General features: G+C 56.2%; 2 protein-coding genes across 3 annotated transcripts in view; one reads left to right on the top strand and one right to left on the bottom strand.

Moving 5' to 3' along the window:
* Positions 1-3,525, top strand: part of MSTO1 (misato mitochondrial distribution and morphology regulator 1) — a gene marked incomplete at its 5' end in the record, with an annotated part of 8,617 nt that extends 5,092 nt beyond the window's left edge. For both annotated transcript variants that reach the window (XM_082275903.1, XM_082275902.1), the window contains 7 exons: positions 1-41; positions 1,019-1,171; positions 1,303-1,434; positions 1,974-2,152; positions 2,255-2,359; positions 2,537-2,652; positions 3,282-3,525. The exon at positions 1-41 is cut by the window's left edge and continues 94 nt beyond it. In XM_082275903.1, the coding sequence (XP_082132029.1) occupies positions 1-41; positions 1,019-1,171; positions 1,303-1,434; positions 1,974-2,152; positions 2,255-2,359; positions 2,537-2,652; positions 3,282-3,502 (947 nt within the window). In that variant the 3' untranslated portion in view covers positions 3,503-3,525. The remainder of the gene's footprint in view (positions 42-1,018; positions 1,172-1,302; positions 1,435-1,973; positions 2,153-2,254; positions 2,360-2,536; positions 2,653-3,281) is intronic.
* An 8,008-nt stretch (positions 3,526-11,533) lies between these two features.
* On the bottom strand, positions 11,534-50,617 carry LOC309569882 (GON-4-like protein; the record flags this gene model as incomplete). Its single annotated transcript, XM_082275873.1, has 31 exons — positions 11,534-11,790; positions 15,097-15,199; positions 15,392-15,842; positions 15,928-15,982; positions 16,055-16,168; positions 16,963-17,079; positions 17,469-17,612; positions 19,043-19,186; positions 19,302-19,499; positions 20,084-20,265; positions 20,353-20,584; positions 27,051-28,532; positions 29,548-29,664; positions 31,771-31,921; positions 32,002-32,146; positions 33,086-33,254; positions 33,349-33,435; positions 33,516-33,729; positions 34,400-34,503; positions 35,844-35,884; positions 36,072-36,179; positions 36,510-36,702; positions 36,823-36,987; positions 37,345-37,455; positions 38,399-38,494; positions 38,616-38,666; positions 43,215-43,265; positions 43,486-43,560; positions 46,567-46,754; positions 48,660-48,758; positions 48,844-50,617. The coding sequence occupies 31 exons, from the start codon at positions 50,615-50,617 to the stop codon at positions 11,650-11,652; spliced, it is 7,302 nt and encodes a 2,433-aa protein (XP_082131999.1). The 3' UTR covers positions 11,534-11,649.
* Between the last annotated feature and the right edge of the window lie 20,184 nt (positions 50,618-70,801).

Below are 70,801 nucleotides of genomic sequence, written 5' to 3'. Positions count from 1 at the left end.
TCCTCAGCTTTGGAACAAGTCCAGTGCTGTCAGAGCAGAGGGTGAGTGTGGGGGAGGGGGAGGACAGGACTGTCCCCCTGGGAAGCGGGGGAGGAGGAGGACCAGACTGTCCCCCTGGGAAGGGGGGAGGAGGAGGACCGGACTGTCCATGGGGTGGGGGGAGGACCGGACTGTCCCCCTGGGAAGCGGGGGAGGAGGAGGACCAGACTGTCCCCCTGGGAAGGGGGGAGGAGGAGGACCGGACTGTCCATGGGGTGGGGGGAGGACCGGACTGTCCCCCTGGGAAGGGGGGAGGAGGAGGACCAGACTGTCCCCCTGGGAAGGGGGGAGGAGGAGGACCGGACTGTCCATGGGGTGGGGGGAGGACCGGACTGTCCCCCTGGGAAGGGGGGAGGAGGAGGACCGGACTGTCCATGGGGTGGGGGGAGGACCGGACTGTCCCCCTGGGAAGGGGGGAGGAGGAGGACCGGACTGTCCATGGGGTGGGGGGAGGACCGGAATGTCCCCCTGGGAAGGGGGGAGGAGGAGGACCGGACTGTCCATGGGGTGGGGGGAGGACCGGAATGTCCCCCTGGGAAGGGGGGAGGAGGAGGACCGGACTGTCTCTGGGGAGGGGGGAGAGGGAGGACCGGACTGTCCATGGGGTGGGGGGAGGACTGGAATGTCCCCCTGGGAAGGGGGGAGGAGGAGGACCGGACTGTCTCTGGGGAGGGGGGAGAGGGAGGACCGGACTGTCCATGGGGTGGGGGGAGGACTGGAATGTCCCCCTGGGAAGGGGGGAGGAGGAGGACCGGACTGTCTCTGGGGAGGGGGGAGAGGGAGGACCGGACTGTCCATGGGGGGGAGGACCGGACTGTCTCTGGGAAGAGGGGGCGGTCTGGACTGTCTCTCTGGGGAGGGGGGAGGCGGAGGACCGGACTGTCCCCCAGGAAGGGGGAAGGGAACAGAGTGTGAGCTGTCCTCGGGAAGGGGCATTGAGGTAATTTTCTGCTCTTCTCCCCCCCCCCCCCCCCCCCAGGACCAGCACACCAGTACCTACCAGCTGATGAACTGTGTGATGTCCCTGGTGGCCCTGACCGCCCACAGCTCCGCCTTCTGTCCTCTGACCCTGAATTCCAGTTTAGGACGGAGACCTGGACCCCCCACTGCCTTCCCCCACCTGCTCTACCATGTAAGTATCCGAACCCCTCCACCCCCCAGGCTCGTGTCTCTTGCCCCCCCCCGCCCAATATGGCTCTATGTAGCAGGCCGGTATCCCTGGTCCCCCCCCCCCCATGCACTAATCACACTCTTATCTTGCAGGCCGGTTGGCGGTATCACAGCAGTGCGGTTCTGGCGGCGGCTCTGGACACCCTGACCTCTCCATACCGACTCCCCTCCTCCACCTTATCCATGTCACACCTACTGGACACTCTGAGCTTCAGCGGAAGGAAGGTGCGTGTCATGGTGCCGTGTGGTGGGGGGAGGGGCGTGTCATGGTGCCGTGTGGTGGGGGGAGGGGCGTGTCATAGTGCTCTGTGTGGGTAGTGGGGGAGAGGCGTGTCATGGTGCTCTGTGTGGTGGGGGGAGGGGCGTGTCATGGTGCCGTGTGGTGGGGGGAGGGGCGTGTCATAGTGCTCTGTGTGGGTAGTGGGGGAGGGGCGTGTCATGGTGCTCTGTGTGGTGGGGGGAGGGGCGTGTCATGGTGCTCCTGTGTGGGTTGTGGGGGAAGGGTTTGAAGGGTGGGGTGTGCAGTGGCGCCCAGTGGTGGGGGAGGGGGGTATAGTAGCTCCCAGTGGTGGGGGGGTGGGTATTTGGGGGGAGGGGCGTGTAGTAGCTCCCAGTGGTGGGGGGGGGTGGGGCATGTAGTGGCTCCCGGTGGTGGGGTGTCGGGTGACACCACATGTGTGGAAGAGGGGTGATCCTTGGTGACATTACAGGGGGGGTGTATTGGGGTCACTTTGTGGGTGTCACATGATTTCCGATCTCTTCAGATACTGACTGCGTCCTGCTCACTCCCGTTCCCGATTGGCTCCTCCTCCTTCCTCCCAGACGCCCTCCTTCCTCACATGACTTCTCCTCCATGGCACCCTCTGTCGGGATGCGCGGACGGAGCTCCAGTCTTCTCCCAGTCGGTGGTGCTGAGAGGAATCCCCAGGCGGCGGCAGATCAGGTACGGGTTGCGGATGGGGTGGGGGTTGGGTCAGTGACTGTATAATGCTGTACCGATGAAATTCCTTTCCGTCCCTTTACCTCTCTTGCGTGCCGCCCTCAGCTCCCTCCCTGCGGGGACCCGGCCGCCATCTTCTCTACACGCGTGTGGCAGCGGGGAGGAGGTCCTCCAATGTTACCTGTCTGCCGCCTGCCCCCGCACACTCAGGTATGTGACTGGGGGACCTGGCAACCCCCTCTGGTGTACAATGATGTTACTTGGGGTGGGGGGTTTGCTGGATGATATGGGGGGAGGGTAGCAGGTGATGGTATGGGGGGGAGGGGACAGTGCAGAGTGTTGTGTCACCGTTGAGATTAATTCTGTTGAATTTCCCTCCTCGCACAGCGTCTCCCATCTCCTAGGGGCCCCATGCACGTTGGGCCCCACATTCCCGCAGTTCTTCTCCCGATATATCACCAAAGATGGCAGCACGGAGGAAGAGCCGCTGACAGATTCCACAGGTGAGCCGCCATTTTGTCTCTCCCTGATCTATGACTTCTCTGGGGTCCCGAGTCTCCCTGATCTATGACTTCTCTGGGGCCCCTGACTCTTCAATATTCCTGGGTTATGGTCTCTATCGGAAACTTCAGCATTGTACACTTCTGGGTGTGTCCAGGCATCATTCCACCACCATACCCCCCCCCCCCCACATTAATATTGTGTCCTGAAGGGGGGGGGGGGTGGAACCATAGCCACCTGGAATGGGGGGGGGGGGGATAGAAGCACAGCCATGGCGGAGGGGGGGGGGGGGGTGGAAAAACAGCCATCTGGAGGGGGTGGGGCAGGGAATGGAACCACAGCCATCTGGAGCGGGTGGGGCAGGGGATGGAACCCCAGCTATCTGGAAGGGAGGGCGGGGGATTGGAACCACATCCATCTGGAGGAGGGGGGCGCAAGGGATGGAACCACAGCTGATTGGAAGTGGGGGATGGAACCACAGCCATCTGGAGGGGGTGAGATGAACCACAGCCATCTGGGCACGCAGTGTAGAATGCTGTACTTTGTGATGGACGCGGTCCGGGTTTCCGCCCTTGGGAGGGGAATGTTTGGAATTGCGGTTGATGATTGCAGTAAACGTTGTGTTCTTCAGTTGTAGGCGGAGTTCCTGTCATGGCCGCCCTGCGCTCCCCCAGCGCCCTCCAGCTCAGTCTGCGCTCGCTGTGTGATGAGGTCACCAAGATGGACGTCAGACGTTCGTCTAATTACTCCACAGCTGGCATAGAAGAGGAGGAACTGAAGGAAGCCATCGATGAGCTGCGGAGCCTCGCTCGGTGTTACCAGATGTACGAAGGTGAAGACAGCGATGACTGACACATGGAGTGAGATACCCAATCACCACCCAAACTTATAGAATCATCCAACCAGAAACTGACCCTCAAATAAAATATTCTAAGACCAATCTGTACAAATGTCAGTGTCTGTATCATACTGGTTCTCCTCCGGTTGGGCGTGTCCTGTGTCATGGGATGCCACAGGCTGGGTGTGTCCTGTGTCAGGTTGGTCCGCCACAGGCTGGGCGTGTCCTGTGTCAGGTTGGGACGCTGCAGGCTGGGCGTGTCCTGTGTCACGTTGGGACGCTGCAGGCTGGGCGTGTCCTGTGTCACGTTGGTCCGCCGCAGGCTGGGCGTGTCCTGTGTCACGTTGGTCCGCCGCAGGCTGGGCGTGTCCTGTGTCACGTTGGTCCGCCGCAGGCTGGGCGTGTCCTGTGTCACGTTGGTCCGACGCAGGCTGGGCGTGTCCTGTGGCACGTTGGTCCGCCGCAGGCTGGGCGTGTCCTGTGTCACGTTGGTCCGCCGCAGGCTGGGCGTGTCCTGTGTCACGTTGGGACGCCGCAGGCTGGGTGTGTCCTGTGTCAGGTTGGTCCGCCGCAGGCTGGGTGCGTGTCCTGTGTCACATTGGTTCTCCTTGGCCTGGGAGACTTCTGGCATATTCATATTCATATTCTCATCGTTGAGCGGGTGAGGCAGCCCATCTGGAAGAGACTGATGAGTTCTTGGAATGGCTGAGGCACCTGCTGGGAGGAAGGTGACTTACTTTCTCCTTGGGGGGGGGGGGTGTAGGCAACAGCCACGGACAGACCCATGAAGAGCTTTGGGGTACCAGTTACATATAAAAAGGTATCTAAAAGATGAGTGGTTAAATCTAAGCTTGATGAGGTGAAGCTCTGCAAGTCTGGAGTTGCCATGACCAAGGACAATGAAAGAGAAAGCTGGTGCTCCTGACCAGGACAGAGAATTGCCATCAAAGGGGGAATGGTGTGCCTGAAGAGCAGCAGGACTCAACCAGATAAAGATTGTAGGGTCAACCAAAAATTCACCAAAACCACATTATTCCAATATGAGGAAACTAGAGACCAAAAAATAAAAAACAATAGGAGAACACGCTGGGCTAAACTTTGGAAAAAACAGTCGCCAGATAGAAAATTGGGCAGACAACGCAAGTTCGAAGAGAAGACCAGCCAGTCACCATGAGAAGACCCAAGCCTCATATTCCTAACCATAAGGATTCAGGGAAAACAGGCTGATCAGAAAACCAGCCAATGATGGTTGCCCTCACAATAGAATATACAAATGGATAGGAAAAAAAAAAGTGTACCAACCTTGAAGTCCTCCTGAAGGAAGGGGTATGAAAGGAGCACCCTGCACCCTCACAAAACGGGAGGGACCGGTAGGAATTAGCGTATACTATAACCTAGACTGGAGAACAAGAATACCAGAAAGATGGGAAAGAACTTCCAACCACCATCTAGAGGTGTTCCTGAGATTGCCAGACAATACTACCAATGTGCCTGACCACTAATCCAACGACATCATTCTAAAGCCCCGTACACATGGGCAGAATGTTGGGAGAAAAACCAGCAGCTGACTGATTCCTGATCAGCGCCCAATAGCAGAGAGCGCTGATCGGAGTGTTCTGGCAGAGGGTCTGCCCCGTCAGAACACAACAGCTCGGAGGGGGCAGTATGCTGGACTAACCTTGCATGGTTAGTACAGCCGTTCCCAAATGGAGCTGCTCAAAAAAAAGACTAGTGTACCTGGCTTAAAAGTCATCCAACCTACCCGGAGCAGAGCAGCATAGTCCATCGAGGCGGGAGTGGTAGGAATCATTCCATCACATGCCTGATGAAGAGGGGTCCTGAGTGACTCCGACATGTTGCACTCTCTTGTGATGTGATCATGCTGAAATAAAAACAGTTTGGACTAAAGATCCATGGTGTGCTGACAAATATATTCTTTGTGGTACGAATCTTAGACACACCAAGAATTTGCACTTGACTAGGGACTGGAAAGAGGAAAGAATCTACAATGCTTCTTCAGAAGGCGACAGGTCAACTGCGAAGGAAGGACCCATCTCCTGCTAATCAGGCACCACAAAGGTTTCCCAACTTACACCATTCCTCACCACTCCCAGGGAAGATCATCCTGCGAAGTGTCCAGGGGAGTACAGAGCCATCCAGCCATGGATGCTTCTTTCCAAGCAAGAATGGAGGGGCCAAGCACCGAACCCACATCGTTTTAGGTTGAGAGGATCCAGAAGGTGACACTATGTCTCTAAAAAGTGCATTTAGGAGTTACACTCAACCTGACGCAGGTAGTGTCCCCAAATAGGGTTGAAGGTCCTGCAGTCGCAGGCAACATCCAGTGGCGATCATATTATTAACCCCCCAGAACAAACCCCAAAGAATTGGGTACCATTGTTTTGTTGACCCAGATAAAAGTTCCAAGCAGGGGGATGCACTTGTCAGAGAAGACCTGCCATAGTGAAGGTGGGGGAACCTTCATTTACCCCCACCAGGGACCAGCGAATTGCACACAGACCATCTGGAGGTCTTGCCTGGAGTTCAACCTCCCAAAGAGGAGGCACAAAATGAGTCTACGCAAGAAGGGGATACCATACTAAAAGGGCATTTCTCAATTTCCCGACAAACCCCAAAAGGGGAAAGATAGGGTCAAGTGTTCTTTGACAAACATAGAATGGGGTCAGAGGTCAACAGGGTGTGGACTTTCCTAATGAGGTCTTGAGCTGAACAACCCCGCTTCTTGTGTTACCGGTGTTAGATGCCTAGAAGTCATATCCAGACAAGGTCTGCCGATGATAAGACCTCTCAGAAGGGTTTGGACTGCAAATTAAATTTGATTAAATCAAACCTTCTTCATGGAGGGTGTACTGAGCGGTTGAGAGTTGAAAAGGGCACTAGGGTGGACAAAGGGGCCATTGCTGTAAGCAGGGGCAGGGACTGCTGGAATACACCAAAGGGTCAGGTCCTTCCTAGGTATAGGAATAGTAGTAACTGATCTTCATCAGCCTTGTAGATGGAGGTCTCAGAAGAGGTGTAGTGCTGAGGCTATACCACAAGGGGTAACACCACATCTAAGGGTAAAGAATTCTCCTGCAGCGGGCAGTAGTAGTTGAAGTAGGATACCTCTCTCTAGGGTATGATCCTACCAGAGTAGGAATCTGAGGGTTATTGTATGGGGGACCCCAGACAAATCTGAGGCGATGCAGCAATATCAGAAGGGTAAAAAGGGGCAGCTGAAAGGCATGGCTGACTCAAAGGTCCAGGCTGAAGGCTACTTGGGGTGACCAACACCCAAATGTCACAAAAGGTCAATGACCGATGGATCCAGCTGGATGAACAAAGACCGCAGCCTTCTTCCACAGGTGGGGGCGTTCATCCATGAACTGGAACAGGTGGGATAGCCCTGCAGCCAACCCTTGCATCCACACCTCCAAGTAGTGGATGCTCATGCTGGAAGGTCCCCGATAACCCCCAAAGCTAAAAAGCTGGAACCCCAGTAAGTCAGCATATATGGTTTTCCTTTATTCCAATTGGCAGGGAATGGTTCCTACAGCTAGAAGTGTTTAGGGACCTGCATCTGAAGTGGAGGACACCAGATGTCGGGCTCCTACTGGGGGCTCTGTGGGATCAGTACATTGATTTATGCTTTTCCTCCCTTGTCTGATCAAGATGGAGGTCATTCCGCTGATCCTTATAGCTCGGGTCCCAGAATCACCCGCTCATCATCCACTTCTTCTGTCTCAAGGACTGATTTTCCACCATCCTGCTTCACAGTTGCTGCCTTTAATGGCCTGGCTGTTGAATTGCAGGTCTAAGGGACATCTCTTTGGTGATGCGCATGTTGCTGAAAGACAGAACTCTACCCACAGAGTCCTTCGAGGCAGAAGTCCCCAACCTTTTTTGGTACCAGAGACCAGTTTTATGGCAGCCAATTTTTCCAGGGACTGGGGGGTGGTGTGGTCTAGATATTAGGAGTCCTGGAGTCACTGGATATTCTGTCCTTAGCCCTCCTTTACAGTGTCCATGGTCCCCCTTTACATCAGTAATGTGGGAACATCTGTTCCCTTTCACATCACAGCCCCCCTTTAAATTAATGTAACGGAGGTTGCACTGTAATGATTGCAGTGCCCCTTTACAGTGCAGTCCTCTTTATGTCACAGTGTCCCTTGCAATCACAGCCCCCCCCCCCCCGGTCACAGTGCCCTTTGCAGTCATGCCCCCCTTCCCCCTTTCAGTGCTCCATTTCAGTCTCTGCCTCCCCTGCACAGTCCTACCAGTGGCAGGGTGGAGGCAGCTTTCAGCCATATATCTTCTGGGTCTCCCCCGCTGCCCATGTCTGTCCATCAGCGGGGGGGGGGGGGGGGGGGGAGCTACAGATCTGGATGGAGGGCGGGAGCTTCCAGAACATATTTTAACAAGCGGGTGATTACCGGCTTGTTAATGTAAAAGACTGACTCTCCAGAGCAGATCTCCAGCTCCCTGCCCTGCTGACAGGTGGACATGGGCATCAGGAAGGTGAGATCCGGGAGAAGATACGTGGGCTCAGCCACAAAGCAGGAGTTAAGCGGTCACAGAGGTCTGTGATGGTCCTGTTGGGACTGCTGTCCCCGCTCACCTCCCACTTCGCAGCCTGGCCATCAAGAGGCCACAGACCAGTGCCGGTCCGGGGGTTGGGGACCTCTGCTTCAAGGGTGATAAGACACACCCAGGTAAGCGTCCGTGGGATGAATCCTGGCAGTTGGCTCTCAGCACCATCAAAGGTCAGGAATCTTCATACAGAGACCATTGGCTTCTCTTTCTTTGATCAAGACTTGAGAGTTTCCGATGCAGCTCTTCCTATATACCCTCCCCCCACTGTAACTTCAAATTTAGCTCTCCTAGCACTTCAAAAACCACCTTCTGAAACGATCGAGGATCTTCCCCCAATCGCAAGGCTGTGTTTCTTGTGGCCATCACCTCTGTGAGCTCCATTACTGAGCCGGCATCCTTATTCCCCTCCCCCCAATGAACTCCAAAACAATGGATTCAGTCGGAAGGACTGCATGAAGACTCGAGGGCATACAATGCGATTAGAGGAGAAGCGTTTTAACCTCAGGCAACGAGGAGGGTTCTTTACTGTTTACTACAAGATTGTGGAATTCTCTACCACAAGAGGTGGTTTCTGCAGGAAGTATGGGAGACTCTTAGACTTACATCTCAAGGATCAGAACATTCAGGGGTATGAGAGATGATTACAGCCACACACACCTACACAGGGGGAACTCCGCCCACACACACCTACACAGGGGGAACTGGATGGACTATTGTCTTTATTCAACCTCAACTACTATGTAACTATGTGCAAACATCCCATTTTGTTCAGAACCCGTTCCAAATCCCGAGCTGCAGGAAATAACGATGGAGGTTAGGCCTTAGTTTAGTTTCACCTAGCCTCCCGCTCCTGTGGGCGTGGACATCAAACCCATCTGTCATGAAATATGGCTTCAATGAACGAAAGAGAAATTCATATTTATGTGGGGTGGGGGGGGATTTGGATTGACTGTTACCCACCTCCTGGGGGCCCCATGCATCACGGGCCCTCCCTTTTTATCTGTTCCACTCCTCTATCACCAGAAACTCCTGTAGAGGAACCGCTGATTCCACAAGGGAGGGGCCCTGTTGTCTGGTGTCAGTGCTTGGAAATGTCAGTTACCTATAGTCACCATTCAGATGCCCCAACCCCCTCCATTAATATTCTGGGTGGCGGTGATGACACATTCTGTACTTATGGTGGTGGTGCAGCACCTCAATCCCATCGCTGGCTTCTCCCACCAGATGAGTTTGGAGTCCCACACATACCACAGCAGCTCCTCCAACCTCAGGGACATTTCCTTGCGGCAGAAAAATACCTCCCTCCCCCCACACAGAAGAAATACAAGGAGAAAAGAGGAAGCTGCAAGAGGTCCCCACAGAGGGACTGAACTGTGGCCTAAGGACCCCATGTGTATCCTAAGAACTTTATGTGGTGCCTGATCACAGCCAAAACAACGTCCTATTCATGGAATCTACAGGGAACTCCGATAGTTCTTATTACATATAGTTTGTTAAAGCTTCACATAAAAAAAAAAAAAAAAAAAAAAAAACACGTCATACTCCCCTCCCTGGGGGCCCCCAAGCTTCCCATCTTCCTGATCTACAACCTCTCGGGGGAGCCCCGCACTACTTCACTTCCTGATCTACGACCTCTCTGGGGAAACCCCAAGCTTCTCATCTTCCTGATCTACGACCTCTCTGGGGGCCCCCAAGCTTCCCATCTTCCTGATCTACAACCTCTCGGGGGAGCCCCGCACTACTTCACTTCCTGATCTACGACCTCTCTGGGGAAACCCCAAGCTTCTCATCTTCCTGATCTACGACCTCTCTGGGGGCCCCCAAGCTTCCCATCTTCCTGATCTACAACCTCTCGGGGGAGCCCCGCACTACTTCACTTCCTGATCTACGACCTCTCTGGGGAAACCCCAAGCTTCTCATCTTCCTGATCTACGACCTCTCTGGGGGCCCCCAAGCTTCCCATCTTCCTGATCTACAACCTCTCGGGGGAGCCCCGCACTACTTCACTTCCTGATCTACGACCTCTCTGGGGAAACCCCAAGCTTCTCATCTTCCTGATCTACAACCTCTCTGGGGAGGCCCCAAGCTTCTCATCTTCCTGATCTACAACCTCTTGGGGGAGCCCCACGCTACTTCACTTGCTGATCTACGACCTCTCTGGGGGCCCCAAGCTTCCCATCTTCCTAATCTACGACCTCTCTGGGGAGCCCCAAGCTTCCTAAGACCTCTGTGGAGAGCCCCAAGATTCCTATTCTACGACCTCTCTGTGGACCCCAAGCTTCCCATCCTTCTGATCTACGACCTCTTGGGGGGGCCCCAAGCTACTGCTCTTCCTGATCTATGGCCTCTCTGGGGAACCCCAAGCTTCCCATGTTCCTGATCTACGACCTCTTGTGGGGGCCCCAAGCTTCTCATCTTCCTGATCTAAGACCTCTGTGGAGAGTCCCAAGCTTTCTATATTCCTGACCTACGACCTCTCTGGGCAGCCCCAAGGTTATCTGCCCGATCTACAACCTCTCTGGGGAGCCCCAGGCTTCTTATCTTCCTGATCTACGACCCCTTGGGGGAGCCAAAAGTTTCCCATCTTCCTGATCTACAACTCCTTGGGGGAGCCACAGGTTTCTTATCTTCCTGATCTACGACCCCTTGGGGGAGCCACAGGTTTCCCATCTTCCTGATCCATGACCGCCCTGGGGGCCCCAAGCTTTTTACTGTCCTGATCTACGAACTTCCTAGAAAGGCCCAAGCTTATTTTCCTGATCTATGGCATCTGTTAGAATCTTCAGCATTTTACACTTTCAGGTGTGTCAGATGCCTTCATCCCCCACCATGCACTGCAGTTCTTGCTGATCATCCCAACATTATTACTGGTTCCTGGAGGGGGCAGGGGATGGAACCTGACATCTGGAGGGAGGAGGGGATGGAACCCAACATCTGAACACTACCGGAAGTGTTGGATTCTGTACATTTTGATGGAAAAGTAAAATCTCTCAGAATAGGATTGCTGGAAAGAAATCCTTGCTCTCTCCAGAAGTCGCTGGTCCCTGCGATGGCTGCCCTGCACAGTGTGATGAGGTCACCAAGATGGACATCAAGACGCATCAACAACTCCTGCACGGCTGGCATAGAAAAGACTAATATATCACCAAATACGGGAAAGGAACAAACCCAAATCCAGGAATACGCTCACCCAGAAACTGACAATTTAATGTCACAAATAATATATCCTAAAAACAATCTGTACAAATATCACGTGTCCATGTCAGAGATTTTCCTCAAATTGGGCGTGTCCATGTCAGTGATCCTCCCCGGAGTGGGCGTGTCCATGTCTGTAATCCTCCCCGGAGTGGGCGTGTCCATGTTAGTAATCCTCCCCGGAGTGGGCGTGCCCATGTCATACTAATCCTCCTCAAACTGTGTGTGCCCATGTCATAGTGATCCTCTATTGCGTGGGCATGTCATACTGAGCCTCCTCATAGTGGGCGTGTCCATGTTGCACTGAGCCTCCTCAGAGTGGGCGTGTCCATGTTGCACTGAGCCTCCTCAGAGTGGGCGTGTCCATGTCATACTAATCCTCCTCAGACTGGACAGCTTCAGGGTCAGACATATTCTCCTCCATCATTGCGGCATCCTCTTCCTCCTCCTCGTCTGAACTGGTAACGCAGCCCGTCTGGAAGAGACTAACGAGTTCCCGGAAACGCTGAGCCACCTGCCGAGAGAAAGAATTACGGTCACCTTTATACCATGAACACGTAGGACTTCCCCCAAAATCTTTTAACTGGAGTCCATTAGGGGACAGAGGGTGTAATTCAGGTAGATTGGGTTATGCTGGAAATTGGACACAAAGCTGTAAGGACAGCCCCAATATAATCCCTCCCACTCCCAGCACGCCTCAGTTTTGTAGCAAGCAATGGGAAGAGTAGGTCATGTGAACAGAGGGAGTGTACACCAAGAACAGGATTGGTCTCAGGGATCACAGGGATCTCAGGGACACACACAGGGTAAAGTAGTCTGGAACATTGGGACATCCAACTGAGGGATGGCCAACAACACAACGTCAAGCCAAGCAGCCCACAGTAACCAATAGGTTAGGAATAGTGTCCCATCATTGGTGTCATTGGCCCCATCATTGGTGTCAGTGGGAGGAATAGTGCCCCATCATTGGTGTCAGTGGGAGGAATATTGCCCCATCATTGGTATCAGTGGGAAGAATAGTGCCCCATCATTGGTGTCAGTGGGAGGAATAGTGCTCCATCATTGGTGTCAGTGGGGGGAATAGTGCTCCATCATTGGTGTCAGGGGAGGAATAGTGCCCCATCATTGGTGTCAGTGGGAGGAATAGTGCCCCATCATTGGTGTCAGTGGGAGGAATAGTGCCCCATCATTGGTGTCAGTGGGAGGAATAGTGCCCCATCATTGGTGTCAGTGGGAGGAATAGTGCCCCATCATTGGTGTCAGTGGGAGGAATAGTGCTCCATCATTGGTGTCAGTGGGAGGAATAGTGCCCCATCATTGGTGTCAGTGGAAGGAATAGTGTCCCATCATTGGTGTCAGTGGGAGGAATAGTGCCCCATCATTGGTGTCAGTGGGAGGAATAGTGCCCCATCATTGGTGTCAGTGGGAGGGAATAGTGCCCCATCATTGGTGTCAGTGGGAGGAATAGTGCCCCATCATTGGTATCAGTGGGAGGAATAGTGTCCCATCATTGGTGTCAGTGGGAGGAATAGTGCCCCATCATTGGTGTCAGTGGGAGGAATAGTACCCCATCATTGGTGTCAGTGGGGGGGAATAGTGCCCCATCATTGGTGTCAGATAGAAAGAGTGCCTCTATCATCGGTTTCAGTGGGAGTAAAGAGTGCTTCATCTTTGATATTAGGGGAGAAATGGTGCCCCATTATTGGTGGAAGGAATAGTGGCCAGATAAAGGCAAGCTAAGGGCCGCAGTTTGGAGACTGCTGGTTCAGATGGTCGGGGACTACATTGTCTCAACTCTCCCTCAACAGAAAGTCCTCCAGATCTCCTGCAATGGGAATGTCCTGGGAACCCAGAAAGGCCAGCACAGGGGCCAGCCCCTTGGTGAATACTGGAGGAATGGCCCCACACCCTGGAGACCGCAGCAAAGGAATCAGTGAGGTGCTGGAAAGATACAAGTACATATCCTGGATGTCCACAAAAGGTCAGAAGTCTCCCGATGAAGATATATGGCAGACCTAGGAGGTATGGTGGTGTTTTGGGGCCCCAATGAAGTGATATGGCAGACCTGGTAGGTATGGTGGATATTCTAGGCCTTCATGAAGGGATATGGCAGACCAGGGAGGTATGGTGGTGTTTTGGGCCCCAATTAAAATATATGGCAGACCAGGGAGGCATGGTGGTGTTTTGGGCCCCAATTAAAATATATGGCAGACCAGGGAGGTATGGTGGTGTTTCGGGCCCCAATTAAAATATATGGCAGACCAGGGAGGCATGGTGGTGTTTCGGGCCCCAATTAAAATATATGGCAGACCAGGGAGGTATGGTGGTGTTTCGGGCCCCAATTAAAATATATGGCAGACCAGGGAGGTATGGTGGTGTTTCGGGCCCCAATTAAGATATATGGCAGACCTACCAGGTATGGTGGATTTTCTGGGCCCCCATGAAAGAACATTGCAAACGTGGTAGATATGGTTGTGTTTCAGAGCCCTAATGAAGGTATATGACTGACCTGAGAGGTATGGTGGATCTTCCAGGTCCCAATGAAGGGATATGGGAGATCTGGGAGGTATTGTGGAGATTCTGGGCCTCAATGAAGGGATATGGGAGATCTGGGAGGTATGGTGGGGATCTTCCATGCCCCAATGAAGGGATATGGCAGACCCGGGAGGTATGGTGGATATTCCGGGCCCCAATGAAGGGATATGGGAGATCTGGGAGGTATGGTGGATCTTCCATGCCCCAATGAAGGGATATGGCAGACCCGGGAGGTATGGTGGATATTCCGGGCCCCAATGAAGGGATATGGGAGATCTGGGAGGTATGGTGGATCTTCCAGGTCCCAATGAAGGGATATGGGAAACCTGGGAAATATGGTGGATCTTCCAGGCCCCAATGAAGGGATATGGGAGACCTGGGAGGTATGGTGGATATTCCGGGCCCCAATGAAGGGATATGGCAGACCTGGGAGGCATGGTGGAACTTCCAGGTCCCAATGAAGGGATATGGCAGACCTGGGAGGTATGGTGGAACTTCCAGGTCCCAATGAAGGGATATGGCAGACCTGGGAGGCATGGTGCATCTTCCAGGCCCCAATGAAGGGATATGGCAGACCTGGGAGGTATGGTGGAACTTCCAGGCCCCAATGAAGGGATATGGGAGACCTGGGAGGTATGGTGCATCTTCCAGGCCCCAATGAAGGGATATGGCAGACCTGGGAGGTATGGTGGAACTTCCAGGTCCCAATGAAGGGATATGGCAGACCTGGGAGGTATGGTGCATCTTCCAGACCCCAATGAAGGGATATGGCAGACCTGGGAGGCATGGTGGAACTTCCAGGTCCCAATGAAGGGATATGGCAGACCTGGGAGGTATGGTGCATCTTCCAGGTCCCAATGAAGGGATATGAGAAACCTGGGAAATATGGTGGATCTTCCAGACCCCAATGAAGGGATATGGCAGACCTGGGAGGTATGGTGGAACTTCCAGGTCCCAATGAAGGCATATGGCAGACCTGGGAGGTATGGTGGAACTTCCAGGTCCCAATGAAGGGATATGGCAGACCTGGGAGGCATGGTGGAGTTGCTGGGCCTCAAAGAAATGTAGGGCTTTGAAATAGGAGAACAGTTGCCCCAATTTATTTGGGAACGGATCGGGTTGGAGTAGATCCCCTGGAAGTGTTCTTCCTTCCATGGGCGGTGACTCTCTTCTCACAGGGGGGGGCTGTAAAGTGATCAGCTAATCTGTGCTGTGCCATAGGCCGGTTGGGATAACAGACAGGTAACCGGTACTCCTTCATTGCATGGGGTGGGCGGAGTCTCACCTCAGAGGGACTCTTGTTGCCGAGCTGCTCAGAGATGGCATCGAACGTCTGGTCATGTGCTCCTCGCTCCTTGCACATGGTGAGGATGACCCGATCCGCCTCCCTGCAGAGACACGGGGATATCAGAGGACAATCATTCCAGTCATTCACTAGCGGGATGTTCTGCAGGATCACAGAGCAACCAGATTTTAGCCAGAACAGCTGTGGCTGGTTGCTATGGGTTACTGCAGCTCACCAGAAACAAAACGGATACACATTACTGTCAGCCAATCAGAAAGCCACTTCTGTGACTCACCTGGTCCACACAATGACCTTTTCTCCGCTGGAGCTGAGGCGAATATTCTTGGCGCAGACGGTGAGCGTCTGCTCCTCCCGATCGGCGGGCTGGAGGGCGGAGCTCTCAGGGGTGATGTTCGGCTCACAGAGGGAAGCGGTCGGTGTGGGACAGCGAGTGGCGCCCTCTGCTGGAGTCTCTGGATTTTCCACACTATTTGGGGTGCAGGGACCAGAATGGGATTGCGGGGAGCGCTCACTCTCTTTTTCTGTCAGTGTAGGAGGCGGGTCCTTGGAGGCATGAGGTCTGCGTGCTCCTCGCAAGGTGGAGCGTGTATTGTCCTTCGGTTGAGACCGCGGTTTGCTGGTGCTTTCTGTGATGCCGCGCGCATGCAGAGTGGAGCGGGATCTGTGTGCGGTCCCAGCGCTTGTCCTCTCCTCCCCTGAACTCTTTAGCAGAGACTTGCCTTCACCTGAATCAAAAGACGCAGCATAAGGTGACGGAGCCGAGGATCAAGGGACGGACGGGGGGTGGAGAAAGGCGATCGCATGACTTACCTGCTGAGCTCTGACGAAACGCGTCTGCCGACCTCTGAGGGCGATTTTCACAGGCCTGAGTACAGAAGACGAGACGTCAGACAGACGGACAGCCATAGACACCCATACCAGAGCCACAATCACCTACCTTACTGCTACAGTGACTGCACAGCCGCCTCTTACACCTCTTCAGTTTCTGCTCCGCCCCTCCATCATGACAAGAACACGGGCAGTCCTTCCCGCCCTCCAGCCAATCCACATCCTGCAATCACACACAAAATCAGCAACGGGGAATTTAGAGGAACCTGAAGATCCTCCGGGACCCCAATATTAGCATTCCAGATATCAGACCCCGGACACGTTCCTCCTCACCTTTTCCTGGGGACCCCAATATCAGCATTCCAGATCTTACACTGAATTTAGAGAGATCCCAAAAACCCCCTCCCCCCAGGTGAAAATCAGGATTACATTACAGACCTGGGACTCAGAGTGCTCCCTCCCCACCTTTTCCTGGGGACCCCAATATCAGGATTACAGATATCAGACCCCGGACTCAGGGCGATCCCCCCTCATCTTTTCCTAGGGACCCCAATATCAGGATTACAGATATCAGACCCCGGACTCAGGGCGATCCCCCCTCATCTTTTCCTGGGGACCCCAATATCAGGATTACAGATATCAGACCCTGGACTCAGGGCGATCCCCCCTCATCTTTTCCTGGGGACCCCAATATCAGGATTACAGATATCAGACCCCGGACTCAGGGCGATCCCCCCTCATCTTTTCCTGGGGACCCCAATATCAGGATTACAGATATCAGACCCCGGACTCAGAGCGATCCCCCCTCATATTTTCCTGGGGACCCCAATATCAGGATTACAGATATCAGACCCCGGACTCAGGGCGATCCCCCCTCATCTTTTCCTGGGGACCCCAATATCAGGATTACAGATATCAGACCCCAGACTCCGAGCGTTCCCCCCTCATCTTTTCCTGGGGACCCCAATATTAAGATTACAGATATCAGACCCCAGACTCAGCGAACTTCCCTCTCACCTTTTCCTGGCTCTGGCTGGCCTCCTTCCTCCTCTTGTTCCTCTGTGTTGGGGGCATTTTGTTTGGCTCCTCCTCCTCGTCCACTTCCGGTAACGTCACTTCTTCAAATCCATCAAACTACAGGAAACACTTTACTTTATCAACTGTCAAACCCCTCCCACTATCACAGACCCCTCCCACTACTGCTTTGTCACCTTCTTCCTCCCACTATGATCACAGACCCCTCCCACTACTATTCAGTCACGTTCCTCCTCCCACTATGATCACAGACCCCTGCCACTACTATACAGTCACATTCTTCCTACTATGATCACAGACTCCTCCCACTACTATTCAGTCACGTTCCTCCTCCCACTATGATAACAGACCCCTCCCACTACTATCCTTTCATCTTACTCCTCCCGGTATCACAGGCCCCTCCCACTACTGTCCTCCTCCCACTAAAGACACACCTCAGAGTTGGTCAGTCATCCCTCATTGGTCATCTACAATAAGGATCTACTTACCTTGTATTCCTTTTCCTCCGTCCAATTCATAACCTCAAAATCCTCCATGCGACTGGCCGGAGGTCTCAGCTGATCAAAGAAAAGTGAGAACTCTTCCTGAAGGTGATGGTGGCCCTTTAACAACTGAAACATCTGAGTCTTCAGCTGGAGAGAGATAACAGGAGAGAGGTGACAGGAGAGAGAGAGGGGGGAGGAGACTGCGCAGTGACAGGAGAGAGAGGGGGGAGGAGACTGCGCAGTGACAGGAGAGAGAGGGGGGAGGAGACTGTGCAGTGACAGGAGAGAGAGGGGGGAGGAGACTGTGCAGTGACAGGAGAGAGAGGGGGGAGGAGACTGCGCAGTGACAGGAGAGAGAAGGGGGAGGAGACTGCGCAGTGACAGGAGAGAGAGGGGGGAGGAGACTGTGCAGTGACAGGAGAGAGGGGGGGGAGGAGACTGCGCAGTGACAGGAGAGAGAGGGGGGAGGAGACTGCGCAGTGACAGGAGAGAGAGGGGGGAGGAGACTGCGCAGTGACAGGAGAGAGAGGGGGGAGGAGACTGCGCAGTGACAGGAGAGAGAGGGGGGAGGAGACTGCGCAGTGACAGGAGAGAGAGGGGGGAGGAGACTGCGCAGTGACAGGAGAGAGAGGGGGGAGGAGACTGCGCAGTGACAGGAGAGAGAGGGGGGAGGAGACTGCGCAGTGACAGGAGAGAGAGGGGGGAGGAGACTGTGCAGTGACAGGAGAGAGAGGGGGGAGGAGACTGCGCAGTGACAGGAGAGAGAGAGGGGGGAGGAGACTGTGCAGTGACAGGAGAGAGAGAGGGGGGAGGAGACTGCGCAGTGACAGGAGAGAGAGGGGGGAGGAGACTGCGCAGTGACAGGAGAGAGAGAGGGGGGAGGAGACTGCGCAGTGACAGGAGAGAGAGGGGGGAGGAGACTGCGCAGTGACAGGAGAGAGAGGGGGGAGGAGACTGCGCAGTGACAGGAGAGAGAGGGGGGAGGAGACTGCGCAGTGACAGGAGAGAGAGGGGGGAGGAGACTGCGCAGTGACAGGAGAGAGAGGGGGGAGGAGACTGCGCAGTGACAGGAGAGAGAGGGGGGAGGAGACTGCGCAGTGACAGGAGAGAGAGGGGGGAGGAGACTGCGCAGTGACAGGAGAGAGAGGGGGGAGGAGACTGCGCAGTGACAGGAGAGAGAGGGGGGAGGAGACTGCGCAGTGACAGGAGAGAGAGGGGGGAGGAGACTGCGCAGTGACAGGAGAGAGAGGGGGGAGGAGACTGTGCAGTGACAGGAGAGAGGGGGGGGGAGGAGACTGTGCAGTGACAGGAGAGAGGGGGGGAGGAGACTGTGCAGTGACAGGAGAGGGGGGGGGGAGGAGACTGCGCAGTGACAGGAAAGAGGGGGGGGGAGGAGACTGTGCAGTGACAGGAAAGAGGGGGGGGAGGAGACTGTGCAGTGACAGGAAAGAGGGGGGGGAGGAGACTGTGCAGTGACAGGAAAGAGGGGGGGGAGGAGACTGTGCAGTGACAGGAGAGAGAGGGGAGGAGACTGTGCAGTGACAGGTGTAATGATTGGTCCCTGGTTCAGTACTAACCTTTCCAATCTCCTGCAGGGGGCACTCTGCACAGCTCTGCAGTAGTTTGATAATCTTCTGGTGATGAGCGGGGTTCTCCTTAAAACAAATCTCTAACTGGCGCAGGAATCGGCGGCTCTTCTCGAACGCTTGCTGTTCTTCAAACTGGAAATAATGGGAGTGGCTTGTAACAAAAGGACACCAACCAGGGGGTTTCACTGCGCGTGGGGACACTGGGGGGGGGGGGGGTACACTGCGTTTGGGGGGTGATGTCACTCACCAGGCCACACTCCAGCGCTTGTTCCGGGAGTAGGAAGGCAGCGAAGTCTTTGAGAAGCTGAGGCCAATCATGGAGGAGGTGCTGGAGACTTTCATAGAGATCCACCGCCGTCCTCTTATTACTCCGCGTCTCATACTCATAGATCATGTTCAGGAACTGTTCATAGGTCCCCGGGACCGACTGCAGAGCCTCCCGCACCTGAGAGGGGACACAAACCCAACCCCATCAGAGGGGGGCACACAAACCCCATCACAGGGGGGGGCACACAAACCCCATCACAGGGGGGGCACACTGTCCACACACACAACACGGCACCTCAACTCTGTCACATTATAGGAGCTTCTCACCAGTCATTCCATATCAGAGCTTCTCACCAAAGTCATCCGCCTCAAATGAGGGGTCTCCACACAATCAGGGGTCTCATACGAGGAGTCTCACAATCAAGGGTCTCATACGAGGAGTCTCACAATCAAGGGTCTCATACGAGGAGTCTCACAATCAAGGGTCTCATACGAGGAGTCTCACAATCAAGGGTCTCATACGAGGAGTCTCACAATCAAGGGTCTCATACGAGTCGTCTCACAATCAAGGGTCTCATACGAGTCGTCTCACAATCAAGGGTCTCATACGAGGAGTCTCACAATCAGGGGTCTCATACGAGGAGTCTCACAATCAGGGGTCTCACTACTTATGGGTCTTCTCACAATCAAGGGTCTCATACGAGGAGTCTCACAATCAGGGGTCTCACTACTTATGGGTCTTCTCACAATCAGGGGTCTCACCCGGTTGAGGTAGGAGCGGGCGTACGCCATGTCTTTCTGCTCCCTCAGAGGGTCCTTCAGAAGGATCTTCTCATCATACAGGAGGAGCAGTTTGGAGGCATCCTTGCTGGCTCGTGTGCGCCCTCTTCTGTTCCGGACGCGATGGGCACTGGGGCCCTTGGAGCTCGTACGTCTCCTCTCTCCTAGAAAACATGGTGGCATGATGACTCCGCCCCAGTCAGAACCTGACCAATACACATTCACCTCCCCCAATATCAGACAGAACTTACCAGCAGGGGTGACATTGGTCTCTACAGGAGCTGGAGATGGGACTCGAAGGTGAGAGGCATCCAGCTTTTCCCCCTCCTCCCCCGTCTCATCTGTCATCTCCTCTGCTTTGTGTAATGAAACCTCGGCTGCGTCCTCCTCCTCCGTGTTCTCCTCCTGGGAGTTCTCCTCCGAGTCCGCCTCCTGGCTCAGCCGCCTCTCCGAGGCCAACCACGTCAGCTTCTCCATGGTCTCCTGACAACATAGCCGGGATTACCACCACACTGTACACCCCCCCCCCCGACACTGCCAGTATACACCACACTGTAAACACCTCCCCCCCCACACACTGCCAGTATACACCACACTGTACACCCCCCCCCCCCGACACTGCCAGTATACACCACACTGTACACACCCCCCCCACCCCCACACACTGCCAGTATACACCACACTGTACACACCTCCCCCCCCCCCACACTGCCAGTATACACCACGCTGTACACCCCCCCCCCACACTGCCAGTATACACCACACTGTACACACACACCCCCTCACTGCCAGTATACACCACACTGTACACACACACACACACCCTCACTGCCAGTATACACCACACTGTACACACCCCCCCCCCCACACTGCCAGTATACACCACACTGTACACCCCCCCCCCCCCCACACTGCCAGTATACACCACACTGTACACACCACGTCAGCTTCTCCATGGTCTCCTGACAACACACAGCCGGAATTACATCCTGAGACCTCCACACTGCCAGTATACACCACACTGTACATGTTATAGGTGTTATACCTGAAGGGTTTCACATGTACTGTCACTTTAAGGCTGGCTCCACCCAGGAGTGATGACAAGGGTCAAGGGGCAGAGTGGCCATCTTAGACACATGCAGAGATGCATTGATATACAGAGCTGTCCTGTAATGCATGTTGTAGTGTACAATGAGTACTGAATAAACAACCGTTGTACCAGATCAGAGTCCTGTGTCTCTCACAACACAGAGAACATAACAGTGGCGACGAGGATGGGATTTACAAGGTTATTATCCGTGTGAGAAAAGAAAGAAAGAAAAAAACTCTGGATTGTCAGCTGGATACAAACACCCACAGAGCCCAGCAGGAAAATATGTCATTGATTGGGACATTAAGTGAATTTGATGGAGAACAGACATCGTGGAGTTCCTGGGTTGAGAGACTGGAACAATATTTCTGTGCAAATGCCATCCCAGGCGACAGGCAAGTAGCAGTATTTCTGACACTGGTTGGTGCTAGGACATATGACACTCTTAGGGATCTCCTTTTCCCTGAAAAACCAGCAACTAAGTGGCAGAGCTCCTGACACTGTTAGGGAATCACTTCCAGCCTAAACCACTAGAGATTGCAGAAAGATTCCGGTTCTATCAGCGGCAGCCGGGTGAAGATATTAAGGCTTATGTGCTCGCCCTTCGCAGACTAGCCTCAACCTGTTCTTTTGGGGAGTATTTACCGACTGCCCTGAGGGATAAGTTTGTCATTGGACTAAATAGTGAGTCTAGCCAAAAGGGACTGTTAACAGAGAAAGACTTTACCCTTACAAAGGCAATTGAGATAGCTTCAGTGATGGAAATGGCTGTGAAAGATACAGAGGCATTGAACCCCCAGAGCAGAAGGGAAGAGGTTAAAGAGGAAGTTTTCAGAACAGCAGTCAAGCCAACAGCAGCTAACGGTAAATATAGACCCTCACCAAGCCGGGAGTCATCTTGCTACCGTTGTGGGAATACAGACCATGATCACAAAGTCTGCCGGTTTAAGGATCAGCTCTGTCATAATTGTGGTAAGGCAGGCCATCTGAAACGAGTCTGTCGTAGTAAGAAGGTGTGAAATAAACAACCTCTGAACACCAGGACAAAGGCATATATGGTGGGAAGATATACATCGTCATCTGAATCAGAGGATGAGGAATTGCTCCACAGATTGGACATACATCATATGCATTCAGCACCCTCAGCAATGACTGTAGAGGTAACCGTGGAAGGAAAGAAACTCAAGATGGATGTAGACACAGGAGCAGCAGTTTCAGTTATCACCCAGAAACAATGGAGAAAACTTCTGATCCGAACAACTGTCTGTCCAACACCAATCAAACTGCAGACATACTCAAAGCAGATACTCCACCCACTGGGGTACGTGAAAGTACAGGTATCCTACAAGGGTCAGACAAAGAGAATGCCATTATATATCCTAGAACATGGGGGACCCCCTCTTTTTGGGAGAGACTGGATTGCTCACTTTGGCATGCCAGACATCGTCATTAACCCCTGCAACACCGTGACCATCCCATCAAGAGACAACGAGGGATGGGTGGAATCCCTGAAACAGCGATTCCCACAAGTCTTTGATAACCATTTGGGGAAAATAAAGCATGACTGTGTGAGACTCAGGCTGAAACCCAATGCCCAGCCTAGGTTCTTCAAAGCTCGGACGGTACCTTTCGCACTCCGAGCAGGTGTGGAAGCTGAACTAAGCCGGCTGGAGGAACAAGGTGTCATCTCAAAGGTAGAGCACAGCGAGTGGGCATCACCAGTTGTACCAGTAAAGAAAGCGAATGGGGACTTACGTATTTGTGGCGATTTACGCATGGCACTAAATTCTCAACTGGAGATAGACCAGTATCCCCTACCCAAAGTAGATGACATTTTTGCCTCCCTTGCAGGAGGTCAAAAGTTCACCAAGCTTGATCTCAGGCAAGCTTATTTACAGTTTGAGGTCCACCCTTCGTCCCTCAAGTTTCTAACCATCAACACTCACAAGGGACTGTATGAATACAATCGGATGGTGTTTGGGGTAGCCTCCGCCCCAGCCATTTGGCAACGCAAAATGGATGAGATTTTGGTGGACATTCCTTTCACACAGTGCCTGTTAGATGACATGCTCATCACTGGCCTGACGGACCATGAACACAAGCGTAACGTGGAGCTTGTGTTGGCGAGACTCCAAGAGCAGGGTCTGAAAGTGAACTTAGCGAAATGCCAATTCATGGTACCTAAATTGGAGTTTTGTGGCCACCTTGTGGATGCAGAGGGTATACACACCACGGAAGCCAAAGTTGATGCTTTAGTAAAAGCTCCAGCCCCAACCAACGTCCAACAGCTGCGATCATACCTGGGCTTGCTGAACTATTACCACAAATTCCTGCCGGATCTAGCACACGCTTTGTTTCCATTAACCACTTGCCAACCAGTCACTGGGACTGTACTGCGGCAAAGTGGCTTGATTCCGTCAAGCGACGTAGACCTACGTCGCTGGACTCCTCCCCTTGTGGGCGGCGCTCGCGTGCCGCCAGAGGCTCGCTCCCGCTGTTTTCAGTCACAGCGGGAGTCGGGCCAGGGGAGGGGCAGCGGCGATCATCGGGGAATCGAGTTTGGAGATCCGCCCGCTTGTGTAAACAAAGCTGGCGGATCTCCCAAGTGACAAACAGTGACAGATTGCTGAACATGCGATCTGTCCCTGTGTCACTCAGTCACCTCCCCCCACACACGTTAGTAAGCACCAGGTATACACTAACCCCTCCCTCTCCAATAAAATTAACCCCTTCCCTGCCAGTGTCATTTTTACAGTAACAGTGCATATTTATAGCACTGATTACTGTAGTAATGTCACTGGTACCCCCAAAAGTGTCAAAAATGTCAGTCAAGGGTCCGATCTGTCCGCCGCAATGTCGCCGTCCCACAAAAAAAAAAAAAAAAAAAAGTCACAGATCGCCGCCATTACTCGTTAAAAAAAAAAACCAACAAAAATTACAAAAATCTTTCCTGTAGTTAGTAAACGCAATAACTTTTGCGCAAACCAATCAAAATACGCTTATTGTGATTTCTTTCACCAAACATATGTAGCAGAAAACAAATTGGCCAAAAATTTTAAAAAATTTTGATTTTTACTTTTTTGGGGGGGCGGGGGGGGGGGGGGGGGGGGGAATTTCATATAAAAAAAAAATGTGAAAAATATTGTTATTTTTTCAAAATGTACGCTCTTTTTTTGTTTATAGCACAAAAAGTAAAAAAAAAATCACACAGGTGATCAAATACCACCAAAAGAAAGCTCTGTTTGTGGGGAAAAAAAAGGACGTAAATTTTGTTTGGGTACAGCGTCGCACGACCGCTCAATTGTCAGTTAAAGTCGCACAGTGCCGAATCGCAAAAAGTGGCCTGGACGTAAGACAGCAAAATCCTCCGGTGGTAAAGTGGTTAAACAAGCTTTTGGAGACACACTCCAGATGGAACTGGTCGGCTGCATGCCAACGTGCTTTTGAAGTTTCTAAGCGAAAGCTGTTGGCGTCACGCATGCTCGTGCACTATGACCTCCAAAGGCCTCTCACATTGGCTTGTGATGCCTCACCCTATGGTCTGGGGGCTGTACTATCTCACGTTTTACCAGATGGGTCAGAGAAACCTGTGGCATTCGCCTCCAGGTCCTTGACAAAAGCAGAAAGCAATTACTCTCACATTGACAAAGAGGCTCTAGCGCTCATATGGGCAATTAGGAAGTTTCATCTTTACCTGTATGGTAGGGAATTCACCATACTGACTGATCATAAACCACTCCTTCAGATCTTTAGCCCTGACAAAGGCATCTCCCAGACGACTGCGGCCCGTCTTCAACGCTATGCCCTATTCTTGGGAGCATATAGCTACAAAATCCAGTATCGCAGCCATGATGCCAATGCGGACGCCATGTCCCGTCTGACAAGGACATTAACAGACTCTTCTCCACCTGTCAAGAGTTGTCGTTACACCAGCCTGTCCTTTCTGTCTTCCGGGGAAGTAGCAGCCCATACAGCCAAGGATACCTTCCTTAAGACAATACTCTCCTGGGTACGGTACGGTTGGCCTGCAACTGTCACACAGGATTATGAACCTTACTTCCGTAGGCGTCTGGAATTAACTGTGGCTGGCAACTGTGTTTTAGGTGATCGTTCCATAGACCCTCCGGAGACACATTCTGGACTTGCTACATACTGGTCATCCCGGGGGCACACGTATGAAACAAAAGGCCCGAGGCTATGTGTGGTGGCCGAACCTAGACTCAGATATCACGACATATGTGAATGCGTGTGCTGGATGTGCACAAACTGCAAAAGACCCTCCTCGAGGGTGCGTCCAGCCCTGGACTTGGCCCACGGTTCCTTGGTTTCGCCTACACTTGGACTTTGCAGGCCCGATCAGAGGACACACCTTTTTGATCATTATTGATGCCCATTCAAAGTGGCCTGAGGTCGTTCCTGTTACTCAGCCAACGACTAAGGCGACGATTTCCATACTGTTACATCTCGCTGCTACATTTGGATACCCCAGAGAAATCGTCACAGACAACGGTGCACAATTCACAAGCCAGGAGTTTCAGGGTTTCCTGACTGCCCACAACATCAAACACAAGTTGACCGCACCTTACCACCCGGCTACAAATGGTCAAGCAGAAAGGGTTGTACAAACCTTCAAACGCTATTTCAAAGCTACTGTGGCTACAAGTAAACAACAGTCCCTGTCACCCCAGCAGCTGGACTCCTTCCTTTCTGCTTACAGAACCACACCACATGCAACCACTGGGGAAAACTCCAGCTGAACTTCTTTTGGGTCGGCAGCCATGGACTGTTTTGGACATGCTCCGCCCTCAAACGGTCCAGGAACATGTATGGCAGTCCCAAGACAAGAGGGTCGAACACGACGAGATTCCCCAGTTTACAGCCCAGCAAAAGGTATGGGCTCGATCATTCTCAGCTGCCTGAATCCCTGACATCGGCTGCACCTCCAGTGTCTCAAGGATCTGCTCCTACCGGATCAGGAGGCATTGAGACTGATGCTTGGGGGGGGGGCTCTGAACTTTTGAACTCAGCTCCAACAGAGCCCTCCAGCCCTGGTTCAGAGGTCTGCTCACCCTCTGAGCTAGGGGATCCCCTCTTGGCCCCGCCGGTGTCCATTCCGGCCAGCCCTGCTTCCTCCGGCCCCGAGTCGCTGGGCGCCCGTCCTCAATGACGCTGTTGCCCTCCTGACCGGTTTCAAATGCAAGCGCGGTTACGAGACTTTCGACGGGCCCGGCGAAAGTGATCCGCTGCCATGTTCTCCCTGCAGCGTCCCTGGAAGTTATTCTCACATCCGGACGCGGAAGAAGCCATGTAAATCTCCTGAGTTGGAGAACTGTATTGGACAATTATTAGTTACTGTTTTATGCCTGTTCTCGTTTTGTTGTGTTTTTTTTTTTTTTTTTTTTTTTTTTAGGGATGGATGGAAGGTGTTATACCTGAAGGGTTTCACATGTACTGTCACTTTAAGGCTGGCTCCACCCAGAAGTGATGACAAGGGTCAAGGGGCAGAGTGGCCATCTTGGAGACATGTAGGAGATGTGTGGTTATACAGAGCTGTCCTGTAATGCATGTTGTAGTGTACAGAGAGTCCTGAATAAACATCCGTTGTTCCAGACCAGAGTCCTGTGTCTCTTACAACACGGAGAATATAACACTACACACCTCCCCCCCCCCCCCACACTGCCAGTATACACCACATTGTACACCAACACACCCCATATCACGAGTATACACCTCCGCACCCCATACCAACACAACACCATACACAACCTGAGCCGCCACACTCCGCCCCACAACCTGAGCCAGCACCAGACCCAGCACCCTTCAACATACAACCCCCCCCACACTATAACCTGGTCTTACCTGCAGCTCTGGAACAGAGAGAATGGACTCCTCAGAGGCAGAAGACATCTCATCCTCGTCTTGGGTCAGGTCATCAAAGTCCTCCTCCTCCTCTTCCTCTGCACCCTCCTTGTCATTGGCCAGGTCCTGTCCACCTGGAGGACTGAAAGACTCTTTTGGAGCACCGGCGGGACTGCTGATCTCTACGTCCCCATCGGTGGAGGGTGATGGGTTCTTCGGGGAGTCTGCAGGGCCTCCCCCATCGGTGGAGGGTGATGGGTTCTTCGGGGAGTCTGCAGGGCCTCCTCCGCTCTCCTGTTTTTGGGGCTCGTTGCCATCCTCTGGTTCTTCCATGTCCTCCTGTTTTAGGTCTCTCTCCTCCTCCAGAGAAACCTCAGAATTCTGCTCCTCCCCCTCCCCAGAGTGTAACTCTCCCCCACCCACTTCAATACCAAAGGACTGCCCAGAACAAGAAGCACCCCCAGTGCTGGGGCTACTCTGCAGATCCGCTGCGGACTGGTCATGGTTCTCAGTCACATGGTCTGTGACAGAGGAGTGCTCTGATTCCTTAGGAGGGTTGTCCTCTGATGGTTCCCCAGCACCCTCCGAACCCCCGCCATCTTGGTTCTGTTCCCCATCAGGGCTCCCTTCCCCTGCACACTCCGGGTCGTCCTTCATTTGAACCATTGGATTGTCCTCTTCCTTCTTGGTAGGTTCATCGGCCTCCAATGTGGGGCTACAGCGCCCTCTACCTTCATCAGTCCTCATAGATCCCATCTTCTGGACCGGCTTGTAGGGGGGCGGGATCAGTGTCTGACTGAGTGGCATGTGGGTGGGATTTAGGAGGACGGTGGTGAGCGGAACCCCGGTGCTGACTGGCTGAAGGACTCGGCACGGTGCGCCCAGACTTACCAGCTTTAGCGCTCCATTAGGCACGGCGAGAAGGACGGGAGCCGAGTGCAGCAGGGGAGCCGCCTTGATGCCCGCCGTACGGGGAACCGTCTTTATCCTGGGGATGCTCCCCAGCAGGGACTTCCTAATCCGTGGGTTAGCCGTGGCGGGCATAATCACCCTGGTCTGAGGTACGGGGATGTGAGCCACGGCAGTGCCCGCGGGGTTGGCACACAGCGTCCTCTTATTAGAAATGGGGGTGAAAATTTCAGGTCCCTTACAGCCAAGCGGCACCCTGAGCGGCTGAATATTGACGATTCCTTGTATGGGGACGGCGGGCTGCATGAGGGGCGGCACCTGGCCAATGATCCGGATGGGGAGAGTCTGGGGGGGCGCAGGTTTGGCCAGCAGCTTTGGGGTGCAGGTGGTGCTGGCAGGAGGACGGATCAGGAGCGGCTTCAGTACAGATCTCTTCTGGCGCCATAATCTGCGATAGAAACGTCTGGGATTAGGTCTGAGTGTCATCGCCACGGCGGGTGGGAGGAGCAGAGGGTAGCCGGAGTCGCTGGATTCCCTGTTTTTCATGAAGGCCTCAATGCTGCCCAGACTGGCCTATCAGAAGGAGGATGGAGAGGACAGGGTGAGATCGCACCAAATCGCAGGGGACACCAACCCCCCACCCACATCCAATTCTACATTTTCAATTCATTGGTGTGATTTTCTGCTCAAATAAAAAAATCATGTTTAAAAAATAGTAAAATATAAATAACTAAATGTAAAATAAATACACAAAGAACTAAAAATCATCATAAATAATAAGAAATATTAACCCCCTAGCCTTAAAATATAATACATAATAAACACCCAATCCCAAAAAAACAGAAAAAAAAAACAAAAAAAAATTCTTTCAAATAATTGATTTATTTGTTTTTGTGTAAGGGTGTTTAGTTATTCATTATTATTATTTTAATAATTAGGGAACAAGGTTAGGGGTTAATTATTTATTATTACATAGCATTTATGACTATTTTTGTGTATTTATTCATTTTTTATTAATATTCGTAGTACTATTATTACCCTAAAATAACAAAAAGTAATATATGAATAAATAAATGTAAAATAAATACACAAATAACTAAAAAAATAATATGTATTAATTAACCCCTATCCTTAAAAATATAATAAATTCATAATAAACACCTAAACAAAAAAAAACATATTATTCTTAATATTTTATTTGTTTATGTGTTAAGTTATTCATTATTATTTTATTCATTATCATTTTATTTTTAAGAGTTAGGGAATACGGCTAGGGGTTAATTATTTATTATTACATAGTATTGGTTTATTATTTATGATTTTTATTTGTAGATTTATTCATTTGTTAGTAGCAGTATTATTAACACCAGCCAATAAAGCCAATAGCAGTGAGGCGGAACCATAACAGTAGGGATCAGGAGGGGAGGGCTTGCACTGCTTCTGTCCAAGGCTGACCCCATAATATGAGGTCATGGTCAGCTCTGGATACTCACCAATCAGAGAGCTCTGATGAGGTGAGAAGGACCCCGGAAACCTCCCAATCAGGAAACCCCCCCCCCCCCCCCCCGAAATTTCCCGCACACATTACCTTTATCCACAACGGCAGTCTGTGTTTCTCCCTCTCCACTGGGGGGCGCATATCCTGAGGGGAGATATCCTCACAGCATCTGCTCAGCGGGGGTAACATCTTCATCTTCTTGTAATACTGCCAGCAAAGGAAACACAAAGCAGTGAGGAGGACCGGGCCGGGGTACAAGGAGGGAAGGAGGAGCGGGACAGGCACAAAAGGGGGGCGAGGAGCGGGACAGGCACAAAGGGGGGCGAGGAGCGGGACAGACACAAAGGGGGACCAGGAGCGGGACAGACACAAAGGGGGACCAGGAGCGGGACAGGCACAAAGGGGGACCAGGAGCGGGACAGGCACAAAGGGGGACCAGGAGCGGGACAGGCACAAAGGGGGACCAGGAGCGGGACAGGCACAAAGGGGGACCAGGAGCGGGACAGGCACAAAGGGGGACCAGGAGCGGGACAGGCACAAAGGGGGACCAGGAGCGGGACAGGCACAAAGGGGGACCAGGAGCGGGACAGGCACAAAGGGGGACCAGGAGCGGTACAGGCACAAAGGTGGACCAGGAGCGGTACAGGCACAAAGGTGGACCAGGAGCGGGACAGGCACAAAGGGGGACCAGGAGAGGGCCAGGCACAAAGGGGGACCAGGAGAGGGCCAGGCACAAAGGGGGGCGGAGGAGCGGGCAAGGCACAAAGGGGGGCGGAGGAGCGGGCAAGGCACAAAGGGGGGCGGAGGAGCGGGCCAGGCACAAAGGGGGACCAGGAGCGGGACAGGCACAAAGGGGGACCAGGAGCGGGACAGGCACAAAGGTGGACCAGGAGCGGGCCAGGCACAAAGGGGGACCAGGAGAGGGCCAGGCACAAAGGGGGACCAGGAGAGGGCCAGGCACAAAGGGGGGCGGAGGAGCGGGCAAGGCACAAAGGGGGGCGGAGGAGCGGGCAAGGCACAAAGGGGGGCGGAGGAGCGGGCAAGGCACAAAGGGGGGCGGAGGAGAGGGCCAGGCACAAAGGGGGGCGGAGGAGCGTGACGGGCACAAAGGGGACAGAGGAGCGTGACGAGCACAAAGGGGACAGAGTAGCGTGACGGGCACAAAGGGGACAGAGGAGCGTGACGGGCACAAAGGGGACAGAGGAGCGTGACGAGCACAAAGGGGACAGAGGAGCGTGACGAGCACAAAGGGGACAGAGGAGCGTGACGAGCACAAAGGGGACAGAGGAGCGTGACGAGCACAAAGGGGACAGAGGAGCGGGACGGGCACAAAGGGGACAGAGGAGCGGGACGGGCACAAAGGGGACAGAGGAGCGGGACGGGCACAAAGGGGACAGAGGAGCGGGACGGGCACAAAGGGGACAGAGGAGCGGGACGGGCACAAAGGGGACAGAGGAGCGGGACGGGCACAAAGGGGACAGAGGAGCGTGACGGGCACAAAGGGGACAGAGGAGCGTGACGGGCACAAAGGGGACAGAGGAGCGTGACGAGCACAAAGGGGACAGAGGAGCGTGACGGGCACAAAGGGGACAGAGGAGCGTGACGAGCACAAAGGGGACAGAGGAGCGGGACGAGCACAAAGGGGACAGAGGAGCGTGACGAGCACAAAGGGGACAGAGGAGCGGGACGGGCACAAAGGGGACAGAGGAGCGGGACGGGCACAAAGGGGACAGAGGAGCGGGACGGGCACAAAGGGGACAGAGGAGCGGGACGGGCACAAAGGGGACAGAGGAGCGGGACGGGCACAAAGGGGACAGAGGAGCGGGACGGGCACAAAGGGGACAGAGGAGCGTGACGGGCACAAAGGGGACAGAGGAGCGTGACGAGCACAAAGGGGACAGAGGAGCGTGACGAGCACAAAGGGGACAGAGGAGCGTGACGGGCACAAAGGGGACAGAGGAGCGTGACGGGCACAAAGGGGACAGAGGAGCGTGACGGGCACAAAGGGGACAGAGGAGCGTGACGGGCACAAAGGGGACAGAGGAGCGTGACGGGCACAAAGGGGACAGAGGAGCGTGACGGGCACAAAGGGGACAGAGGAGCGTGACGGGCACAAAGGGGACAGAGGAGCGTGACGGGCACAAAGGGGACAGAGGAGCGGGACGGGCACAAAGGGGACAGAGGAGCGGGACGGGCACAAAGGGGACAGAGGAGCGGGACAAGCGGGGAGGAGCGATGAGATCTCTATACTCCATCATGGCAGAGGAGCCAGCGATGAGATCTCTATACTCCATCATGGCAGAAGACGCTCACCTTGATGACATTGTCCGGTGACTTGTTCAAGGTCAGGTTCTTGATCCGCACAGTCAGTTGTTGAGCGGTTTTGGCGGTTAGGAGATATTTGCTGATCAGCTGTTTGGAGTTATCTGTTCCTTCAAAGTGCTTTAAGCCAAGAGCCAGCAAACTAGGAGGAGAGGAGGACAATGACATGAAAACCATCTTTGCCATGGAGGGGGGAGGGGATTGTCCACATCAGGGACTTACCTGTCCTCAGCCTTGGTGAAGAAGACCCTGTCCCTGGGGGTCCGGGCCCTCATGGAGCAGACAGGCAGCAGCTCAGGATACATGAAGACAGGCCGCGTAGCCATAACCCAGGCCATGTGTTTGGGTAATTCTGGCACCTCGTTAACTGCAAGGGGGATGAAAATCACACAGACTGAGAAGATCACATATCTTTATAAACAGGACCGGGGGGAGGGGACAACCAATCGACAGGTTCAAGGAAGGTGGAGCACAAGGTTAGGAGACACCTCCCACAGACACAAGACCAGACTGAAGGACCCATAAGAGGAGGAGCACTGACATTAGGGGAGGAGCAGAGGGTTAGGAGTCACCTCCCACAGACACAAGACCAGACTGAAGGACCCATAAGAGGAGGAGCACTGACATTAGGGGAGGAGCAGAGGGTTACGAGTCACCTCCCACAGACACAAGACCAGACTGAAGGGCCCATATGAGGAGGAGGAGCACTGACATTAGGGGAGGAGCAGAGGGTTAGGAGTCACCTCCCACAGACACAAGACCAGACTGAAGGGCCCATATGAGGAGGAGGAGCACTGACAATAGGGGAGGAGCAGAGGGTTAGGAGTCACCTCCCACAGACACAAGACCAGACTGAAGGGCCCATATGAGGAGGAGGAGCACTGACATTAGGGGAGGAGCAGAGGGTTAGGTGTCACCTCCCACAGACACAAGACCAGACTGAAGGGCCCATATGAGGAGGAGGAGCACTGACACTAGGGGAGGAGCAGAGGGTTAGGTGTCACCTCCCACAGACACAAGACCAGACTGAAGGGCCCATATGAGGAGGAGGAGCACTGACATTAGGGGAGGAGCAGAGGGTTAGGTGTCACCTCCCACAGACACAAGACCAGACTGAAGGACCCATATGAGGAGGAGGAGGAGGAGCACTGACATTAGGGGAGGAGCAGAGGTCCCCGGATCTTCGATGGGTGATGAAAGAATGATGGAATAAGTTGGTTGATAGGACAGAGATCTTCCACTGCTCTCAGGAAACTCTGCCTTTACCTGGTGAGAGAGGACAGATCTGCCAACAACCATCACCTACCATTCTTTCTGACGGGTTTGGGGGGTTCGGGGTCCTCTGGAACTTGGCTATGTACCAAGGGGATCAGCTGCAGCGCCTCCCGCAGGTTGCACGGATGGAATGCGCTCTGGAATCCAGGGGTTTGCTGATGGGATAGAGAGGAGCTCTCTGCAAAGCTGGACAATTCCACCTGAGGGGAGAGAGAAATGAGTTTATATTCCAGAGATTGGCCTCCCCACATACAGTAGAGGAACACACACCCCAGGGGGGGGGGGGCACATTACCAGGTACATTTGTGCAGTATCGGCCTCCATGCTCAGTCCCGGGTCCCGGAAGGTCAGGATATGAAGCTGTGTCAGGAGTTGGACATGCTGCCAAACATAAGAGGGGTCAGTAGGCTGGACACCATAATGGGGGGAGGGAGGGTGGGTGGGGAGAGAGAAGGCCTTACCTGTTGCATCTGTTGCTGCAGTCTTTTCCTCTGCATTGCATCCAGTGTCAGGACCGGGGGGGTTCGAGGTACAGGGGGGCTCGGTGTGTCGCTGTCTCTCACTGATTTGTCATCATCAGACTTCATCATGGATTTCCTCATTCTCAGATACTCCAGCTGGGCCCTCACCGTGCGATGCTGCTCTGTCAGCAGGTTAGCCAGAGGCTCCTCAAACCTGACAATGGAGGCATAGCGGGCATAAAGGAATATCTACAGAAGAGGATGGGGGTGTAAAATGGGGGGGGGGGGGGTGTGTGCAGCAGGTGCGGCACAGCAGAGGGACCGAAGAGGGCAGGGGGAGGCCGCAGAGGGACCGAAGAGGGCAGGGGGAGGCCGCAGAGGGACCGAAGAGGGCAGGGGGAGGCCGCAGAGGGACTGAAGAGGGCAGGGGGAGGCCGCAGAGGGACTGAAGAGAGCAGGGGGAGGCCGCAGAGGGACCGAAGAGAGCAGGGGGAGGCCGCAGAGGGACCGAAGAGAGCGGGGGGGGGGGGGGCGCAGAGGGACCGAAGAGGGCAGGGGGAGGCCGCAGAGGGACTGAAGAGAGCAGGGGGGAGGGGGCAGAGGGATCAAAGAGGACAGGGGGGGCACATAGGGCAGGCCAGTAATGCTGTAATCTGATAAGTTATTGGGCTCCTACAACAGAAAATCCACAGACTTGCACTTAACCCTGTGGACACGTGTTGGGGCTTTGTGGCCCCCCCCAATCAGCACAACTCAAGTGAGATGGGGGGACCAGCCAGCACCCCGAGTTGCTCTACCTCCCATCCCAAACAGGTGCAGCGGGGTCTGTAGCTGTCCTGCCCCTAGTCAGGAGGAGGGGGGGGGGGGTCAGGGGTTTCTCTCACCTGATGGCTTGTGGGGTGTTGAAATCTGGGAAAGGGTCAGAATTACTGTCCTCGTCATCCGGTCCTTCATCTTCCAAATGTGAGAGCCCCATCTCATCCTGAAACTGGAGAAAGACAAACCATGAGACAGAGCACCCACCTCTGGAGAAGAGTGCCGGGATCCAACACCTCTGAGGAGGAACCTGCCCAGAGAAGAGTGTCGGGATCCAACACCTCTGAGGAGGAACCTGCCCAGAGAAGAGTGCCGGGATCCAACATCTCTGAGGAGGAACCTGCCCAGAGAAGAGTGCCGGGATCCAACACCTCTGAGGGGGAACCTGCCCAGAGAAGAGTGCCGGGATCCAACACCTCTGAGGGGGAACCTGCCCAGAGAAGAGTGCCGGGATCCAACACCTCTGAGGAGGAACCTGCCCAGAGAAGAGTGTCGGGATCCAACACCTCTGAGGAGGAACCTGCCCAGAGAAGAGTGCCGGGATCCAACATCTCTGAGGAGGAACCTGCCCAGAGAAGAGTGCCGGGATCCAACACCTCTGAGGGGGAACCTGCCCAGAGAAGAGTGCCGGGATCCAACACCTCTGAGGGGGAACCTGCCCAGAGAAGAGTGCCGGGATCCAACACCTCTGAGGAGGAACCTGCCCAGAGAAGAGTGCCGGGATCCAACACCTCTGAGGAGGAACCTGCCCAGAGAAGAGTGCCGGGATCCAACACCTCTGAGGGGGAACCTGCCCAGAGAAGAGTGCCGGGATCCAACACCTCTGAGGAGGAACCTGCCCAGAGAAGAGTGCCGGGATCCAACACCTCTGAGGGGGAACCTGCCCAGAGAAGAGTGCCGGGATCCAAACACCTCTGAGGAGGAACCTGCCCAGAGAAGAGTGGCGGGATCCAACACCTCTGAGAAGGAACCTGCCCAGAGAAGAGTGCCGGGATCCAAACACCTCTGAGGAGGAACCTGCCCAGAGAAGAGTGCCGGGATCCAAACACCTCTGAGGAGGAACCTGCCCAGAGAAGAGTGTCGGGATCCAACACCTCTGAGGAGGAACCTGCCCAGAGAAGAGTGCCGGGATCCAACACCTCTGAGGAGGAACCTGCCCAGAGAAGAGTGCCGGGATCCAAACACCTCTGAGGAGGAACCTGCCCAGAGAAGAGTGCCGGGATCCAAACACCTCTGAGGAGGAACCTGCCCAGAGAAGAGTGTCGGGATCCAACACCTCTGAGGAGGAACCTGCCCAGAGAAGAGTGCCGGGATCCAAACACCTCTGAGGAGGAACCTGCCCAGAGAAGAGTGCCGGGATCCAAACACCTCTGAGGAGGAACCTGCCCAGAGAAGAGTGCCGGGATCCAAACACCTCTGAGGCAGAGCGCCCACCCCCCCCCCCCACTTTCAAAGAGGGGTACCGAGATGCAACATCTGAGGCGGAGTGCCGAGATCCAACACCACACTCACCGTCTCAAAGAGTTCCTCCATCAACTCGTTCACCTCCTTCTCTGGAAATAAGAAAACAAATCAATATCGCACAAAAATGCACCCCCTGCCCCGCCCCATGCCAGATTACACATCCCACCCCCCCGTCAGATTAGACACCCCCTTGCACCTTACTCCTCCCCAAATTCGATCAGGTACACAAACCCGCTCAGATGACGCTCATTCCTGACACCCCCAACAATCACTTACTGGTGATCCGGACGGCTCGATCATTGCGCAGGTCCTCCGTATCCGGTTTATCCCAGTCCTCCAGAATATTGTACTCCGGATCATCATCCTCATCATCATCACCTTCATCTGGAGCAGAGGAGAGAACATGTGACTGCAATGGGTTGGGGGGTCTCATGTGAAGTCAGCACGGGTACAGATTGGGAAAAAGGAGGGGGGGTCTTATGTGAAATCAGCAGAGGAATAGAGTGGGGAAAAAAGGGGGAGGGGGGTCCAATGTGAAATCACCACTGGAACAGGTTTTTGGGGGGGGGGGGGGGTTCTTATGTGAAATCAACACAGGATTGGATTGGGAAAAAGGGGGGGGGGGGGTTATGTAAAATCAGCACTGGAATGGGTTGGGAAAGGGGGGGGGGGGTTTGCTTCCTGCATGCTGGTGAATGTAATGTCTCCACTCACCCTCATTCCCCACATCGTCCTGCATGAGGCTGCGCAGCCACATCTTCCAGTGCTCGTCATCGGCTGTGCTGAGGTCATACATGTCCGGTGTGATGTCAGGGGCATGAAGCTCCGCCTCCAGCTGCCCGATGGGCACATCTTTTAGAGGTCGCTTGGATCGAGTACGGAAGGCGATGAGGCTCTCGTCTAAGGTCTGCAGGGAGAGGAGGGGAGTCACAGACATCCCGTGACACAATGGTCTGAAATCCGCCCACATCATGTGACAATAGTCCAAGCTCCGCCCACATCCTGTGACATAATGAGCGCCCCTCACCTGGAAGGAGTCCATACTGACGAGATGTCGCTCCAACTCCTCATCCACCGCGTGCAGCTTCTCCATAAAGGCAAAGTCCTGGGCGTGCTTCACCTTAGGAGGGGGCGGGGGGCCCATAGAGACTGACTCAAATTGGATGCTCCTCCCACTACAACCTGAAGCATTCTGGGAAAACCATCATTGTGTATTAATGTCACTGAGATCTCACTGCACCCCTCCCCCAAACCACACTGCACCCTTCCCCACCCCCACTGCATCCCTTCCCCACATCACCGAACCCCCACATCACACTGCACCCCTCCCCCACCATACCCTCAAATCACACTGCATCCCTCCCCACCCCCAAATCACCCTGCACTCCACCCCCACATCACACTGCATCCCTCCCCACCCCCACATCACGCTGCACCCCTCCCCCACCTTACCCTCAAATCACACTAGACTCCTCCCCACCCCCAAATCACACTGCACCCCTCCCCCACATCACCTCTCCCCACAAATCACGCTGCACCCCTCTATTACCTGACCCTCCGCTGCTTCCTCCTCCTGAGATTCGGACAAATGCTGGGCTCTCAGGCGTTTGTGTCCGCGGGGGGAGGACGCCGTACTTTCCACATCACTCTCCAACAGGCTCTGAGATACCAAGAGATTCAATTACCCCCCACACCAATCTGTCTCTGCCCCTCCCATAATGGGGAGATTTCCTGCAGTAGTTTGTGTCTCTGCCCCTCCCATAATGGGGAGATCTCCTGCAGTAGTTTGTGTCTCTGCCCCTCCCACAATGGGGAGATCTCCTGCAGTAGTTTGTGTCTCTGCCCCTCCCACAATGGAGAGATTTCCTGCAGTAGTTTGTGTCTCTGCCCCTCCCACAATGGGGAGATTTCCTGCAGTAGTTTGTGTCTCTGCCCCTCCCACAATGGGGAGATCTCCTGCAGTAGTTTGTGTCTCTGCCCCTCCCACAATGGGGAGATATCCTGCAGTAGTTTGTGTCTCTGCCCCTCCCACAATGGGGAGATTTCCTGCAGTAGTTTGTGTCTCTGCCCCTCCCATAATGGGGAGATTTCCTGCAGTAGTTTGTGTCTCTGCCCCTCCCACAATGGGGAGATCTCCTGCAGTATTTTGTGTCTCTGCCCCTCCCATAATGGAGAGATCTCCTGCAGTAGTTTGTGTCTCTGCCCCTCCCACAATGGGGAGATCTCCTGCAGTAGTTTGTGTCTCTGCCCCTCCCATAATGGAGAGATCTCCTGCAGTAGTTTGTGTCTCTGCCCCTCCCACAATGGGGAGATTTCCTGCAGTAGTTTGTGTCTCTGCCCCTCCCATAATGGAGAGATCTCCTGCAGTAGTTTGTGTCTCTGCCCCTCCCATAATGGAGAGATCTCCTGCAGTAGTTTGTGTCTCTGCCCCTCCCATAATGGGGAGATTTCCTGCAGTAGTTTGTGTCTCTGCCCCTCCCATAATGGGGAGATCTCCTGCAGTAGTTTGTGTCTCTGCCCCTCCCACAATGCTGGTATTGGGTACATAGTAGGGTGATAGGAGGAGTCCCCTCTGGGGGGTGTGGCCTGTACTCAGCACTCACCTCCTCGGCAGTCTCATCCTCCTCCTCCTCATCTGGTTGGTATTCTTCATCAGATGAATCTTCTTCCTCCAGAGGAATGTCTACAAACTGAGGAGCCTGCCAGAGAGAGAGGAGAAGGGGGTGATGGAAGAGGAGAGGGGGCGGGGAAAGGGGTGATGGAAGAGGAGAGGGGGCGGGGAAAGGGGAGGGGACAGTGATGACTAAGTACAACTCTCACCTGAACTTTGTTGGCTTTTTTGATTGGAGAAAGATTCCAGGTGGGGATGACCTGAAGAGAAGCGCATGTTATATACACCCTCCATGCATCTACCCCCGCTATATACACCCTCCATGCACCTACCCCCGCTATATACACCCTCCATGCATCTACCCCCGCTATATACACCCTCCATGCATCTACCCCCGCTATATACACCCTCCATGCACCTACCCCCGCTATATACACCCTCCATGCACCTACCCCCGCTATATACACCCTCCATGCATCTACCCCCGCTATATACACCCTCCATGCATCTACCCCCGCTATATACACCCTCCATGCATCTACCCCCGCTATATACACCCTCCATGCATCTACCCCCGCTATATACACCCTCCATGCATCTACCCCCGCTATATACACCCTCCATGCATCTACCCCCGCTATATACACCCTCCATGCACCTACCCCCGCTATATACACCCTCCATGCATCTACCCCCGCTATATACACCCTCCATGCATCTACCCCCGCTATATACACCCTCCATGCATCTACCCCCGCTATATACACCCTCCATGCATCTACCCCCGCTATATACACCCTCCATGCATCTACCCCCGCTATATACACCCTCCATGCACCTACCCCCGCTATATACACCCTCCATGCACCTACCCCCGCTATATACACCCTCCATGCACCTACCCCCGCTATATACACCCTCCATGCATCTACCCCCGCTATATACACCCTCCATGCATCTACCCCTGCTATATACACCCTCCATGCATCTACCCCCGCTATATACACCCTCCATGCATCTACCCCCGCTATATACACCCTCCATGCATCTACCCCCGCTATATACACCCTCCATGCATCTACCCCCGCTATATACACCCTCCATGCATCTACCCCCGCTATATACACCTCCATGTACAGAGCATTTGATACTCACAGCGCTTCACTTTTTCCACATTTTATGTTACAGCCTTATTCCAAAATCCCATGTACATAAGTATTCACCCCCTTTGCCATGTACATAAGTATTCACCCCTTTGCCCAATACTTTGGTGAAGCTCCTTTGGCACCAATTCCAGCCTCCAGTATTTCTGAGTATGATGCTACAAGCTTGGCACTCCTATTTTTGGGCAGTTTCTCCCATTCTTCTTTGCAGGACCTCTCAGGCTCCATCAGGTTGGATGGGGGAGGGTCGGTGCTCAGCAATTTTCAGATCTCTCCAGAGATGTCCAATCGGGTTCAAGTCTGGGCTCTGGCTGGGCCACTCAAGGACATTCACAGAGTTGTCCAGTAGCCGCTCCTTTGTTATCTTGGCTGTGTGCTTAGGGTCGTTGTCCTGTTGGAAGATGAACCTTCACCCCAGTCTGAGGTCCAGAGCGCTCTGGAGAAGGTTTTCATCAAGGATGTCTCTGTACATTGCTGCATTCATCCTTCCCTCCATCCTGACTAGTCTCCCAGTTTCTCCCCACACCATGATGCTGCCACCACCATGCTTCACAGTAGGGATGGAATTGGCCAGGTGATGGGCGGTGCCTGGTTTCCTCCAGACATGGCGCTTCCCATTCAGGCCAAAGAGTTCAATCTTTGTTTCATCAGAGCAGAGAATTTTGTTTCTCATGGTCTGAGAGTCCTTCAGGTGCCTTTTGGTAAACTCCAGGCGGGCTGTCATGTGACTTTTACTGAGGAGTGGCTTCCGTCTGGCCACTCCCATACAGGCCTGATTGGTGGAGTGCTGCAGAGATGGTTGTTCTTCTGGAAGGTTCTCCTCTCTCCATAGAGAAATGCTGGAGCTCTGTCAGAGTGACCATCGGGTTCTTGGTCACCTCCCTAACTAAGGCCCCCCTCCCCCGATCGCTCAGTTTGGCCGGGCGGACGCTCTAGGAAGAGCCCTGGGGGTTCCAAACTTCTCCCATTTACAGAAGATGGAGGTCACTGTGCTCATTGGGACCTTCAATGCTGCAGAAATGTTTCTGTACCCTTCCCCCGATCTGTGCCTCCATACAATCCTGTCTCCGAGGTCTACAGACAATTCCTTGGACTTCATGGCTTGGTTTGTGCTCTGACATGCACTGTTACAGGTGTGTGCCTTTCCAAATCATGTCCAATCATCTGAATTTACCACCGGTGGACTCCAATCAAGTTGTAGAAACATCTCAAGGATGATCAGTGGAAACAGGAGGCACCTGAGCTCAATTCTGAGTGTCATGGCAAAGGGTGTGAATATTTATTGTGACGGGAGTCACTTTGGTTGGGGGGAACCCAGCTTACCTTAGAGAGGTTGGGAAATCCCCGTCTCCGGTCCCTAGTCCCCTCTTATGTGTAAGTTCCCCTCTGTCTATTAGGGACACAGGGTGACCAAGGTAATGACAGACAGATACTTGATGGACACTGAATTACTTCTAATGGGACAGTGAGGTTGTCAGCCATGTCTCTCGAGAAATATATGAGGACTTTTCCTGGCCTGATTGATTCTGAACATGTTCATTGAAAGAGCCAATCACATTGTCCTCTGTTCCATGTTCTTCAATGTCAGAGATGGACAGTCTGTCACTGGTGGTCTCTTCCTATTGTCTGTGTATTGAGGTGTGATGTGGATTCTGGTAAGCCTGTCTGTCCCATTGTTAATGAACTCACATGTTGTTTCTGTCCAGATGGTTAGATAATTAGTTCAGGTTAATTCCATTTCTGTAAATAATTTCATCTGCATATGATAATGTAATCAGGCAAGTGACCTGATGGGGTAATCTTATCAGAAGGGGGAGGTCCTCCTAAATAAATTGTGTGAAACTCAATAATGAAGGATGAGGTTTTCAGACACATACAAGCTAAGTTGTCGGCTAGTTTTGTATGGAGGGCGGCTGGAATATCTGATATCTATATTCAGACTGGAGGAAGCCGTATACTGACGGAAGCCCACAAACACTTTGTAGGGGTGCGGTTGCGTTACACTTATGTACACGGGATGTTTTCCTTTCTTGACAAATTTGCAAAGAAAAGATTTCAAACAAACTTCTCCCACGTTGTCATTACGGGGGGAGGGGTTTGTAGAATTTTGAGGAAAATAATGAATGGAATCCATTATTATTATACCATTTATTATACATAAAATATGGATGAAGTGAAGTGATGTGAATACTTTACGGATGCTCTGTATCTACCTCCGCTATGTACACCCTCTATGTACAGTGAGGGAAAAAGTATTGGAACCCTTCGCAAAACATGACTTAGTAGTTGGTGGAGAAACCCTTGTTGGCAATCACAGAGGTCAGATGTTTCTTGTAGTTGGCCTCCAGGTTCGTACACATATCAGGAGGGATTTTCTCCTCTCTGCAGATCCTCTCCAAGTCATTAAGGTTTCCAGGCTGATGTTTGGTAACTCCAACCTTCAGCTCCCTCCACATTTTCTATGGGATTTGGGTCTGGAGACTGGCTAGGCCACTCCAGGACCTTAATGTGCTTCTTCTTGAGCCACTCCTTTCTTGCCTTGTGTTTTGGGTCATTGTCATGCTGGAAGACCCATCCATGACCCATCTTCAATGCCCAGGCTGAGGGAAGGAGGTTCTCACCCAAGATTTGATGGTACATGGCCCCGCCCATCGCCCCTTTGATGTGGTGAAGTTGTCCTCTTGGCAAAAAAACACCCCCAAAGAATCATGTTTCCCCCTCCATGTGTGACGGTGGGGGATGGGGTTCTTGGGGTCATAGGCAGCAATCCTCCTCCTCCAAACACGGTGAGTTGAGTTGATTTTGGTCTCATCTGACCTCAACACTTTCCCCCAGTTCTCCTCTGAATCATTCAGATGTTCATTAGCAGATATCAGACGGGCTGTACCATGTGATTTCCTGAGCAGGGGGGACCTTGCGGGGGCTGCAGGATTTCAGTCCTCCATGGTGTAGTGTGTTACCAATTGTTTTCTTGGTGACGATGGTCCCAGCTGAGATCATTGAGAAGATTCTCTGTGTAGTTCTGGGCTGATTCCTCACCGTTCTCCATCATCATTGAACCTCCATGAGGTGAAATCTTCCATGGAGCCCCAGACTGAGGAGACTGACAGTTATTTTCTGTTTCTTCCAACCAACTGTTGTCACCTCTCACCAAGCTGCTTGGCGATGGTCTTGTAGCCATTCCAGCCTTGTGTAGGTCTCCAATCTTCTCCCTGACATCCATGGACAGCTCTTTGGTCTTGGCCATGGTGGAGAGATTGGAATCTGATTGGTTGATTCTGTGGACAGGTGTCTTCTATACAGGTAACAAGCTGAGATTAGGAGCACTCCCTATAAGAGAATCCTCCTAATCTCAGCTCCTTACCTGTATAGAAGACACCTGGGAGCCAGAAATCTGCTGATTGGTCGGGGATCAAATACTTATTTCACTCATTAAATGCAAATCAATTTATTACTTTTATGAAATGCGTTTTTCTGGATATTTTTGTTGTTATTTTGTCTCTCACTGCTAAAATAAACCGACCAATAAAATTATAGACTGATCATTTCTTAGTCAGTGGGCAAATGTACAAAATCAGCAGGGGGTCAAATACTTTCCCCCCTCACTGTACCTACACCCCTTCTATACACCCTCCATGCACTCACCACTCCTTTCTCCACCACCTCCTTCAGTTTGGATCGAGTCATTTTTGGCTCCTGGGAAACAAAAAAGATGAGAATTTTAGTAATGTGTACTGGGAGAACTGGATGAGGTGAACTACTCCATGGGGAAGGGGTGGGGGGGGGCATCCTATAACACAGGAAGGGGGACAAGGGGGCATCCTGGTACACAGGAAGGGGGACAAGGGGGCATCCTGGTACACAGGAAGGGGGACAAGGGGGCATCCTGGTACACAGGAAGGGAGGGAATACTTACAAAGGGAGGAAGACCTTCCGTCTCGGTAATGGCGGCTTTCATCATGGCCACAACATGCTCATTGGTGATCACTTCCTGCAGAGACACAATCAGAGAGAATGATGGACCAAAGTCTACAACACCTCCCACCACATGCCTCCCCCACCACCGAGGCGCATCACATGCCTCCCCCACCACCGAGGCGCATCACATGCCTCCCCCACCACCACTGAGACGTGTCACATGCCTCCCCCACCACCGAGGCGCGTCACATGCCTCCCCCACCACTGAGACGTGTCACATGCCTCCCCCACCACCGAGGCGCATCACATGCCTCCCCCACCACCGAGGCACATCACATGCCTCCCCCACCACTGAGACGTGTCACATGCCTCCCCCACCACCGAGGCGCGTCACATGCCTCCCCCACCACCGAGGCGCGTCACATGCCTCCCCCCACCACCGAGGCGCGTCACATGCCTCCCCCACCACCGAGGCGCATCACATGCCTCCCCCACCACTGAGACGTGTCACATGCCTCCCCCACCACCGAGGCGCATCACATGCCTCCCCCACCACCGAGGCACATCACATGCCTCCCCCACCACTGAGACGTGTCACATGCCTCCCCCACCACCGAGGCGCGTCACATGCCTCCCCCACCACCGAGGCGCGTCACATGCCTCCCCCCACCACCGAGGCGCGTCACATGCCTCCCCCCACCACCGAGGCGCATCACATGCCTCCCCCCACCACCGAGGCGCATCACATGCCTCCCCCCACCACTTAGGCGCGTCACATGCCTCCCCCCACCACTGAGGCGCGTCACATGTCCCCCCACCACCACTGAGACGTGTCACATGCCTCCCCCACCACCGAGGCGCATCACATGCCTCCCCCACCACTGAGGCGCGTCACATGCCTCCCCCACCACTGAGGCGCGTCACATGCCTCCCCCACCACTGAGACGTGTCACATGCCTCCCCCACCACCGAGGCGCATCACATGCCTCCCCCACCACTGAGGCGCGTCACATGCCTCCCCCCACCACTGAGACACATCACATGCCTCCCCCACCACTGAGGCGCGTCACATGCCTCCCCCCACCACTGAGACACATCACATGTCCCCCCACCACCACTGAGACACATCACATGTCCCCCCACCACCACTGAGACACATCACATGTCCCCCCACCACCACTGAGACGTGTCACATGTCCCCCCACCACCACTGAGGCACATCACATGTCCCCCCAGCACTGAGGTGCTTCACATACCCCCCCCCCCCCCCCCCAACCACCACCTGGGCACCTTAGGACCCATCACTCTTCTGCCATATGTAAAGGTCACTGCTCCCTGAATCCACTATGACAACACCCCCTCTAAAAACACATTACATGTCCCCCATGACCGAGGCACTCCCCCATCACACTTCTGCCATATATACAGTATACAGATGAAATGTATATAGATATACACAGTGGTGCTGAAAAATACCCCCCCCTAGAATTGGGAATATACAGGATGTACGAGTGAGCAGAAAAACCAATTTCTTCTATTTCTTATGGGATTCCTATTCTGTAACTGGAGGTGATCACAGAACTGCCCAGTCATAAAACAAACCAATATATGCCCCCCCCCCTACATTCAGAAGTCTGCACCCCCTTAGTCCTGTGTATTGCCCCCTTTATTACCAATGACAGCGGTCAGTCTTCTATAATAATGAGGAATTCCTCCCGGCGGTAGAGCTGCCCATTGGTCTTGGCAAAATGCCTCCAGGTCATGCCAAGTCTTTGGTGGGTATGTGTGAGATCCCCCCCAGAGGGGCTCAATGATATGAAGGTCAGGAGATGGCCACTCCAGGACCTTCACCTTTTTCTGTTGGAACCACAGGAGGATCAGCTTGGCCTTGTGCTTCGGGTCATTGTCCTGCTGGAGGGTCAGCTTGGCCTTGTGCTTGGGGTCATTGTTCTGCTGGAGGGTGAGCTTGGCCTTGTGCTTCGGGTCATTGTCCTGATGGAGGGTGAGCTTGGCCTTGTGCTTGGGGTCATTGTTCTGCTGCAGGGTCAGCTTGGCCTTGTCCACCTCCAACCCTGAGGCACCTCACATGTCCACCTCCAACCCTGAGGCACCTCACATGTCCCCCTCCAACCCTGAGGCACCTCACATGTCCCCCTCCAACCCTGAGGCACCTTACACATCCACCCAATCCCCAACCCTGCACCTTACACGTCCACCCCCCACCATCCCTGAGGCACCTTACATGTCCACCCCCCACCATCCCTGAGGCACCTCACATGTCCACCTCCAACCCTGAGGCACCTTACATGTCCACCCCCCCCCCACCAACCCTGAGGCACCTTACATGTCCACCCCCCCCCCACCAACCCTGAGGCACCTTACATGTCCACCCCCCACCATCCCTGAGGCACCTTACATGTCCACCCCCCCCAACCCTGAGGCACCTTACATGTCCACCCCCCACCATCCCTGAGGCACCTTACATGTCCACCCCCCCCCTCCAACCCTGAGGCACCTTACATGTCCACCCCCCCCCCTCCAACCCTGAGGCACCTTACATGTCCACCCCCCCCCCTCCAACCCTGAGGCACCTTACATGTCCACCCCCCCCACCAACCCTGAGGCACCTTACATGTCCACCCCCCCCCACCAACCCTGAGGCACCTTACATGTCCACCCCCCACCATCCCTGAGGCACCTTACATGTCCACCCCCCACCATCCCTGAGGCACCTTACATGTCCACCCCCCACCATCCCTGAGGCACCTTAAATGTCCACCCCCCACCATCCCTGAGGCACCTTACATGTCCACCCCCCACCATCCCTGAGGCACCTTACATGTCCACCCCCCCCCTCCAACCCTGAGGCACCTTACATGTCCACCCCCCCCCCCTCCAACCCTGAGGCACCTTACATGTCCACCCCCCCCCCCCCCCCCTCCAACCCTGAGGCACTTTATGGGGTATGTAGATATATGAGCTGATTCAGCAATATACATCGAGGATATTCACAAAAGAAACCTAAAGTAATATTAGAGGAGGGAACCCTGCAGTGATTATATTTGGGGGGGTCACTCACATGGAGGATATTGCGGACATTGACCACAGTGAGGTTGTGTTGTTTGGCTCCGTCCTCCAGAGCTTTTTCTAAATCCTGGTCCAGGTCACATGATACCGGGGGGGCGTCATCCGCCAGGCGGTTCTCTCTCCTCTTTTTAGCTTGAAGCCGCTTCCTCTTCTTCCTCTCATCACCCGAGGGCTCCTCATCTGCCAAAAACACAGGACATGACTTCCAACACGGGGGACAAAGGGGGTCACTCCCAACACGAAACCCACTACAATACGGGGAACAAAGTGGGTCACTCCCAACACGAAACCCACTACAATACGGGGAACAAAGAGGGTCACTCCCAACCTACAATACGGGGAACAAAGGGGGTCACTCCCAACACGAAACCCACTACAATACGGGGAACAAAGGGGGTCACTCCCAACACGAAACCCACTACAATACGGGGAACAAAGGGGGTCACTCCCAACACGAAACCCACTACAATACGGGGAACAAAGAGGGTCACTCCCAACCTACAATATGGGGAACAAAGGGGGTCACTCCCAACACGAAACCCACTACAATACGGGGAACAAAGGGGGTCACTCCCAACACGAAACCCACTACAATACAGGGAACAAAGGGGGTCACTCCCAACACGAAACCCACTACAATACAGGGAACAAAGGGGGTCACTCCCAACACGAAACCCACTACAATACGGGGAACAAAGTGGGTCACTCCCAACCTACAATACGGGGAACAAAGGGGGTCACTCCCAACACGAAACCCACTACAATACGGGGAACAAAGGGGTTCACTCCCAACACGAAACCCACTACAATACAGGGAACAAAGGGGGTCACTCCCAACATGGACACAGTACAATACGGGGAACAAAGGGGGTCACTCCCAACATGCACCCACTCCAATACGGGGAACAAAGGGGGTCACTCCCAACATGGACACACTCCAATACGGGGAACAAAGGGGATCACTCCCAACATGGACACACTCCAATACGGGGAACAAAGAGGGTCACTCCCAACCTACAATACGGGGAACAAAGGGGGTCACTCCCAACACGAAACCCACTACAATACGGGGAACAAAGGGGGTCACTCCCAACACGAAACCCACTACAATACGGGGAACAAAGTGGGTCACTCCCAACACGAAACCCACTACAATACGGGGAACAAAGTGGGTCACTCCCAACACGAAACCCACTACAATACGGGGAACAAAGGGGGTCACTCCCAACACGAAACCCACTACAATACGGGGAACAAAGTGGGTCACTCCCAACCTACAATACGGGGAACAAAGGGGGTCACTCCCAACACGAAACCCACTACAATACGGGGAACAAAGGGGTTCACTCCCAACACGAAACCCACTACAATACAGGGAACAAAGGGGGTCACTCCCAACATGGACACAGTACAATACGGGGAACAAAGGGGGTCACTCCCAACATGCACCCACTCCAATACGGGGAACAAAGGGGGTCACTCCCAACATGGACACACTCCAATACGGGGAACAAAGGGGATCACTCCCAACATGGACACACTCCAATACGGGGAACAAAGGGGGTCAATCCCAACATGAAACCCACTACAATACGGGGAACAAAGGGGGTCAGATCCAACATGGACCCACTACAATACGGGGAGCAAAGGGGGTCACTCCCAACATGGACACACTACAATACGGGGAACAAAGGGGGTCACTCCCAACATGAAGCCCACTACAATACGGGGAACAAAGGGGGTCGCTCCCAACATGAAACCCACTACAATACGGGGAACAAAGGGGGTCACTCCCAACATGAAACCCACCACAATACGGGGAACAAAGGGGGTCACTCCCAACATGGACCCACTACAATACGGGGAATAAAGGGGGTCACTCCCAACATGAAACCCACTACAATACGGGGAACAAAGGGGGTCACTCCCAACAAGGACACACTACAATATAGGGAACAAAGGGGGTCACTCCCAACATGAAACCCACTACAATACGGGGAAAAAAGTGAGCCAACTGATCCAGCAGAGGGATAAAGCCACAACATCCTGGACAAAGCAGAGGTTATTAGTGACGTTGGTCCTTACCTAGAGGAATGAAGAGCCCTGAACCCTCCTCGCCATCTTCTTCCTCTGGATGATAACTCTTTCGGGGGGTTGAATTACTACAGGGGGAGTGACAGTCACCTGAAATCAAAGAAGAGACATTACACTGGAACACGGGATGGGGAGCATAACACGGCACATGGGCTGGGACAATACCGCCTCTCACCATCCAGTCTGTTAAGCGTCTTTTCATGCTTGGCCATAGATTGCTGCTGCAAATCTCCTTGGGGAACTCTACTATGGGCAGAAGGTGTGCCAGGACTGTCTGCCAACCTTCCTTCATTACTCTGATCACAAACAGTGCTGTCAGTTCTGGAACCAGGCTGAGGAGCTTCATTCTGCAGTTTCACCGACCTTAGTCCAGTTTTCTGAAACGTGGTGGATCTCTGAGGAGATCTGGTGGTGGGCCTCAACTGAGCAGAGTCAGTTCTTGGAGGAGATCTGGTGGTGGGTCTCAGCTGAATAGAGCTAGTTCTCTGAGGAGATCTGGTGGTGGGCCTCAGCTGAGACGAGTAGGTTCTCTGAGGAGATTTGGTGGTAGGCCTCAGCTGAGTGGAGTCTGTTCTCTGAGGAGATTTGGTGGTAGGCCTCAGCTGAGTGGAGTCTGTTCTCTGAGGAGATCTGGTGGTGAGCCTCAGCTGAGTGGAGTCTGTTCTCTGAGATTTGGTGGTGGGCCTCAGCTGGGACGAGTAGGTTCTCTGAGGAGATCTGGTGGTGGGCCTCAGATGAGACGAGTAGGTTCTCTGAGGAGATCTGGTGGTGGGTCTCAGCTGAATGGAGTCGGTTCTGGGAGGAGATCTGGTAGTGGGCCTCAGCTTAATAGGGGAGTCAGTTCTTGGAGGAGATCTGGGGGTGGGTCTCAACTGAATAGAGTCGGCCCTTGGAGGAGATCTGGCGGTGGGCCTCAGCGGAACGGAGTCATTATTAAGAGTAGACTGAGCTGTAGGTCTCGACTGACCTGAAACAGTTGTTAGTGAGGTTTTGGTGATCAGAATAGATCGACTGGTATCAGTTTTGGTGAAGGGTCTCAATGGATTGGTATCAGTTTTGGTGAAGGGTCTCGATAGATTGGTATCAGTTTTGGTGAAGGGTCTCGATGGATTGGTATCAGTTTTGGTGAAGGGTCTCGATAGATTGGTATCAGTTTTGGTGAAGGGTCTCGATGGATTGGTATCAGTTTTGGTGAAGGGTCTCAATGGATTGGAATCAGTTGGAGAGGATTTGGTGGCTGTTGACTGAATAGAACTGGTTGAAGAAGAATCAGTGCCATTTCTCTGTTGGGTGCTACTAGTTGGAGGACACCTGATTATGGGTCTTAGGACACTGGTATCAACTCTTAAAGCCGATTGGGTTTGGGGTCTAGACTGGTCTGCCTCAGTTCTCATGGGAGTCTGGATGGAGGAGGCATCATCCCCTCTGGGGAGTTTCTGTACACGGAGCTCCTCATCGGACTGCTGGGGGGTGGATGGTCGGTGCGGACAGCCTGAGGAATCCGGCTCAGGGGGGTTGTGGTGCCCTCCAGGGGGTTCAGTCCTCAAAGTTTTATGATTTACAGGGGGAGAGAGTTCCTTCCTTGTGCCCAGTGGATTGGGTCCTCCTTGCCTCTGCATGGTGACAGGAGGACCGGTCCTTGGTCCTCCTGGAAGGACAGGCTGTGGGTAGGGAGCTCCAGGAACTGTCTTTGTTGTCCTTTGAAGGGGAGTCGGAGGTTCTGACCGGGGAGCTACCAGCACATGTTTTCCTCCGTACACATTGACAGGTAGTGGGGGAAGGGCCCTGTGAACGGCAGTGGAGGTCCCAGAACTAGACTGGGAGGCATTTCTGTATCCGTCTGCTTTGTATGGTGAGGTGAGAACCTCAGAGCTGGAAGATGTCCGACACTGAACATGTGACCGATCATTTATTCCAGCTCCGCCTTCTTTTCCTGAGGCTCTCTTCATTGGCTGAAACCTCTAACACCACCTATAGTGCACTGCTGTCCACGGGACACGCCCACCCTGCAGAGGAAGAGAACATCGAGACCAATCAAGACAGAACTAGGAGTGTCCTACAAACCATTCCTCCGACGCGGCCAACTCCCTACAAACCATCCGTCCGACGCAGCCAACTCCCTACAAACCATCCGTCCGACGCAGCCAACTCCCTCCAAACCATTCCTCCGACGCGGCCAACTCCCTCCAAACCATTCCTCCGACGCGGCCAACTGCCTACAAACCATCCGTCCGACGCAGCCAACTCCCTACAAACCATTCCTCCGACGCGGCCAACTCCCTACAAACCATCCGTCCGACGCAGCCAACTCCCTACAAACCATCCGTCCGACGCAGCCAACTCCCTACAAACCATTCCTCCGACGCGGCCAACTCCCTACAAACCATTCCTCCGACCCGGCCAACTCCCTCCGATGCGGCCAACTCCCTCCAAACCATTCCTCCGACGCGGCCAACTCCCTCCGACGCAGCCAACTCCCTCCAAACCATTCCTCCGACGCGGCCAACTCCCTCCGACGTGGCCAACTCCCTCCAAACCATTCCTCCGACGCAGCCAACTCCCTCCAAACCATTCCTCCGACGCGGCCAACTCCCTCCGACCCGGCCAACTCCCTCCAAACCATTCCTCCGACGCGGCCAACTCCCTCCGACGCGGCCAACTCCCTCCAAACCATTCCTCCGACGCGGCCAACTCCCTCCGACGCGGCCAACTCCCTACAAACCATTCCTCCGACGCGGCCAACTCCCTACAAACCATTCCTCCGACGCGGCCAACTCCCTACAAACCATCCGTCCGACGCAGCCAACTCCCTACAAACCATTCCTCCGATGCGGCCAACTCCCTACAAACCATCCGTCCGACGCAGCCAACTCCCTACAAACCATCCGTCCGACGCAGCCAACTCCCTACAAACCATTCCTCCGACGCGGCCAACTCCCTACAAACCATTCCTCCGACCCGGCCAACTCCCTCCGACGCGGCCAACTCCCTCCAAACCATTCCTCCGACGCGGCCAACTCCCTCCGACGCAGCCAACTCCCTCCAAACCATTCCTCCGACGCGGCCAACTCCCTCCAAACCATTCCTCCGACGCGGCCAACTCCCTCCAAACCATTCCTCCGACGCGGCCAACTCCCTCCGACGCGGCCAACTCCCTACAAACCATTCCTCCGACGCGGCCAACTCCCTACAAACCATTCCTCCGACGCGGCCAACTCCCTCCAAACCATTCCTCCGACGCGGCCAACTCCCTACAAACCATCCGTCCGACGCAGCCAACTCCCTACAAACCATTCCTCCGACGCGGCCAACTCCCTACAAACCATCCGTCCGACGCAGCCAACTCCCTACAAACCATCCGTCCGACGCAGCCAACTCCCTACAAACCATTCCTCCGACGCGGCCAACTCCCTACAAACCATTCCTCCGACCCGGCCAACTCCCTCCGACGCGGCCAACTCCCTCCAAACCATTCCTCCGACGCGGCCAACTCCCTCCGACGCAGCCAACTCCCTCCAAACCATTCCTCCGACGCGGCCAACTCCCTCCGACGCGGCCAACTCCCTCCAAACCATTCCTCCGACGCGGCCAACTCCCTCCGACGCGGCCAACTCCCTCCAAACCATTCCTCCGACGCGGCCAACTCCCTCCGACGCAGCCAACTCCCTACAAACCATTCCTCCGACGCGGCCAACTCCCTACAAACCATTCCTCCGACGCGGCCAACTCCCTACAAACCATTCCTCCGACGCGGCCAACTCCCTACAAACCATTCCTCCGACGCGGCCAACTCCCTCCAAAGCATTCCTCCGACGCGGCCAACTCCCTACAAACCATTCCTCCGATGCGGCCAACTCCCTCCAAACCATTCCTCCGACGCGGCCAACTCCCTACAAACCATCCGTCCGACGCGGCCAACTCCCTACAAACCATCCGTCCGACGCAGCCAACTCCCTACAAACCATCCGTCCGACGCAGCCAACTCCCTACAAACCATCCGTCCGACGCAGCCAACTCCCTACAAACCATTCCTCCGACGCGGCCAACTCCCTACAAACCATTCCTCCGACCCGGCCAACTCCCTCCGACGCGGCCAACTCCCTCCAAACCATTCCTCCGACGCGGCCAACTCCCTCCGACGCGGCCAACTCCCTCCAAACCATTCCTCCGACGAGGCCAACTCCCTCCAAACCATTCCTCCGACCCGGCCAACTCCCTCCAAACCATTCCTCCGACCCGGCCAACTCCCTCCAAACCATTCCTCCGACGCGGCCAACTCCCTACAAACCATCCGTCCGACGCAGCCAACTCCCTACAAACCATCCGTCCGACGCAGCCAACTCCCTACAAACCATTCCTCCGACGCGGCCAACTCCCTACAAACCATTCCTCCGACCCGGCCAACTCCCTCCGACGCGGCCAACTCCCTCCAAACCATTCCTCCGACGCGGCCAACTCCCTCCGACGCAGCCAACTCCCTCCAAACCATTCCTCCGACGCGGCCAACTCCCTCCGACCCGGCCAACTCCCTCCAAACCATTCCTCCGACGCGGCCAACTCCCTCCGACCCGGCCAACTCCCTCCAAACCATTCCTCCGACGCGGCCAACTCCCTCCGACGCGGCCAACTCCCTCCAAACCATTCCTCCGACGCGGCCAACTCCCTCCGACGCGGCCAACTCCCTCCAAACCATTCCTCCGACGCGGCCAACTCCCTCCAAACCATTCCTCCGACGCGGCCAACTCCCTCCAAACCATTCCTCCGACGCGGCCAACTCCCTCCAAACCATTCCTCCGACGCGGCCAACTCCCTACAAACCATTCCTCCGACGCGGCCAACTCCCTACAAACCATCCGTCCGACGCGGCCAACTCCCTACAAACCATCCGTCCGACGCAGCCAACTCCCTACAAACCATCCGTCCGACGCAGCCAACTCCCTACAAACCATCCGTCCGACGCAGCCAACTCCCTACAAACCATCCGTCCGACGCAGCCAACTCCCTACAAACCATTCCTCCGACGCGGCCAACTCCCTACAAACCATCCGTCCGACGCAGCCAACTCCCTACAAACCATCCGTCCGACGCAGCCAACTCCCTACAAACCATTCCTCCGACCCGGCCAACTCCCTACAAACCATTCCTCCGACCCGGCCAACTCCCTACAAACCATTCCTCCGACCCGGCCAACTCCCTCCGATGCGGCCAACTCCCTCCAAACCATTCCTCCGATGCAGCCAACTCCCTCCGACCCGGCCAACTCCCTCCAAACCATTCCTCCGACGCGGCCAACTCCCTCCAAACCATTCCTCCGACCCGGCCAACTCCCTCCAAACCATTCCTCCGACCCGGCCAACTCCCTACAAACCATTCCTCCGACCCGGCCAACTCCCTCCGACCCGGCCAACTCCCTCCAAACCATTCCTCCGACGCGGCCAACTCCCTCCAAACCATTCCTCCGACCCGGCCAACTCCCTCCAAACCATTCCTCCGACCCGGCCAACTCCCTACAAACCATTCCTCCGACCCGGCCAACTCCCTCCGACCCGGCCAACTCCCTCCAAACCATTCCTCCGACGCGGCCAACTCCCTCCAAACCATTCCTCCGACGCGGCCAACTCCCTCCGACGCGGCCAACTCCCTCCAAACCATTCCTCCGACCCGGCCAACTCCCTACAAACCATTCCTCCGACCCGGCCAACTCCCTCCGATGCGGCCAACTCCCTCCAAACCATTCCTCCGATGCAGCCAACTCCCTCCGACCCGGCCAACTCCCTCCAAACCATTCCTCCGACCCGGCCAACTCCCTCCAAACCATTCCTCCGACCCGGCCAACTCCCTACAAACCATTCCTCCGACCCGGCCAACTCCCTCCGACCCGGCCAACTCCCTCCAAACCATTCCTCCGACGCGGCCAACTCCCTCCAAACCATTCCTCCGACGCGGCCAACTCCCTCCAAACCATTCCTCCGACGCGGCCAACTCCCTCCGACGCGGCCAAGCCCCTCCAAACCATTCCTCCGACGCAGCCAACTCCCTCCAAACAATCCGTCAGGTGTAGGGGCTGTTGCTGGGGGTAACAGTCCCAGTCAGGTGTGGGGGGAGGGGGTGTTGTTAGGGGTAACAGTCCCAGTCAGGTGTAGGGGGAGGGGTTGTTAGGGGTAACAGTCCCAGTCAGGTGTAGGGGGACGGGCTGTCAGGGGTAACAGTCCCAGTCAGGTGTAGGGGGAGGGGTTGTTAGGGGTAACAGTCCCAGTCAGGTGTAGGGGGAGGGGTTGTTAGGGGTAACAGTCCCAGTCAGGTGTAGGGGGGAGGGGGTGTTAGGGGTAACAGTCCCAGTCAGGTGTAGGGGGAGGGGTTGTTAGGGGTAACAGTCCCAGTCAGGTGTAGGGGGAGGGGTTGTTAGGGGTAACAGTCCCAGTCAGGTGTAGGGGGGAGGGGTTGTTAGGGGTAACAGTCCCAGTCAGGTGTAGGGGGAGGGGTTGTTAGGGGTAACAGTCCCAGTCAGGTGTAGGGGGAGGGGTTGTTAGGGGTAACAGTCCCAGTCAGGTGTGGGGGAAGGGCTGTTGTCAGGGGTAACAGTCCCGGGGGGTAGACTTTACATTTCCTCTCTCTCCGGTTTCCCGCTATCAGGCCGCCGCCATCTTGTCTCCCAGGTCAATCCTCCGCCAGCCCCGCCCCCCGCAGTTCCCGCCTCCCGGGTGACCGCCTCGCGCCTGTGCAGAACTACTCCGCTCAGACACGGAGGAGGGAATTTACATGGGGTGGGCGGGGCTGAGGGCGTGATTGGGAGGATCCAGGGAGTATATATAAGCCGCCATTTCTGCAGTGTGATCACATGACCGCCGTCCATGTCCTGACTCCTGTGAGGAGATAACCGCTTCTATATAGGACGGGATAGCGATCGTTATGTGCGGCCTTCTATTCTACTCTTTATTATCACCGAGTGAGGGGGAGGGGCGCTCATCAATACACCCCGCCCCTTTCCTGACCCGGATGTTGTCTGATATTCAGCATTGCGATCCTTCCCTTCCTGACCCCGCCCCCTCCCTCCTGACCCCTCTTACCCCATCTCCCCCTCCCTCCTGACCCCTCTTACCCCATCTCCCCCTCCCTCCTGACCCCTATTACCCCATCTCCCCCCTCCCTCCTGACCCCTCTTACCCCATCTCCCTCCTGACCCCTCTTACCCCATCTCCCCCTCCCTCCTGACCCCTCTTACCCCATCTCCCCCCTCCCTCCTGACCCCTCTTACCCCATCTCCCTCCTGACCCCTCTTACCCCATCTCCCCCTCCCTCCTGACCCCTATTACCCCATCTCCCCCTCCCTCCTGACCCCTCTTACCCCATCTCCCCCTCCCTCCTGACCCCTATTACCCCATCTCCCCCTCCCTCCTGACCCCTCTTACCCCATCTCCCTCCTGACCCCTATTACCCCATCTCCCCCCTCCCTCCTGACCCCTCTTACCCCATCTCCCTCCTGACCCCTCTTACCCCATCTCCCCCTCCCTCCTGACCCCTCTTACCCCATCTCCCTCCTGACCCCTATTACCCCATCTCCCCCTCCCTCCTGACCCCTCTTACCCCATCTCCCCCCTCCCTCCTGACCCCTCTTACCCCATCTCCCTCCTGACCCCTATTACCCCATCTCCCCCTCCCTCCTGACCCCTATTACCCCATCTCCCCCTCCCTCCTGACCCCTCTTACCCCATCTCCCCCCTCCCTCCTGACCCCTCTTACCCCATCTCCCTCCTGACCCCTCTTACCCCATCTCCCCCTCCCTCCTGACCCCTCTTACCCCATCTCCCCCCTCCCTCCTGACCCCTATTACCCCATCTCCCCCCTCCCTCCTGACCCCTCTTACCCCATCTCCCCCTCCCTCCTGACCCCTCTTACCCCATCTCCCCCTCCCTCCTGACCCCTCTTACCACATCTCCCTCCTGACCCCTCTTACCCCATCTCCCCCCTCCCTCCTGACCCCTCTTACCCCATCTCCCCCCTCCCTCCTGACCCCTATTACCCCATCTCCCCCCTCCCTCCTGACCCCTCTTACCCCATCTCCCCCCTCCCTCCTGACCCCTATTACCCCATCTCCCCCTGACCCCTATTACCCCATCTCCCCCTCCCCCCTGACCCCTATTACCCCATCTCCCCCCCTCCCTCCTGACCCCTATTACCCCATCTCCCCCCTGACCCCTCTTCCCCCATCTCCCCCCTCCCTCCTGACCCCTATTACCCCATCTCCCCCCTGACCCCTCTTACCCCATCTCCCCCCTCCCTCCTGACCCCTATTACCCCATCTCCCCCTCCCTCCTGACCCCTCTTACCCCATCTCCCCCCTCCCTCCTGACCCCTATTACCCCATCTCCCCCCTCCCTCCTGACCCCTCTTACCCCATCTCCCCCCTCCCTCCTGACCCCTCTTACCCTATCTCCCCCCTCCCTCCTGACCCCTATTACCCCATCTCCCCCTCCCTCCTGACCCCTCTTACCCCATCTCCCCCTCCCTCCTGACCCCTATTACCCCATCTCCCCCTCCCTCCTGACCCCTATTACCCCATCTCCCCCTCCCTCCTGACCCCTCTTACCCCATCTCCCCCTCCCTCCTGACCCCTCTTTCCCCATCTCCCCCCTCCCTCCTGACCCCTCTTACCCCATCTCCCCCCTCCCTCCTGACCCCTCTTACCCCATCTCCCCCCTCCCTCTTGACCCCATCTCCTCCCCTCCCTCCTGACCCCTCCTACCCCATCTCCCCCTCCCTCCTTACCCCATCTCCCCCCTCCCTCCTGACCCCTCTTACCCCATCTCCCTCCTGACCCCTCTTACCCCATCTCCCCCTCCCTCCTGACCCCTCTTACCCCTTCTCCCCCTCCTTCCTGACCCCTCCTACCCCATCTCCCCCCTGACCCCATCTCCTCCCCTCCCTCCTGACCCCATCTCCCTCCTGACCCCTCTTACCCCATCTCCCCCTCCCTCCTGACCCCTCTTACCCCATCTCCCCCCTCCCTCCTGACCCCTCTTACCCCATCTCCCCCCTCCCTCCTGACCCCTCTTACCCCATCTCCCCCTCCCTCCTGACCCCTCTTACCCCATCTCCCCCTCCCTCCTGACCCCTCTTACCCCATCTCCCTCCTGACCCCTCTTACCCCATCTCCCCTCTCCCTCCTGACCCCTCTTACCCCATCTCCCCCCTCCCTCTTACCCCATCTCCCCCTCCCTCCTGACCCCTCTTACCCCATCTCCCCCCTCCCTCTTGACCCCATCTCCCCCCTCCTTCCTGACCCCTCCTACCCCATCTCCCCCCTGACCCCATCTCCTCCCCTCCCTCCTGACCCCTCTTACCCCATCTCCCTCCTGACCCCTCTTACCCCATCTCCCCCTCCCTCCTGACCCCTCTTACCCCATCTCCCCCCTGACCCCTCTTACCCCATCTCCCCCTCCCTCCTGACCCCTATTACCCCATCTCCCTCCTGACCCCTCTTACCCCATCTCCCCTCCCTCCTGACCCCTATTACCCCATCTCCCCCCTCCCTCTTGACCCCATCTCCCCCTCCTTCCTGACTCCTCCTACCCCATCTCCCCCTCCCTCTTGACCCCATCTCCCCCCTCCCTCCTGACCCCTCTTACCCCATCTCCCCCTCCCTCCTGACCCCTCTTACCCCATCTCCCCCCTCCCTCCTGACTCCTATTACCCCATCTCCCCCTCCCTCCTGACCCCTATTACCCCATCTCCCTCCTGACTCCTATTACCCCATCTCCCCCCTCCCTCCTGACCCCTATTACCCCATCTCCCACCTCCCTCTTGACCCCATCTCCCCCCTCCTTCCTGACCCCTCCTACCCCATCTCCCCCCTGACCCCATCTCCTCCCCTCCCTCCTGACCCCTCCTACCCCATCTCCCTCCTGACCCCTCTTACCCCATCTCCCCTCTCCCTCCTACCCCATCTCCCTCCTGACCCCATCTCCCCCCTCCTACCTGACCCCTCCTACCCCATCTTCCCCCTGACCCCATCTCCTCCCCTCCCTCCTACCCCATCTCCCCCTCCCTCCTGACTCCTCTTACCCCATCTCCTCCCTCCTGACCCCTCTTACCCCATCTCCCTCCTGACCCCTCCTACCCCATCTTCCCCCTGACCCCATCTCCTCCCCTCCCTCCTGACCCCTCCTACCCCATCTCCCCCTCCCTCCTGACTCCTCTTACCCCATCTCCTCCCTCCTGACCCCTCTTACCCCATCTCCCTCCTACCCCATCTTCCCCCTGACCCCATCTCCTCCCCTCCCTCCTGACCCCTCTTACCCCATCTCCCTCCTGACCCTATCTCCCCCCTCCTTCCTGACCCCTCCTACCCCATCTTCCCCCTGACCCCATCTCCCTCCTGACCCCTCCTACCCCATCTCCCCCTCCCTCCTGACTCCTCTTACCCCATCTCCTCCCTCTTGACCCCTCTTACCCCATCTCCCTCCTGACCCCTCCTACCCCATCTTCCCCCTGACCCCATCTCCTCCCCTCCCTCCTGACCCCTCCTACCCCATCTCCCTCCTGACTCCTCTTACCCCATCTCCTCCCCTCCCTCCTGAACCCTCTTACCCCATCTCCCTCCTGACCCCTCTTACCCCATCTCCCCCTCCCTCCTGACCCCTATTACCCCATCTCCCCCCTCCCTCCTGACCCCTATTACCCCATCTCCCCCCTCCCTCTTGACCCCATCTCCCCCCTCCCTCCTGACCCCTCCTACCCCATCTCCCTCCTGACCCCATCTCCTCCCCTCCCTCCTGACCCCTCTTACCCCATCTCCCTCCTACCCCATCTCCCTCCTGACCCCATCTCCCCCCTCCTTCCTGACCCCTCCTACCCCATCTTCCCCCTGACCCCATCTCCTCCCCTCCCTCCTGACCCCTCCTACCCCATCTCCCCCTCCCTCCTTACTCCTCTTACCCCATCTCCTCCCTCCTGACCCCTCTTACCCCATCTCCCTCCTACCCCATCTTCCCCCTGACCCCATCTCCTCCCCTCCCTCCTGACCCCTCTTACCCCATCTCCCTCCTGACCCCATCTCCCCCTCCTTCCTGACCCCTCCTACCCCATCTTCCCCCTGACCCCATCTCCTCGCCTCCCTCCTGACCCCTCCTACCCCATCTCCCCCTCCCTCCTCTTACCCCATCTCCTCCCTCCTGACCCCTCTTACCCCATCTCCCTCCTAACCCCCATCTCCTCCCCTCCCTCCTACCCCATCTCCCCCTCCCTCCTGACTCCTCTTACCCCATCTCCTCCCTCCTGACCCCTCTTACCCCATCTCCCTCCTGACCCCTCCTGACCCCATCTCCCCCTCCCTCCTGACTCCTCTTACCCCATCTCCTCCCCTCCCTCCTGACCCCTCTTACCCCATCTCCCTCCTGAGCCCTCTCACCCCATCTCCTCCCCTCCCTGCTGACCCCTCCTACCACATCTCCCCCCTCCCTCCTACCCCATCTCCCTCCTGACCCCTCCTACCCCCCTCCCCCCTGTGACAGGAGTCACTTTGGGCATGGAAGTTTTGGACCCCAAATTCCTTTAAAGAGGTTGGGAGGCACCATGTCCAGCCTTTTATGGATGCAGGGTGACCGGGAGGGTGGTGTACACTGAGAATATGGTTTGGACTATTTTAAATGGGACAGTAATATGCATTACCAGTATCTCTCAGGAAATATGGAGATCTATCTTATTCCTATACACTGTAAGGCACAGGAAGTGCAACTCCTAATTTGGGCGTCCAGGAACTATGAGAGACACCATGTCTGCTAATCAATGTGTATTAGCTGCAGAGAAAGGGGGATTGTTTCCAGCAGCCCCTCCTAAAGAATGTCTACTGATTAACTAAGTGCTTTTGTCTAAAATAGGACAGTATGTTAATTGGGTCTGAGACTATTGATAAGTATGTTAATGAGCTCACCTGACTGTAATTACACAGTCATTGTTCATGTGGTATTCTCAAAGTATATATAAATGCTGTGTTTCTTTCAATAAAGAAAAAGAGAGTTATTCTCACTTGACCTCAATACAGAGCCTTGTCTCGTACTTGGGGGGGTAATTATTTGTATGGGCTTCATGTATGCCAGATTGGAGTGGTCGATAGCTGTCCTGGTGTTCAGGAGCGGATTATCCACCCCCTCCCTCCTGACCCCTCCTACCCCATCTCCTCCCCTCCCTCCTGACCCCCTCTTACCCCATCCCTCCTGACCCATCTCCCCCCTCCCGACCCCTCTTACCCCATCTCCTGACCCCTTCTACCCCCCTCCCTCCTACCCCATCTCCCCCCTGACCCCTCCTACCCTATCTCCCTCCTGACCCCTCTTACCCAATCTCCTCCCTCCTGACCCCTCTTACCCCATCTCCCCCCTGACCCTATCTCCTCCCCTCCCTCCTGACCCATCTCCCCCCTCTGACCTCCCCTGACCCCTCTTACCCCATCTCCTCCCCTCCCTCCTGACCCCTCTCCCCCCTCCTCCCCCGTCCTCCCCTCCCTCCTGACCCCTCTTACCCCATCACCTCCCTGACCCCATCTCCCTCCCTCCTGACCCTCTTACCCCATCTCCTCCCCTCCCTCCTGACCCCTCTCCCCCTCCTACCCCCGTCCTCCCCTCCCTCCTGACCCCTCTTACCCCACCTCCCTGACCCCTCCTACCCCATCTCCTCCCCTCCAGACCCCTCTTACCCCACCTCCCTGACCCCTCCTACCTCATCCCCCACCAACCTGACCCCTCCTACCCCATCTCCTCCCCTCCCTCCTGACCCCTCTTACCCTATCCCCCCACCTCCCTGACCCCTCCTGTAAGGCACTGGAAGTGAAACTCCTAATTTGGGCGTCCAGGAACTTTGAGAAGCACCATGTCTGCTAATCAATGTGTATTAGCTGCAGAGAGAGGGGGGGGGGGTTGTTTCCAGCAGCCCCACCTAAAGAATGTCTACTGATTAACTAAGTGCTTTTGTCTAAAATAGGACAGTATGTTAATTGGGTCTGAGACTATTGATAAGAATGTTAATGAGCTCACCTGGCTGTCTACTAAGGGATGTAATTACACAGTCATTGTTCATGTGGTATTCTCAAAGTGTATATAAATGCTGTGTTTCTTTCAATAAAGGGCAGAAGAGAGTTATTCTCACTTGACCTCAATACAGAGCCTCGTCTTGTACTTGGGGGGGGGGGGGTATTTGTATGGGCTTCATGTATGGCGGATTGGAGTGGTCGATAGCTGTCCTGGTGTTCGGGAGCGGATTATCCACCCCCTCCCTCCTGGCCCCTCCTACCCCATCTCCCTCCTGACCCCTCTCCCCCCTGACCCCTCTTACCCCATCTCCTCCCCTCCCTCCTGACCCCTCTTACCCCCCTTCAGTCACTGTGGCCCCTTCCAGTCCCTGTGGCCCCCTCCAGTCTCTGTGCCCCCCCTCCAGTCCCTGTGACCCCTCTAGACTCTGTGCCCCCCCTCCAGTCACTGTGGCCCCTGCAGTCTCTGTACCCCTCCTTCAGTTTCTGTGGCTCCCTCCAGTCTCTGTGTCCCCCTCCAGTCTCCTTGGCCCCTCCTCCAATTTCTGCCCCCACCCCAGTCCCTCTGCCCCCTCCAGTCTCTGTGCCCCCCTTCAGGCCCTGTGCCCCTCCTCCAATCTCTGCCCCCTCAAGTCTCTGTGCCCTGCCCTCCAGTCTCTGTAGTCCCCTCTATTCCCTGTAGCCTCTCCAGTCTCTGTGCTCCCCCCTCCAGTCTATGTGCCCCCCTCCAGTCTCTGTAGCCCCCTCCAGTCTCTGTGCCCCCCTTTCCAATCTCTATAGCTCCCATAAATATCTTTGCCCCCTCCAGTCTCTGTGCCCCCCCTCCAGTCTGTGTTCCCCCTCCAGTCTCTGTGCCCCCCTCCACTCTCTGTGCCCCCCCAATCTCCCTGGCCCTCCTCCAGTCCTGTGGCCCCCTCCAGTCTCTTTGGCACCCTCTAGTCTCTGTGCCCCTCCTCCAGTCCTGTGGCCCCCTCCAGTCTCTGTTGCCTCCTCCAGTCTCTGTGCCCCACCTCCAGTCACTATGGCCCCTTCAGTCTCTGTGCCCCCCGCTCTCCAGTGTCTGTGACCCCTCCAGTCTCTGTGGCCCCCTCCAGTCTCTGTGCCCCCATCAGTTCCTGTGGCCCCTCCAGTCTTTGTTACCCCCACTAGTCCCTATGGCCCCTCCAGTTCCTGTGCCCCTCTTCCAGTCCCTGTGGCCCCCCTCCAGTCCCTGTGGCCCCCCTCTAGTCTCTGTGCCCCCTCCAGTCCCTGTGGCCCCTCGAGTTTCTGTGCCCACCCTCGAGTCTCTGTGCCCACCCTCGAGTCTCTGTGGCCTTCTCCAGTCTCTGTGGCCCCTCCGGTCTCTGTGCCTTCCTCCAGTCTCTGTGGCCCTCCTCCAGTCTCTGTAGCCCCCTCCAGTTTCTGTGCTCCTCCAGTCTCTGTGCCCCCGTTAGTCTCTGTGGCCCCCTCCAGTCTCTGTGCCACCTCCAGTCTCTGTGGCCCTCCTCCAGTCTCTGTGGCCCCCTCCAGGCTCAGTGCTCCTCTAGTCTCTGTGGCCCCTCCATCCTCTGTGCCCCCCTCCAGTCACTATGACCCCCTCCAGGCTCTGTGCTCCTCTAGTCTCTGTGGCCCCTCCATCCTCTGTGCCCCCCTCCAGTCACTATGACCCCCTCCAGTCTCTGTGGCCCCCTCCAGTCCTGTGCCCCCCTCCACTCTCTGTGCCCCCCCAATCTCCCTGGCCCTCCTCCAGTCCTGTGGCCCCCTCCAGTCTCTTTGGCACCCTCTAGTCTCTGTGCCCCTCCTCCAGTCCTGTGGCCCCCTCCAGTCTCTTTGGCCCCCTCCAGTCTCTGTTGCCTCCTCCAGTCTCTGTGCCCCACCTCCAGTCACTACGGCCCCTCCAGTCTCTGTGCCCCCCGCTCTCCAGTGTCTGTGACCCCTCCAGTCTCTGTGGCCCCCTCCAGTCTCTGTGCCCCCATCAGTTCCTGTGGCCCCTCCAGTCTTTGTTAATCCCACTAGTTCCTATGGCCCCTCCAGTTCCTGTGCCCCTCTTCCAGTCACTATGACCCCCTCCAGGCTCTGTGCTCCTCTAGTCTCTGTGGCCCCTCCATCCTCTGTGCCCCCCTCCAGTCACTATGACCCCCTCCAGTCTCTGTGGCCCCCTCCAGTCCTGTGCCCCCCTCCACTCTCTGTGCCCCCCCAATCTCCCTGGCCCTCCTCCAGTCCTGTGGCCCCCTCCAGTCTCTTTGGCACCCTCTAGTCTCTGTGCCCCTCCTCCAGTCCTGTGGCCCCCTCCAGTCTCTTTGGCCCCCTCCAGTCTCTGTTGCCTCCTCCAGTCTCTGTGCCCCACCTCCAGTCACTATGGCCCCTCCAGTCTCTGTGCCCCCCGCTCTCCAGTGTCTGTGACCCCTCCAGTCTCTGTGGCCCCCTCCAGTCTCTGTGCCCCCATCAGTTCCTGTGGCCCCTCCAGTCTTTGTTAATCCCACTAGTTCCTATGGCCCCTCCAGTTCCTGTGCCCCTCTTCCAGTCCCTGTGGCCCCCCTCTAGTCTCTGTGCCCCCCTCTAGTCTCTGTGTCCCCTCCAGTCCCTGTGGCCCCTCGAGTCTCTGTGCCCACCCTCGAGTCTCTGTGCCCACCCTTGAGTCTCTGTGGCCTTCTCCAGTCTCTGTGGCCCCTCCGGTCTCTGTGCCTTCCTCCAGTCTCTGTGGCCCTCCTCCAATCTCTGCCCCCCCCCCAGTCTCTGTGGCCCCTCCAGTCTCTGTGCTCCTCCAGTCTCTGTGCCCCCCCTCCAGTCACTATGGTCCCCTCCAGTCTCTGTGCCCCCCCCCCCTCAGTCTCTGTGGCCCCTCCAGTCTCTGTGGCCCCCTCCAGTCTCTGTTCCCCCCTTTCCAATCTCTATGCCTCCTCCAGTCTCCGTGGCCCCCTCCAGTCTCTGTTCCCCCCTTTCCAGTCTCTGTTGCTTCCATAAATCTCTGTTCCCCTTCCTGTCTCTGTGGCCCCCTCTTTGGTTCCCCCCAGTCTCTGTGGCCCCCTCTAGTCTCTGTGGCCCCCTACAGTCCTGTGCCCCTCCTCCAGTCTCTGTGCCCCCTCCAGTCTCTGTGGCCCCCTCCAGTCATGTGCCCCTCCTCCAGTCACTGTGTCCCCCCTCCAGTCACTGTGCCCCCCTCCAGTCTCTTAGGCCCCCCTCCAGTCATGTTCCCCCCCTCCAGTCATGTGCCCCTCCTCCAGTCACTGTGTCCCCCCTCCAGTCTCTGTGGCCCCCCTCCAGTCCCTGTGCCCCCCTCCAGTCTCTGTGGCCCCCTCCAGTCTCTGTGGCCCCCTCCAGTCACTGTGGCCCCCTCCAGTCTCTGTGGCCCCCTCCAGTCTCTGTGGCCACCTCCAGTCCTGTGCCCCTCCTCCAGTCTCTGTGCCCACCCTCGAGTCTCTGTGCCCACCCTCGAGTCTCTGTGGCCTTCTCCAGTCTCTGTGGCCCCTCCGGTCTCTGTGCCTTCCTCCAGTCTCTGTGGCCCTCCTCCAATCTCTGCCCCCCCCCCCAGTCTCTGTGGCCCCTCCAGTCTCTGTGCTCCTCCAGTCTCTGTGCCCCCCCTTCAGTCACTATGGTCCTCTCCAGTCTCTGTGCCCCCCCCCTCAGTCTCTGTGGCCCCTCCAGTCTCTGTGGCCCCCTCTAGTCTCTGTTCCCCCCTTTCCAATCTCTATGCCTCCTCCAGTCTCTGTTGCTTCCATAAATCTCTGTTCCCCTTCCTGTCTCTGTGGCCCCCTCTTTGGTTCCCCCCAGTCTCTGTGCCCCCCTCCAGTCTCTGTGGCCCCCTCTAGTCTCTGTGGCCCCCTCCAGTCTCTGTGGCCCCCTACAGTCTCTGTGGCCCCCTCCAGTCCTGTGCCCCTCCTCCAGTCACTGTGCCCCCCTCCAGTCTCTTAGATCCCCCTCCAGTCACGTTCCCCCCTCCAGTCATGTGCCCCTCCTCCAGTCACTGTGTCCCCCCTCTAGTCCCTGTGCCCCCCCTCCAGTCTCTGTGCCCCCCTCCAGTCTCTGTGGCCCCCTCCAGTCTCTGTGGCCCCCTCCAGTCACTGTGGTCCTCTCCAGTCTCTGTGCCCCCCTCCAGTGTCTGTGGCCCCCTCCAGTCACTGTGGTCCCCTCCAGTCTCTGTGGCCCCCTCCAGTCCTGTGCCCCTCCTCCAGTCATGTTCCCCCCTCCAGTCATGTGCCCCTCCTCCAGTCACTGTGTCCCCCCTCCAGTCCCTGTGCCCCCCTCCAGTCTCTGTGCCCCCCTCCAGTCTCTGTGGCCCCCTCCAGTCTCTGTGGCCCCCTCCAGTCACTGTGGTCCTCTCCAGTCTCTGTGCCCCCCTCCAGTCTCTGTGGCCCCCTCTTGTCTCTGTGACCCCCTCCAGTCTCTGTGCTCCTCCAGTCTCTGTGCCCCCCCTCCAGTCACTGTGTCCCCCCTCCAGTCCCTGTGCCCCCCTCCAGTCTCTGTGCCCCCCTCCAGTCTCTGTGGCCCCCTCCAGTCACTGTGGCCCCTCCAGTCTCTGTGGCCCCCTCTAGTCTCTGTTCCCCCCTTTCCAATCTCTATGCCTCCTGCAGTCTCTGTTGCTTCCATAAATCTCTGTTCCCCTTCCTGTCTCTGTGGCCCCCTCTTTGGTTCCCCCCAGTCTCTGTGCCCCCCTCTAGTCTCTGTGGCCCCCTCCAGTCTCTGTGGCCCCCTACAGTCTATGTGGCCCCCTCCAGTCCTGTGCCCCTCCTCCAGTCACTGTGCCCCCCTCCAGTCTCTTAGGCCCCCCTCCAGTCATGTTCCCCCCTCCAGTCATGTGCCCCTCCTCCAGTCCTGTGCCCCCCCTCCAGTCTCTGTGCCCCCCTCCAGTCTCTGTGGCCCCCTCCAGTCACTGTGGTCCCCTCCAGTCTCTGTGGCCCCCTCCAGTCTCTGTGCTCCTACTCCAATCTCTGCCCCCTCCAGTCTCTGTGCCCACCCTCGAGTCTCTGTGGCCTTCTCCAGTCTCTGTGGCCCCTCCGGTCTCTGTGCCTTCCTCCAGTCTCTGTGGCCCTCCTCCAATCTCTGCCCCCCCCCAGTCTCTGTGGCCCCTCCAGTGTCTGTGCCCCCCCTTCAGTCACTATGGTCCTCTCCAGTCTCTGTGCCCCCCCCCCTCAGTCTCTGTGGCCCCTCCAGTCTCTGTGGCCCCCTCTAGTCTCTGTTCCCCCCTTTCCAATCTCTATGCCTCCTCCAGTCTCTGTTGCTTCCATAAATCTCTGTTCCCCTTCCTGTCTCTGTGGCCCCCTCTTTGGTTCCCCCCAGTCTCTGTGCCCCCCTCCAGTCTCTGTGGCCCCCTCTAGTCTCTGTGGCCCCCTCCAGTCTCTGTGGCCCCCTACAGTCTCTGTGGCCCCCTCCAGTCCTGTGCCCCTCCTCCAGTCACTGTGCCCCCCTCCAGTCTCTTAGGCCCCCCTCCAGTCACGTTCCCCCCTCCAGTCATGTGCCCCTCCTCCAGTCACTGTGTCCCCCCTCTAGTCCCTGTGCCCCCCTCCAGTCTCTGTGCCCCCCTCCAGTCTCTGTGGCCCCCTCCAGTCTCTGTGGCCCCCTCCAGTCACTGTGGTCCTCTCCAGTCTCTGTGCCCCCCTCCAGTCTCTGTGGCCCCCTCCAGTGTCTGTGGCCCCCTCCAGTCACTGTGGTCCCCTCCAGTCTCTGTGGCCCCCTCCAGTCCTGTGCCCCTCCTCCAGTCATGTTCCCCCCTCCAGTCATGTGCCCCTCCTCCAGTCACTGTGTCCCCCCTCCAGTCCCTGTGCCCCCCTCCAGTCTCTGTGGCCCCCTCCAGTCTCTGTGGCCCCCTCCAGTCACTGTGGTCCTCTCCAGTCTCTGTGCCCCCCTCCAGTCTCTGTGGCCCCCTCCAGTCTCTGTGACCCCCTCCAGTCTCTGTGGCCCCTCCAGTCTCTGTGCTCCTCCAGTCTCTGTGCCCCCCCTCCAGTCACTGTGTCCCCCCTCCAGTCCCTGTGCCCCCCTCCAGTCTCTGTGCCCCCCTCCAGTCTCTGTGGCCCCCTCCAGTCACTGTGGCCCCTCCAGTCTCTGTGGCCCCCTCTAGTCTCTGTTCCCCCCTTTCCAATCTCTATGCCTCCTGCAGTCTCTGTTGCTTCCATAAATCTCTGTTCCCCTTCCTGTCTCTGTGGCCCCCTCTTTGGTTCCCCCCAGTCTCTGTGCCCCCCTCCAGTCTCTGTGGCCCCCTCTAGTCTCTGTGGCCCCCTCCAGTCTCTGTGGCCCCCTACAGTCTATGTGGCCCCCTCCAGTCCTGTGCCCCTCCTCCAGTCACTGTGCCCCCCTCCAGTATCTTAGGCCCCCCTCCAGTCATGTTCCCCCCTCCAGTCATGTGCCCCTCCTCCAGTCCTGTGCCCCCCCTCCAGTCTCTGTGGCCCCCTCCAGTCACTGTGGTCCCCTCCAGTCTCTGTGGCCCCCTCCAGTCTCTGTGCTCCTACTCCAATCTCTGCCCCCTCCAGTCCTGTGCCCCTCCTCCAGTCACTGTGCCCCCCTCCAGTCTCTTAGGCCCCCCTCCAGTCATGTTCCCCCCTCCAGTCATGTGCCCCTCCTCCAGTCCTGTGCCCCCCCTCCAGTCTCTGTGCCCCCCTCCAGTCTCTGTGGCCCCCTCCAGTAACTGTGGTCCCCTCCAGTCTCTGTGGCCCCCTCCAGTCTCTGTGCTCCTACTCCAATCTCTGCCCCCTCCAGTCTCTGTGCCCACCCTCGAGTCTCTGTGGCCTTCTCCAGTCTCTGTGGCCCCTCCAGTCTCTGTGCCTTCCTCCAGTCTCTGTGGCCCTCCTCCAATCTCTGCCCCCCCCCCAGTCTCTGTGGCCCCTCCAGTCTCTGTGCCCCCCCTTCAGTCACTATGGTCCTCTCCAGTCTCTGTGCCCCCCCCCCTCAGTCTCTGTGGCCCCTCCAGTCTCTGTGGCCCCCTCTAGTCTCTGTTCCCCCCTTTCCAATCTCTATGCCTCCTCCAGTCTCTGTTGCTTCCATAAATCTCTGTTCCCCTTCCTGTCTCTGTGGCCCCCTCTTTGGTTCCCCCCAGTCTCTGTGCCCCCCTCCAGTCTCTGTGGCCCCCTCTAGTCTCTGTGGCCCCCTCCAGTCTCTGTGGCCCCCTCCAGTCTCTTAGGCCCCCCTCCAGTCACGTTCCCCCCTCCAGTCATGTGCCCCTCCTCCAGTCACTGTGTCCCCCCTCTAGTCCCTGTGCCCCCCTCCAGTCTCTGTGCCCCCCTCCAGTCTCTGTGGCCCCCTCCAGTCACTGTGGTCCTCTCCAGTCTCTGTGCCCCCCTCCAGTCTCTGTGGCCCCCTCCAGTGTCTGTGGCCCCCTCCAGTCACTGTGGTCCCCTCCAGTCTCTGTGGCCCCCTCCAGTCCTGTGCCCCTCCTCCAGTCATGTTCCCCCCTCCAGTCATGTGCCCCTCCTCCAGTCACTGTGTCCCCCCTCCAGTCCCTGTGCCCCCCTCCAGTCTCTGTGGCCCCCTCCAGTCTCTGTGGCCCCCTCCAGTCACTGTGGTCCTCTCCAGTCTCTGTGCCCCCCTCCAGTCTCTGTGGCCCCCTCCAGTCTCTGTGACCCCCTCCAGTCTCTGTGGCCCCTCCAGTCTCTGTGCTCCTCCAGTCTCTGTGCCCCCCCTCCAGTCACTGTGTCCCCCCTCCAGTCCCTGTGCCCCCCTCCAGTCTCTGTGCCCCCCTCCAGTCTCTGTGGCCCCCTCCAGTCACTGTGGCCCCTCCAGTCTCTGTGGCCCCCTCTAGTCTCTGTTCCCCCCTTTCCAATCTCTATGCCTCCTGCAGTCTCTGTTGCTTCCATAAATCTCTGTTCCCCTTCCTGTCTCTGTGGCCCCCTCTTTGGTTCCCCCCAGTCTCTGTGCCCCCCTCCAGTCTCTGTGGCCCCCTCTAGTCTCTGTGGCCCCCTCCAGTCTCTGTGGCCCCCTACAGTCTATGTGGCCCCCTCCAGTCCTGTGCCCCTCCTCCAGTCACTGTGCCCCCCTCCAGTCTCTTAGGCCCCCCTCCAGTCATGTTCCCCCCTCCAGTCATGTGCCCCTCCTCCAGTCCTGTGCCCCCCCTCCAGTCTCTGTGCCCCCCTCCAGTCTCTGTGGCCCCCTCCAGTCACTGTGGTCCCCTCCAGTCTCTGTGGCCCCCTCCAGTCTCTGTGCTCCTACTCCAATCTCTGCCCCCTCCAGTCTCTGTGCCCACCCTCGAGTCTCTGTGGCCTTCTCCAGTCTCTGTAGCCCCTCCAGGCTCTGTGCCTTCCTCCAGTCTCTGTGGCCCTCCTCCAATCTCTGCCCCCCCCCAGTCTCTGTGGCCCCTCCAGTCTCTGTGCTCCTCCAGTCTCTGTGCCCCCCCTTCAGTCACTATGGTCCTCTCCAGTCTCTGTGCCCCCCCCCTCAGTCTCTGTGGCCCCTCCAGTCTCTGTGGCCCCCTCTAGTCTCTGTTCCCCCCTTTCCAATCTCTATGCCTCCTCCAGTCTCTGTTGCTTCCATAAATCTCTGTTCCCCTTCCTGTCTCTGTGGCCCCCTCTTTGGTTCCCCCCAGTCTCTGTGCCCCCCTCCAGTCTCTGTGGCCCCCTCTAGTCTCTGTGGCCCCCTCCAGTCTCTGTGGCCCCCTCCAGTCTCTGTGGCCCCCTCCAGTCCTGTGCCCCTCCTCCAGTCACTGTGCCCCCCTCCAGTCTCTTAGGCCCCCCTCCAGTCACGTTCCCCCCTCCAGTCATGTGCCCCTCCTCCAGTCACTGTGTCCCCCCTCTAGTCCCTGTGCCCCCCTCCAGTCTCTGTGCCCCCCTCCAGTCTCTGTGGCCCCCTCCAGTCTCTGTGGCCCCCTCCAGTCACTGTGGTCCTCTCCAGTCTCTGTGCCCCCCTCCAGTCTCTGTGGCCCCCTCCAGTGTCTGTGGCCCCCTCCAGTCACTGTGGTCCCCTCCAGTCTCTGTGGCCCCCTCCAGTCCTGTGCCCCTCCTCCAGTCATGTTCCCCCCTCCAGTCATGTGCCCCTCCTCCAGTCACTGTGTCCCCCCTCCAGTCCCTGTGCCCCCCTCCAGTCTCTGTGCCCCCCTCCAGTCTCTGTGGCCCCCTCCAGTCTCTGTGGCCCCCTCCAGTCACTGTGGTCCTCTCCAGTCTCTGTGCCCCCCTCCAGTCTCTGTGGCCCCCTCCAGTCTCTGTGACCCCCT

This window comes from Pelophylax lessonae (genome assembly GCF_965119305.1).
Source record: "Pelophylax lessonae genome assembly, chromosome: 13".
NCBI lineage: Eukaryota > Metazoa > Chordata > Amphibia > Anura > Ranidae > Pelophylax > Pelophylax lessonae.
This window is presented reverse-complemented; position numbering and strand designations above follow the sequence as displayed.